Below are 60,948 nucleotides of genomic sequence, written 5' to 3' on the forward strand. Positions count from 1 at the left end.
TGTTTTTTCTGGATCATTAATATTGGTACTCGGTTAGACAACGTAGGGAAAACTATCATTTTGCAATACATGTAAAGCCCTGCAATGAAATACTACCATGTTTTGCAGGTAAGAGTGGTGGCTCTGGTTTTGGCTCAATTCTCGCCGGCGGCGCTGTTGTGGCGGGTGCATTGCTTGGAGCCGCGCTGTCCGAGGGCAAATTCAAGGCCGGCAAGTACGACAAGAAGAAGAAGTCCGGCAAGTTCAAGTGGTAGTAAACGAACAAAAACATGAGGCTACAATCGTCGCTTTTGAATGGTGGCAATTCTCTGTTTTTTGTGCGCGTGATGGCAATTCCCTGTTTTTCGTACGCTGGAAGTTCAAAGTTCTTCTTGAAAGATTGTTGGACTAGTCAATTATTTTAAAGGTTCGAACTGAGAGAGAGAGGATCGGTCATTACACTCGAAAATTCTCCCTCATATCTATGCTCTTTTTTGGAGTTTGTGTGAGTGATGGCAATTCCCTGTTTTTCGTACGCTGGAAGTTCAAAGTATTTTAAAGGTTCGAACTGAGAGAGAGAGGATCGGTCATTACACTAAAAAATTCTCCCTCATATCTATGCTCTTTTTTGGAGTCTTGACGTTCGCGGCAGGAATGGAGCATGCCGCAATAATTTTTTCATGCTTTTGTTGAGTTTTGAACCCTCAACCTCTGATTCTAAGTTGTATGCACCTAACTAATTCACCCATCAGTCCGAACTGATGGGTGAAAGTTATGCAGTATATTTATATTCAACACTCATCTCACGTCTAGGTTATTATAGTTTTTAGCGTGGGTTTGTTGTAGGTCATATAATTTTTTTCTTTGTTTTTTTAATACTGCGTGAGCAGGGTCTTCTCTGGGCTCTCCTACCATAAAAATTGCTGCACTAGCCAATTATTTTAAAAGTCCGAACTAATAAAGAGGGTCGATCATTACACTCTAATAATTGTTATTTATCTAGCATAGATGGTACGATGAAAACATAGTATGTACTCCCTTCATTCTCTTTTAGTCTACATTCTCTTCTAATCCACTGAAGTAGTAGTACTGTTTAGCATACGGAATGCAAATTTCAAGTCTAGATGTGTCCACATTATGGCTGCAAAGCGGCTCCGTTAGCGGGGTGGATTAAAGTCTGAATAGTGCAAGCTACCTAGATCTAGAATAGTACAATCTCTATCTCTTCTATTTAAAAAATACGAGAGTGTTCCGTCCTCCGCCCTGGGCTATGTTTCGCTCACCTGTTTCGTCCATCCCTTGAATCCTCGAACGAACCTTGGCACCGACAAGTGGAACCGCCCGAAAGTAAGAAACCAACACGAGGTCCCCGCTCCTTGCACATAGATCTCGTTCGGCATTCGGCATTCCGCCGAACGTCTCGTGCGCGCCCTGCTCGCTGCTGCTCGTGGCGAACTGTTAGTAGCCGGGTTGAGGAGAAGTCCCAACACCATTGAAGAGAGTGCGGCGGAGCTCAGGCGAATAGACGAGCATGTGGAGGTCGCCAGTGGTGAAGGCGTTAGGGTTGAACCCACCGAGCGGGTCCAAGTCATTGCAACCTGACGGGAACCAAGACAGATAGGGCGTGTCGTTACCTTGGCTATCCTGGAGCACTGGCGACGCGGTTGACTCTGCCTTGGCTCCTGCTCCACGCGGCGGGAATAACTGTAGCGGAGGCGGAGGTGGCGGTGCCATCCCCACCATGACAGCGGCCCTCTCGATCATGGCTGCTTGCTTTGCCTCTGCCTTCGTCTCCCTTTGTTGGCGGCTCACGTTCTCCACCAAACGGTGCTAGTTGCATGTCAAACCCACTCAGCGTTGGCCATCCCTTCCGGCCGCTCCTTCTCGCCCCCCCCCCCCCCCCCCCCCCTTCTTCATGGGGCCATCCCCCGCCGCGGTCTGGGAGGGGCGTACTTCTTCGGCGGCATTGCGGGACTGTGGCGCGGGAGAGGGCGTCTGGTTTGGTTGGGAGAAAATGGCGGAATTGGGCGGCATGAGAGGGGAACGGGGTCATGTTGGCGTCAAAATGGCGGGAGGGAAATTATTTTGGTGGGAAACCTCGACCGTGGAGCCGACAAGGCTGTCCCGTGCTCACTTTAAATGTCATCCGGTGTTCCCGGTAACCTCCCTGCAGATTGTGTTCGGTCTGGACGCGCTGGATGAAACCCACCCGCACGCCGTGAAATGTTATTTGGGAGAAGCAGCTGGGACGGGTTTTTTACACCGGCGTCCCCGTTTTCGGGTTGGGGGTTACATTCAGAAGCCTGTACTGAATCAGAGCTCTTTTTGATCGGAACGAGCAGACAGTATTCACAAGGCTTCAGATAGCGGGCGTGGATGAAGACGGCTTTGACACCCTTTTGGCTACGCGAATCAGTCCGCCGATGGGAAATAAAGCTTTCCTCCCATCCTCACGAATGCTCCTCTACAACACCATGTGCATTGAGTTACCTACCTGTCAAACATATATACTGAACAAGTACCGATCAGCTGTAGTAGTCTTGCAAAACACGCACACGCATTCAGTTTAGGTGCAAGACAAGAGGATCCGAGGTTTCATACGGTTTTGATGCCAAATATGCCGAGCCCTTTTGACTACGTTGCCAAAGACCGATGGGAAATAAAGCTTCTCCATCTCGTCAAGAAAAGCTACAGTGTTCTACAACACCACTGCCCTATACACATTCAGGTACTCTCCAAAATCCAGCTAGATGATCTGTCAATTCTAGTTTTGCTAAGCACTAATACACGTTCATTCAGTTACCAAGAAATCACCCGCAACAGGTTCAGAAGTTCTGTACAGGACAACACGTTAAGCAATGAGTTTGCATGTCAAGCTTCAACCTAATTACAGATCAACTGTAGTTCTGCAGAACACCGTTTTTGCATTTAGTTCATACCAATTCAGCTACAGCAGGACCAGAAATATAATAATACAAGATGACACGAAACCACAAGCAAACAGATCATAGAAACAGAAGCTCGCTTGCATATCAAAATGCCATCACCAGAGGCAAAGTATTGGGTTTGGAATGGGGGATGATGGAGCGACGCATAGCCTGCAAACGCTTGGATCTTCATCCACCAAAACATTTGCTGGAGGAAGCGGAGGAGGAAGACGCCACACCATCGGAGGAAGGCCTTCATCACCATCAAGCATACATAGACTGCTTCACAGCGCATCCCGTCCATCGTCAAAGAGCCCCCCTACCCTGCCCTCTCGCCCAGAATCGAGGGCGCCAAACCGACAGATGATGGAGCACTGACCCGAGAGCTCAAAATGCAAATGAAAGCAAGACCATCAAAGAAGACGAGAATCCGAGCACACCCGCCATGGGGAAGCCTGCCACTCCGAAAGCCACACTATCGCCGCCCAAGTACCGCACCCACGACGAGTAGCTGAATAGGACCAAAGGCTACCAAGGCAGCGCCTTCCAGAAGGGAGCAACACCAAAGACACCACCACTGCCCCGACCGACAGACCGGACGTGAGTTTTCAGCCAGAGCCAATGGTGGAGGGGTTTGATTCACAATGACGCCTCCAAGGAGGGAAGCGGCGCTCGAGAGCGTCGACGTCACCGGCACCGACAAAAGCTTTCGCCCAAATAGAGACCACCGTCCATTGAATCCCCGGACACAACACCAGGCACAGAGGAGAGGTGAAACCGAAACAGATCGGGGTAGGCGACACGCCAAGATCTGGGCAGGAGCATGAGGACTCCAACACCGTGAATGCCTCCCACGCAGCACATCCCGCTGCCCACACAACCGAGACTACCAAGGAGCAGCCACACAGCACCCGGCACCCGCCACCAGGCTCCACCGTGTCCACCATAAGGAGCCGCCGCTCAAGAATCCAGGAGACAACCTAACTCGTCTCTGAGAAGACAAGCCGAAGGAATTTGATAGTGATCCAGATCTTGGGTCATGGTCTTCAACCAACCAAAACATATGCTAACCTGAGAAGAATCGTACCTATCAGATCGCGACAACCATGATTTGCTGCATCGATTTTCATACCAGTCGCGTCGCAGATGATTGTTCCCTAAATTTACTACATCCTGGTTAGAAAGGCAACGGCAGCTAACACCATATTGATATTTAGATTTAGAATTCTGGCAAATACAATTGTGGTATCACAAAGACCTAAAATAGCTTATACCAGAACAAATGACTGGACTTATGCAAATCGAAAAATACTGCATAACTAGATTTACATGTGGAAAAGAGGCAAACACCGTTTTTGCATTCAGTTCATACCAATTCAGCTACAGCAGGACCAGAAATATAATAATACAGTACAAGACAACACGAAAGTATAATCAGCTCGCACGTACGCCGCCTCCTCCATCTGCGCCCGGCATGATCAATCGATCTACTTTCTCCATGCATGTTTTCACCTGATGAAAATCCCCAGAAAAGAAGAAGACAAACGAAATTAGGAACCACACTTCGTCGGTTTAATTACTCCATATTTTCCATGAAAACGAGAGAAAAGAAAGGAACCTGACGCGCCAAAGCATATAAACACGCACCGGCCGGCTGCGCGCGTTTCCCTCCACGATCCACACAGCTCCGTCGATCGCTACCTCCTCCTCCTCACATACGGCGCCATAGCGCCCACTCTCCTCACCTCTCCTCCACTGAGAGCATCTCCACTCAGTCCCCCGTACGACATAGAACCAAGAAAAGAAAAGAAACACAGATCCTGAGAAAAAGACAAGAATGAACGAATGATTGGTTACCTGTTGGATCCATCGATGCAGTAGATTGCGGCGAGCTGAGACCACGCCTCCTCCTCGGCGACGCCATAGCGCTCACTCTCCTCTCCTCTCCTTGACAAAGTCAAAGTCTAAGTCATAGTCACACGCGAAAACCGCACGCGGTGGGTGACTATGTGACTCTACTTATAGAAGACTTGGGCAACCGGGTTTCAATTTAGAGAAAGAGATGGTAGCAGGGCGGGAACAAGATGTAATCCTAGTCCTCTATTATGTTTTCTCCTTGTTAAAGATGGACGGCCGGGAGGCGACGTCCCATGGATCGCTGACATGGAGAGGGGGAGGATCTTTGATTTTCTGCAAACAAATCGCATGCTAGCAGCCGTAGTTAATGGTGATTGGCATAACGAGGAGGCATGAGGTAATTAAGGTGAGGTAATTAAGGCGTAAAATGCGAGAGGGAGAGGGAGAGGGATCAGGGATCATTTGTTTTCCTTTAATACATCAATTTGTGTTTGGTTCAGTTATTCCGTTTCGTATAACCCGGTGATTAGTTTCCCAATATTTGGTGGTCGGTTTCTTTTCTTCTTTTTAAGAAGGAGACTGCTAGTTTCCTTTTTTTTACAATCATACGAAGCATCATTGATTTTAGGGGTCCTTGCAATGGAAGAAGGCAGGCCGCAGGGGGTTCCAGGAGATACATGGAGAGGGCTCATTTGTTTTCCTTTAACAATCTGCATTTCCATTCAGCAATTCCGTTTCGTGTAATCCAGTGATTAGTTCCCCAAAATTTGGTGGTTCTTTTATCTTTTTTACATATGGGACCGGTTCACTTAGTTACACAGTACAAAGAATCGATTTTAGGAGTCAGGGTTCCAGATAAAACATGATAAAGAAGATTTGTTTGCCCGCTAGAATCACACAATCAGAACCCAGAGAGACTCGCTGCCAATATGTTCAACGTCTTGCGAGTTGCAGCCTTCCGCTGCTATAACATAGGAAATTCTATGAACAAAATGCATTTAGCTCATATTTCTTCAACTAATGACCTTGTACGTGGGTTGCTGCAAATAGCAATTAGACAAGATATTCCACATGTGACAAACTAAGAGTGCATTAATCTCGTACTACTTCACAATTACAAAAGCTCACATGGTTTTCTGTTTGTCAGTGATCATCGTACAACAAGCATCCCATTCAACATCTATTTATTTCCAAATATTATACACAAGTTCATCTTCATTTCTGTAAAAGAGCAGATTTTAAAAGAAGTAAAATATATATGTAGTTCGTAGTATCAACTGACACCCAGCAGAATTCTCAAGCAGAACTAGAAGAAAATACACTACTGATCTTTTATACAAGTTGGTCTTCGTAATTTCTGGGCACACAACATGCAATGAACAATTCTCCGGCAGATGAACCACAGCCAGAACGACAGCCATCAGGGTCTCAGATGCGTGGCTTGATCACCACAGTGAGCAGCTAGGAACACCATCATCATATGCTCACCCCTCCACTGCAAGGAGGACAAGGCTTCTTCAGCTCACCACCGACAACCCCTACAGCTGCTGGACATTCTTGCTATGCAAGACGTATGCACAGATGGATGAAACCTGCTAGAAAACGTGGATGGTAATTAAAGCTTCATCCATCGGACCAAGATTATCAACACAAATGTGGAAGGCATCTCAGCAGCAACATCATTTCACATGAACCCAACAAATGAACTCACTCATCAACTAGCGACAACTTCTATCTCACTAGCAACTGGACTTACAACCATAAGACAACTATCTAAATCAAGAAGATCAAAAAAAAGCTTTTGTATTTGTACCATTTGAGAGAGGATCGAGTGTTATAATGATAATCTTCATTAAGGATTGAAATCTTGGGGAAATGTAGACTACATATGAGCAACATAGGGTATGTAAGAATGACTTGTCGAAGATTTTTCTCCAATTACATATGCAAATTACCAATGTTTTACCATGGGTAGCATGTATGAGAAGGCCACAAGGTGGCCGCCTCTATAAACAGGAACTAGTTCACATCCACAAGAAGAGACAATAACTTCATTACTAAGGTAAGTCAACACAATTTGTAGATTGCTTGCGGCGGTGGTAAACAAACAGTCTGTCAATTTAGCAAGGGCAAACCAACTACCCAGGAAAATAGACAGGGACCATAGCGACTTCTGTAATTTCTAGCAAAAGTAAAAAAAAAGGACAATAAATAAAAGGGGGACTATGCAGTAAACTAAAGTACATTTGATGCCTCTAGGAGAAGTGCAATCCATGCATACCAACAGTAGAATGCATACATACATCTGACTATCCAACATTTGAAGTTAATATACCAATGGATTGCATAGTTCATTTGTACACCCAAAGCATAGAAAGTTATAATTTCATAGCAAGTGCAAGAAAAGGAAAACTATGAAGGCATGCAAATCAAACAAAATTTCGTACAAACATTTATTTCTTCCATGAGGTGATATAGAATGCAAATTAACTATCTCACAAGATATTTCATTACAGCATGGAAATCTATTTCATGCGATTGGTGTAACAAGACAAACGTAAAGAAAATCTGCTAATAAAATAAAATATGCCATGTGCTTCTTCTACAACAACAATAAGTATGAAAAGGTACTCCCTCTGGCCCGATTTAGATGACTCGACACCTACACAACTATCATTTTGTGAAAACCCCCTCGCGAGTTCTATTCTTCTCAGCTGTGGTCCTCAAACAAAAGTCCATCTTGATCCCGACGTCCACATCCCGTGCCGGAGCTCCGTCCCTGTCCGGCGCCGCAACGGAGCTGGGCACGCGCGCTCGACGTAGACGGGAGCCCGCACCCTGCCGGCCCATCCGCAACCGCTCCAGGACCAGAGGAGGCGGGGCCTCTAGGGAGCAGAGGCGAGCTCCCCTGCCGGTCGTTCCCCGCAAGCTCCCCCGCCGGCCGTTCCCCGCATCTAGCAGCTCCCTTGCTGCCCGCTCTGCCTCGCCCACCGGCCCCCACCGTGGCCACCACGCCATCCAGATACATCATCAACAGAGCGCGCGTGGTGTTCCTAAACCAGGTGCATTGTGTGCTCCGTAACCAGCACGGCATCTTGTGCTCCTCAGATTGTAGGCACTTCTGGCGGCTGCCGGCCCAGGAATGTAGTTTACCTGCAACTGAGATATAGATCATTGAACCTTACGAATCTCTCTAGTTCCAGTCCACATGAAATTAATTCTTCATAGACATTGTATTAACCCTAAATCGGTTTCACACATACGTTTGATGTCACACTAAGCATTTTTTTGACAGTGCGATATAGAAGGATTTTTAAAAAGACAACATATGCAGGGTAATCAACATGATTGGAACTTACCATATAAAGCCCCATTGTTGTCAGGGATCATAGTGATGGCCAGGTGCAGCACTGTAAGCAAAACATAGGTTAATTTATGAGTTAAACACGCAAAATGAAATGTGAATCGAATGCCAAGATCCACTTAGGTTGAGTTCATCCCCGATTTGATTGTCCAAAATAAGGGGAAAATGTTCAACCAAGTTCTTGACTGGTCCTTGTGCCAACACCTAAGTCGATCTGTAGTGTCTTGGTCTGAAACTCAACGCCGATGGTGGCCTTGGAGTGGAGGCTGAACTCGTTGTGAGGCTACAATTGTTTGCTGAGTTGGGATCCAACATGATCCTTAGGCGGGAAGGTGGTTCTCATTGGTCACTTATCTGCCAATGAACATCTTGAGTATTCACTTTAATGTGATGCAAAAACAAGGAAAACGCAAGTCGAAAAATAATGGTGTGCAATCTTGCAAGACTCATTTGTTCCTTTAGCTTGACTACTTGAGAGTTGATCAGAAAATTTAGACAAGTAGACTGGGTTGATTATTCATGATGGCCCAGAGATTAGTAGTATGCAAAGTACAAAATATTTATATTTTATATGTGTTCAACAATCATATTTGATTGTATTATATATATGAATGTATCTTATCTTCGAAAATTAACAAAGTCTACCTATTACAGACTCTACAATGAACCTTTGAAGGGGTTATGTAGCATCATGCCGTGAAATATATCTGCGGGAATCGGTGATTCTCATTAGGGTAAGAAATGGAGGAAAAATAAAAGACCAGAAGTACTCCAAGTTAAAATTGAAATTCATCAGTTCGTGGGATGGCAGCGATCCTCCGTACCCGCCATGCTGTTACAGCTTCATCTCCGCCAAGGGCTGTCTTGGCCCAGTGCAGCGCGTCTCCATACTATTAGCTTGAGATTGAAGGAGTAGACCACGCATAAAGTACATTAGAACAATAATTGGCCAAGAATTCTCATGTCTCGAAAATTGTTTGGCCTGACTAGTAGGCCTTCATTCGTCAAGCGAACTATGTGGTGCAGTGCATCAAAGCCTTTGTCAATGCAAGGGATCATGTGATTGACCTGAGGGTAAGGAGAAAAATTAAAATTAATTATCAGGAATTGAATTTTGGTTTCAAGTCCTGTCTTGATACTTGAGATGGGCAAAAATCTGGTACCCATTCACGTTAGACTATTTTGCTAAAGATTCAGTTTTTCCAGATGGATTCTTATAAAAAAGTAATAATTCATGATCCATACTATTCTAGAGTTCTGAACTGATTCACTAATGACGAATATTAGTACCCATGCAGCCGAAACCATGTAATGCGAGCTCACTTACAAATTCCTCAGTGCGTACAATGGACGGAGTACAGAAGCAACACAGCCTATAACCTACAGAGATTTGTATCACAATATACTTGATATTCTAACACTGTCTCATTTCACTTTATCTCGTCACAATCTTGTATTACAACTGATGGGCTAATCCTCAGGACATCGCCGATAGAAAATATGTACAGAGACAAGTAGGACTTATGTCAGTGCAGTTGTGAGATAGTTATAAATAATTATAATTTTGTCAATGGAACTAATTATTTTATAATGATCCATATTTTGAGAGTATCCAAGAAAAAAATGCTAAAGATATATGTCCGATCATGTTGGAAAAGATGCCTCCCACAAAGGGTTATCCATGTAAAGAATGGCGCGGGTCACATGAACATATACTCTCAAACAGATGAGAAATACTTCTTTTTTTTCACTTTGATTTTTTTTTAAAAAGGTATCAATTTTCCTAGCCTCTCCAACCTATTTCTTCAATTTAATAGGGAAAAATCTTGGGCTCAAACCAAACACACCTGCAATCTTTTGTACCTCTGATTGCATTACATGAATGACTGTGTACAGTAATTATGATGACCCTCCCCTAAATGCAGTTAAGTTAGAAATCAACAATTCACCAAAATACAAAGCAACGAGCCGACAAGTAAACCAAGGTCAATAGATGTTTACTACTGCCAGGAGAACAAATGTACTGAAAAGGTGAAAATGCGTTGAGCTGACTGCCCCAAGTAAACCAAGGAGAGTTTTCAGAACGCTACTATTTTCAGAAGTCAATCAATCTTCAGACTAGTATATGCAACGCACTTAGCCAGGAGAACTTATCAATCGTCAGACTAACTCGCATCTCCTTGAAAATAGAATCTCGGAGAAGGTAGATCAGGTAAGAAAGAAATCCTAATAACTTGGCACGGTTTGAACCAAAAGAAATCTGCAACGGACTCAGCAAAATCCTAATAGACAAAGCCAATTTGCAGCCTGGTCAACGGCGGCTAGAGCACAGTGGTAGAGGGGAAAACGGACCTTTTGGTGGGCGCCGTGGTGGTTGTGGACGAGCTCCTCCTGGTCGGGCATGTACAGGTCGCCTCCCTCCTCGGTTTGTGCATCGTCGTTGCTGCAGCCGGTCCACGCTCTGACTGCAACGGCGGCGGTACACAGGCGAGTCTCTAGGGCATGGCAGTGACCGTGGAGTTGGTCCTCCATCACCACCGCCGGCTTCAGCCTCGACCGTCGCCGTATGGATCTGCATCGAGCCGGGAGGCGGCGGGAGCCCAGGTCGCCCGGGGTTGTACGGGGAGAACCGCGATGTGAGCTGCCATGGCGGCAGCTATGGTGAGCAGAGGGATGGCGGCGGCGCACAATTTGGGATCGAAATCTCGGGGCGGTAGATGGGGAGCGAGAGAGAATTGATTGGGTGAGGAATCAAGGAGGCGGTGGCTGCTGCGAGGAACTAGCTAGGCCGAAATTAAGGAGAGATGCTTCGGGTATCGGGAGCAGGAATTGACTCTGCGCTAATTCTGTGTTTTCGCGATGGCCGTTGGATGGAGATTAGGAGAGGCGTTGGACGGTTCAGATGCTGCTTTCTAGGGTGATCCGCGGGATTGCGATTCTTGGGATCTGATTGGATGAGCAGCTCCCTTATGTGTAGTATCAAGTTTCTTTCCAAACAGTTCAAAAAAAAGTTTCTTTCCAAAAGAAAACACCACTAAACTCTCCAATTGATCCTAGGCAGTAGTTTTCGCATATATGTGGCCCAATGAGTTCACATGCAATGGATGAGTTGTGTCCACCGAGCTAGCACTACATCGAGCTAGATGATTTTTGGGTTAGTACTCCATGGGGTCATCCACCATCCGGCTCCACGCATTGCCGCAACCTAGTCGGTGGCAACCCCCGTCAGGAATCAATCACCAACTCATTCACGTGTCAGCGAGAGCACCACACTCTAGGGTTATCGTCTTGCCATCCTCCCGCAGAGTCCTTGTCGGCATGCGAATGTGTGCCCACTGCCGAACTCTTGTCCGAATACTCGGCACATCATCGCCCCGCCCCTACACCAATCTCCTGTATATACCCATCTTAGGACTCAACTCCATAAATCTAGGGTTTACGAGGATTTATTAGTGTGATCTCATGTTTCCCTCTATTATACGACCAAGGGAAGGAAACACTCTAGCTTTTCACCACAAATAGGTAATTTTATGTGAATTTCTATGTTATTTGTGATATAATATGCCATGTTCTTAGCAAGTTGGTTATATTGCTTCAAAGTGTGATTTTTCAAATATAAGTCCAAAAACTTATTGCGAGATAGTCCTATTTCTAAAGCATGAGAAACTTCGAAGTTGTGGATGGACTTTTCCTCTAAGTTGACCTTATATACACATATTAGCACTCCACCTAGAAAATTTATTAAATTTTCACCCGAAGTGATGATTTTATCTCAATTTATTGTTTTATAGTAGCAAATAGGTCACATGGCCAATACTTGCTTTAAATAGGGGCCAAGTTGTTACAAAATTTGGTTCGGTTAAACAATGGGAGATTTCGATTCCACGTCCAGCAACTTCTTTGACGGATTGTCTAGTAAATCATGAAGGAGGTGTCAGATCTGCCGCCCATCGTCATCACCATCATCTTTTGTTTTATCCTAGGAGTAATTATTATCTATCATTTCATGTCATTAGTATTCATGCATTGTTAGGGTTGTTATTTGATGCTTCGGGATGGTTATCACCTACAATTCCATGTGCCATTAGGGTTGTTATGTCCGTGACATCTTCGTTGGAAAGCTCATTAGGAGTTATGCTAAAAAGTGTACACCTTCTAGTTATCAAGTGCTTTTGGTTGTGTCACCACTAATGTGTCATCTCATCCATTAGTTGTATTTGTATTTCCACTAACATGGCCCTTGGGATGACACACGGACCTGATCATATATACTCGGGCTTTTATGATGTGAGTCTTCAAGGCATCATATATCTTTGCCTTATTATGTCTCTTTAGTTCTTGGCCTTTGGTCCTAGAGGAGCTATTTTGTGTTGGTGCCATGCATAGCTATCTTGGCGCTCGAGGGAGGCGTTGACAACGTGTTGTGTTTCAATCATGCATGATGACAACACTTCGGTGCCACACAGTCTAAGTCATATGTTATATTCTGGCTATGTTGATAGCACTCTGGTGTTGCCCCGTCGTGTCGGCAATCGAATCCCTTTTTGACATTCTTAAGACACTCCTCTGTGTTTTTGGTATGCATATGAATATTCCCCTATGTTAAACTTTGGATGGTCTTATAGTCTTCGGTGTTCTCAGCTGAGTTCCTAGAGTCTAGCAATTTGGCTTGTGGTTTCCGAGGTGTCTTCTCGGTTCGTCGCTTTTGGTTGTACCCTTTTTGCGAGCGACTTGGACATCACACCAATGCATGCGGTGCAGGTCTCAACTCCGTAGGTCCTCCATCATCCTTGGGCCAGGTTGCTTCCCTCAAGTTGTCCGCGCCTACCCTATAATCCATGTTATCTCCGAAATTGTAGTGCCTCAGTCGAAATTATTTTGACAGAACTTATCTGAAAAAAATCATTTGGGAAGAAACCCGACCGTGACAAGTGCAGTGACGTGCATATACCTATGTACATGTGTGTAATTTTTTCGTCACGTGCTATATGGTTGTACAACAGCATGTACGTACACATACTGAGTTAGCACATCCATACGTACTACAGCCCATACAACAGGTGCCAATCCCAACAAAATTTTGACACGCTGACGGAAATTGATTGTTTAGTCCAACATTCTCGTTTCCCTGAAATAAAGAGACCATCGTCGTGAAAAAAAGGGGAGAAATTTGGGCACACCATCAGCACCTCCCTCTCCTCCTGACCCCATTTGCGCCTCCTCCGTCGCCGTCCTGCTCCGGCGAGCCAACCACCGCATCGGCACCAGATCATCCTCCTCTCTCTATTGCACGCCGTGGAACCGCTCAATCGCTGCCCCACCACAAACCCTAGCAGCCCAATATCCCGCCTTGTCCCCTCCGGCGCCGGCCGCCGGAATTTCACCTCCGCCGCTACCTCGTCTCCCACACCATCGCCTCCTCCTCCCCTTCCTGTCTCCGTCCCCAGTTCCTTCCATCCTCGCCTTCCACATCAGATCGACGCCGGAGCCCCATCCTCGCCGATTCGAGATGCGCTGCCGGCCAGGAGCCACGGCGTCGCGGCTGCTTGTTCGCCGGCGCGCGCGTGTACCGTTAGGACGGTGCGCGGCGCTCCGCCGAACTCGCTGCCTGCGTCGCGCGTGTGTCCGAGGGCGGTTGCTGCACGCCGGCGTGGCAGCAGGTCGCGACGGCACCGCCCGCCTTGCCCGTCGCCCGTCTCCAGCGGCTGATGGTATGATGTGCCCAAACCCCTGCCCCCAATCCTATTCTCTCCTATTTGACAAAAAACGAAATTTTCTTGAGCAGCTAGAGGCGTGGTTGCAGCTTTGGTTTCTGAAATTAAATACACCTGTAAACGAAATTTCAGGACACTTATGCACAGTAACGAAGTTTTGGTCTGATGTAAAACAACAAATTAGTGGTGCATAGTTATTTCAATACTGAGTTCAGATTGAGTTGGGCACCTGTAGTGCATGCTCAGATGCTACGTTGATCATCCTCAGTTTGCTACGTAGACTGACATTGCTTGGCCTACCCTAGTAATTGTTGTGTGTGTCTTGAAACTTGTATATTCATCTAAGCATGTTCTATCTTGTTCATCATTGTGGTAGCTATTATAATTTGTTGAGTTGAAGTAGCTGTATTGCTGTCAGCATTTTTTACTTGGCCAAATTAAGATGGTTAGTTCGCTGTATTATCCTGATGTTGAGCTTTCCCATTTTCCTGTCCAGGGAAGTGTGAGATGGTAAAGCTGTTGTCGCTGCTTTCTAGAGGAGTCCATGTCCGTCGCCGCGTTTTTGTTCTGGCTGGTGCATTTTTTTTTTCCGGCAACGGCATTGCGAGACGAGCACTAGGCCACCGGCGGCAGTGGAGGTGCTGATGTGATTATGTAATACTGTTTAAGGTCTTGTTATAATATTCAGTCGGTAACAACTTCCTTTGCATCATTTCTGTTGAATTAAACTTGTAGCTGGCTAATTTGTTTGAGCTCATGCATATTCCATGTTGACTGAATTTCAATATTTTCCATGTGCTAAACGGCTTGAGTGGTCAATGTCGATTATCAACTAGGCGTAGTGCTATACAATGAGTAATGAACTAATGATGCATGAAAGAAACTGTAGCGTTTGTTTTCAAAGTCTGCTGCCATATATTTTTGATACAATTTCTTGAGTTGAAGTAGTTGTTTTTGCTGTCAGCATTTGGTTGGCCAAATTAAGCTGGTTTGTTTGCTGTAGTATCCTCATCTTGAGCTTCGCCATCTGCCTGTCTAGGGAAGTGCAACTGCAAGATGAACACTGATTCAGGTCTTGTAATAATAATATTCAGTATGGAAGTTGGTTTGCTGTCAGCATTTGCTTGGCCAGATTAAGATGGTTGGTTTGCTGTATTATCCTAATGTTGAGTTTCCTATTTACTTGTCCAGGGAAGTGGGAGATGGCGAAGCTGCAGCTTTCTAGAGGAGCCGAGGGCTGGCCGTGTCCCTCGCTGCCTATCTGGCTTCTTAATTCTGGCTTTGGTGGTGGTGATCTGTTTATGTAACACCGTTTCAGGTACTCTGCTGTGCACATGGGCGACAGTTAGCAATTCCATCTATTTCTTGATATACCAATAATTTCTTGATCCGAAGTAGAGTAGTTGTGCTGTCAACTTTTGCTGCTGGCCAAATTAAGATTGTTATTTTGCTGTACTATGCCTGATCTTTAGCTTTGCCATGTACCTCTCCAGGGAAGTTGAAGTGCGAGATGGTAGTGGCTGCTGCTGCTGTTGATTTGTAGCGGTGGCGGTGGTGTTGCATGTTCTGGTATGGGCATAGCGAGACGAGCACTTGCCCAATGTCGGCAGTTGTGGCGGTGTGGTGATGTGATTATGTAATATAATGATTCAGGTCTTGCGATGATAATAGTAACAATATTCAGACTGTAAGTTGTAGCAGTAGTGTTGTCTGCAAGTATAAATCAATTTTAACGCTTGTGTTGGATCAAAATTTAAGTTGGGTGGCCCCAGTTTAGTTGGTACGTTAACAATTTCGTGGCTTGTATTGTTTGTTAGTACTAGTATAAATGCCCGTGCGTTGCTACGGGTTCTCGAATTTCATTTCTCAATGCACATATATAATTCGAAATTCACTATAAAATATCAAAATAAATCAAGGATATCATAATGGACTACAACATTATAATACATAACAGCAATATAACAAGACAACATTGTTATGCATCTGCGTGATTTTAAGTTCTAGGTCTTCTTGTTACTCTTCAGCGGTAAACCCGACGTCTATGTTCTAGGCCGTCATAACTTTCAACCCAACAATCTATCCTTTTGGATGTATTATTGTCTCACAAAACATGAGTGCTACAAACACAAGTACAACTAAAGGAATAATTCTTTTCTAATTAGTCCAAACAATATTTTGATATTCATAAATATTCAGAGAATATCTTGGGTCGTAGCCTTTTGTGTCAAAAATACAAAAGGGCTAGCAAATCTTCAATAATGTCTGGGCTAGAAATATACACGTGAAACCACCCATTTTATAAAGACGAAAGTACTGATCTAGAATTACAATTATTAGCTTTGAACGAGAACTACAGTTTTTTTTGTGGGCTGCTATTTCAACATTTTTGTTGCAAATAGAGGCACTAATTGTATATTAAATTTCAGAAGTACGTTAACCAAAAAAATTGTGCTTCGCAATAAACAAAGAGTGCTAAAAAATCTCTCCAAAAGAGTATCACACGGTTACGTTAACCAAAATAAATTGTGGCATCCAGTGCTAGACGACAGATTTTTCAACCCCTTAAGTACCCAGAGTGTGTCTCTTTCACTCATTCATTTTACAAGCTAGCAGATCTATGACATATTACTGTCCCTTCAAAAGTTAAAGGACCTGGTTAGCCATAGATAAATATTTTCGGACAAGAAATAATTGGCAGTATAACCCCAGAACAACAAGAATAACAATGTAGGACCTTGATGTCAGTGCATATTTGTTTTGATCATGCATCAAACACGTGATGGCACATTTATGTTGAGCATCATTCATAAGAATCCATCAAAGTACCCATTCGTTAATGAAGCTGAAACTTCACAAGAAATTCTGTAGTGAATCAATAAATGGAAGGGCTAGAGATCATGGATATTTAGCACAATTTGGTACTCGTGTGATACATGATCCATTTGAAAGCTCAGGTTCTGGGAGGAATGCAAGGCATGTTCTATAAAAAAAAGGAGAGCACCTGCTCAACAGAAAAATATGGAAGCTTTCTGCCTCTTCTCTGAAAATAAGGAGATCACTGGCAGTCAAAAATATCAGTAATTGTCCCAAGCATTCTGCATTTTCTTTGAAAATAAGAAGAGCACTCACAGTCATACACATCAGTTGGCGTCCCCTGCTAAGTGGAATAAAATTGATCAGCTAGAGCGCCACACCAAATAATATCCATTAATTTTAGCTATTTGCACCAAATTAGGGATTCAAACCCGAAATTACATATTTGGTTAGGATATTTCTTCAGTTAAAGCTTTCCAGCATTAATGTTTACATATGTTCCAACTAAAAGCTAAAAAAAAAACTTACTCGTATAGAGCACAAGGGAGCAAGCGAGTGTTGGAGAGCTTGAGCATACCTTGATGTATCTGGCGAACAATCAGCTTTGACGGTGGTGCACTGAGAAGTAGAGAAGAAGTGAGCAGGCTGAGAAGGTGAACACGCAGAGAACAAATAATCTCATCATAAATACATCACCAAACATATATAATATAAACACCTTAGGATAAATACTTTCAGGAAATATTTGTACATATATACTCCATCATTGAAAGGTAACATCATTACTCATGACCTAGTTAAAATCCAAATGGGAAACAATTATCGGAACAATCAGCTTTGATTGGGCAGCAATCTGAAAAATTATCATGCGTTAAGATTATAAATCCTCGGCCTGGGTAAACTAACTGTAATTGAGCGGCATTGTGCATTCCTTCTTTCAGATTACTGACCACATCTGTCACTTTCTTCATCAGGGGCACAAACACTTTGACAAAATTCTATAGAATCTTAAAATAGGACTTCACAAAAGCCCAAATTTTAGGAAGTTGCACAGGAACCAGGGATGGAAACAGGAAGATGATCCGTCCAAGGTGTTGTGAACTACCTTGGAGGTGACACTGTATAGTAGTATTCATTTGCACCATCGACTGAAAAAAATAGATACAATGCTTTGAAGTAAAGAAACTCATAAATCACTTTATGATAGGTGAATCAATGACAGTGCAATAGATAAACTTACATGAACAAAAGTAGTGCCGTAATCAAATTCTTGAAAAGGATATAGCAATTTACATTCTGAATTGAGTTTCTCTTTACAGTACTAATTTTTGGGGAGTCTCTTTAGTATTACTTTCTTTAGTTTTCCTAGCTAAACTATATGGTAACAAAGGGAAACATAAATATTAGGGAATACGAGCAGCTGCAAATAAACACTTTCTCAACAGTCAGCTCAACTATAATGTACTGTTGACCCTTCCCAGATTAGCCAAAACAAGATGCACTCGAGCATCACAACAACAACAAAGGAAAGTGAAGCACAGAAAGCCACCATGACAGCAGAAAGAAAGGAATGCAAGCTAAAGATCAGTAAACTGAACTAAAAAAATCAAATTCCACAAGAACCTTGTGCTCTATGATGTAGAACATCTATATAAATTGCAACGACCTTTTCTCCAGCTGCAGAAAAGATACTATATGGGTAAATAGTGAACAGGCCTCGTATTACCTTACAACAGTTGGATATATGAACGGTGCTGAAAAATGTCAAATTATTAGACTGGGATGAAAAGGAGCACCTATGCCTCGCAGATAGAAACCAACCTCATGCAAGTTTTTTACCCTTAGTGTCAGCCTTCCTAAGCTGAATCCTGCGGGATTTGTTCTCTTCTAACTGCTTTAACCGGTCATAGTTTAAATCTTTGATCATTGTATTAGCTTCACTCTCCATGTAAGTAATAGCCGCTACAACAACGTCGTGTTCCGCTAAGATGCCATCCATGGACTTGACTCCAGATAGTCATAGGGACAAGGGAACCTTGACAGGACAGTTTCGATGTTTGGAAAATAACAGTCACAGAGACTTTGTGGTCTTCATAAATCATGTGTTGATACTGAGCCTCTGTAAATCCAAGTTGCTTCAGCATTTCATCAAGCATTATTCTTCTAGGGATCTTTAAAAGTTTCTGAGCATCCTGCAATATGGAAGTTTCACAGCGAAATAGTCAACAAGCCATAGAAATGCTAATCACGCTGAACATGTAAATCAGTAAGATGTCTAGCTTTCTTAAACTGACTTGTTCCATTGTGATCTGTAAATCAGTACTGAAAGTGTTGTAGATAAGTATCAGATACCTATTATGTTTAGCGCACCTAGTAAAGGTAGGTTTTAGCATGACAAACAACATAATATCGATCGAGGAATAAACCTAGCGGTTTCTAAGCGGTGAAACTGGCTGATAATAATGCAAACTAAAATTCAAAGGTATCAGATTCCAAGGTTTGACCTGCTTGTTAGTCGAGAAAGCAGAAGTCACGGAGTGGAGAATATCGCTGCCATCATTCATGTTGGTGGCTGCTGCTATACAAAACAATCTCCATCATATTCAATATAGAAGTACCTAAAAAGGTTTGAAAACTGATTACCTCTGTCCATCTGATGTAACACTACTTCAGGAAGTTGTTTCAGTAAAACAGAATGACTGCTATCCCAAAGCTTCTGGTCCAGTTATCTTGCAAAGATCACTCATCGTATGACAGATTTAATGGATCTGTAATGAAAATTTGAATTGGACAAAATACTTCCAACAAATGTTATGAACATCAAATCAAAAGGCAACATGTTTTTCTCTATGCTATGAGTTTACCATCTGTAGCTACGCAGATGAAAATAAACTAAAGCAGGCAACCATTTTTTAATCCTGAAAAACTGCTAATGCGGTCCACTAAGCGAGCGTACATCAAATATACTCTATATTATTTTATAGTAAGATAAGAGGAGTTCGAACCAACGACACTACATAACCATTAAATTTTAATAATCCCACCAGTAGCTACCAACAGGCAAGGCCACAAAGTAAGAAACGGAGAAGACAACATAGCTGAATCGAAGAATAAAATTACATGTTAGGGCTAGATAATAAACGGAGAAGACAACATAGCTGAATCGAAGAATATGTAACTCCAGAAATACCAAAAAGTTTTGCTCTCTTTAAAGCCTGTATTGGTGTAAATGGCAAATTAGACACGAAAGGCTACTATCTAAATTACTTGTCACCACAATAGAGCAAACCTCTGAATATATCCACTGCATATGTTCTGCATCATCAACATCAAGAGATGGTTTCATTTCCAGATGTGATAGCTTCCAGGTTATGTCCAGCCGACATTGGTACTACTGTTTGGAATAGAAAAGCAAATGCAAACATTAGTTCGTGTACTCATGTTTCCGAACAAATTAGCAAATGCAAACATTAGACTGCTACAGATTTATAATGCCTTTTCTTGATCCTAGGATAGCAAATTCAGAAATTCATATATTGTAACTATCATTTAACAAATTCAGAAATTCATATACTGTGGCTCCAAAAAGTAAAACAAGATCATGTTTTTTTTTTGTTGGCATAATCATTTTCTTTATAGCATTGTTGCATTTGTTTTTCTGTTGTATATTCTTTATAGCATGAATATTTTTGTAGGATATGGTCAAGGGAACAAGAGGGGTACAATATAACAAGAGAAAGAGAATACAACTTTCCTAGCACCAAGTATGATTAGTATACAGAAGTAACACCAGGTACTTATCATAAGAACTTGGATCATATAGTAACATCAGGTACCAATACAATTTTCCTTCTATCATTCATGAATATATACAAGTTTAAAACTGAAACCAACAATAAGGCAGGTCACCTTCACAGTAAGAAAGGCTGACGATGCACCTTGCTCACCGGACCACTCTCGTCGTCGCCGGAGCGGAGAAAGCTTCAAGGCAGAGTACAGATCAGAGGGAGTACAGCTTCTAGGCGATGTGCTCTGGGAGTACACACCGGAGAAAAGGTCACACTACACTCTCATCGGTAGCTAAGAACCTAAAAGTCATGAATTTTATAATGTGAAATCCAGAAGATGCAAAAATACAAAATAAAGGCTCGGTTTGAAAATAATCATACAAATACAAGAATAAGATAATAGCTAGTTCGTAAGCAAACACCATGAGAACCAAATGGGACAATATAACTCCCTCTGATGGAATATCATTGACAGGCATGGCATGACATTTTACAAACAAAACAAAAGAGCACTTGAATGAGAAGATAAACAGCATTTTGAAAACATTTTTATCGTCTTACTTATCCAAGTTATTACAACCTAAATAAACGTCATCTCTTTGCCAAACACTACAAACGTACATTTCAGTTCTTGCTACCAAAAGTTAACTTGCATCTCTGAATTTCAGAATGGGACAACGCAATTCCATGTAATGGAAAATAGTGAGGCACCTCCATTCCAAACTTGTGCCAGAACATACACGGAAAATTCAGTAAACAAGGCTTATACAATATGGGAAAATTACTACCTGAACAAAGCTGACTACCTGAACGAACTTGAGGAGGCGCTGCAAGATCCGGAGCTGGCTGAACGAACTCGAGGAGGTGCTGCAAGATCCTGAGTTGGTGAACGAACTCGAGGAGGCGCCCTGAGCTTGCTGAACGAACTCGAGTAGGCGCTGCAAGATCCGGAGTAACTCGTCGGAGGTGGGGAGAAGCGGGAGGAGGCCGACCATCGTCGTTGGAGGAGAAAGACGACTGCGACCAAAGGTCTAGCGCGTTGTCGTTGTCGCCCTGAAGGCCTTGATGCCGCATCGGCCGATCCCGTCCTCGCCGACCTCCGCGACAAAGCTGGAGGAGGAGGTGATGCTGGAGCGTGGCAGGACGAAGGAGGACGATGAGGGCGGGGATGCGGGTCCTTGAGCGTGTGGTTCCGTGGTCATCTCTCCATGCGAGAGGAGGCAGGCTTGGGCGAGCCTGACCTCGCCAAACTGCGGCCGGTCGGGGCGATCTCATGTCCTGGCCAAGGTCGAGCAGAGGCGGGGCAGGTAGAGGGGCGGCGGGCGAGATCCTGGCGAGCGGCGGCGGGCGAGGTCCTAGCAAGTGACGGCGGACAGGTGGTAATCGACATAGTCGAGCGGCGGCGCGTGAGGTTCTAGCGAGCGGCGGCGGACGAGGTTCTCGGAAACAGAGGAGGCGAGGTAGTGTTGCTTGGGAATTGGATTTGTTGGGCTTGGCTGGCCCATCTGGGCGGTAGCGACGTGCGACGAAGGACGACGAAAGTTTAACGTATTGCTCCTTAGGCAGAATAAGGAACCAGTTTAGTCTTTTTAAGTAGTAGAGACCTAAATAAACGTCATCTCTTTGCCAAACACTACAAACGTACATTTCAGTTCTTGCTACCAAAAGTTAACTTGCATCTCTGAATTTCAGAATGGGACAACGCAATTCCATGTAATGGAAAATAGTGAGGCACCTCCATTCCAAACTTGTGCCAGAACATACACGGAAAATTCAGTAAACAACGCTTATACAATATGGGAAAATTACTACCTGAACAAAGCTGACTACCTGAACGAACTTGAGGAGGCGCTGCAAGATCCGGAGCTGGCTGAACGAACTCGAGGAGGTGCTGCAAGATCCTGAGTTGGTGAACGAACTCGAGGAGGCGTCCTGAGCTTGCTGAACGAACTCGAGTAGGCGCTGCAAGATCCGGAGTAACTCGTCGGAGGTGGGGAGAAGCGGGAGGAGGCCGACCATCGTCGTTGGAGGAGAAAGACGACTGCGACCAAAGATCTAGCGCGTTGTCGTTGTCGCCCTGAAGGCCTTGATGCCGCATCGGCCGATCCCGTCCTCGCCGACCTCCGCGACAAAGCTGGAGGAGGAGGTGATGCTGGAGCGTGGCAGGACGAAGGAGGACGATGAGGGCGGGGATGCGGGTCCTTGAGCGTGTGGTTCCGTGGTCATCTCTCCATGCGAGAGGAGGCAGGCTTGGGCGAGCCTGACCTCGCCAAACTGCGGCCGGTCGGGGCGATCTCATGTCCTGGCCAAGGTCGAGCAGAGGCGGGGCAGGTAGAGGGGCGGCGGGCGAGATCCTGGCGAGCGGCGGCGGGCGAGGTCCTAGCAAGTGACGGCGGACAGGTGGTAATCGACATGGTCGAGCGGCGGCGCGTGAGGTTCTAGCGAGCGGCGGCGGACGAGGTTCTCGGAAACAGAGGAGGCGAGGTAGTGTTGCTTGGGAATCGGATTTGTTGGGCTTGGCTGGCCCATCTGGGCGGTAGCGACGTGCGACGAAGGACGACGAAAGTTTAACGTATTGCTCCTTAGGCAGAATAAGGAACCAGTTTAGTCTTTTTAAGTAGTAGAGATACTTCCCCTTCGGAGAGGAATTAGGGTATGGTCATTTTAGAGAAAGTAGTGTCTTTTTTTTTTTTTAAACTTGGAGAAATTAATGTCTAACCAGCTACTAGTGTTAAGAGACAGATGTGGTTCATCGTGCTAACATTTGCTGCAGAGATAGCCAAGCTAGTGTCGTTCAAATTCGAAGTAGGGAAAAAAAAGAAGGGAGAGAGAGAGAGAGAACGACCTGGAGGGCTGGCCTGACGTTTTTTTTCTTCTGAAACACAGTAGATGATCACACATACGTACATAACTTACTCCCACACACATCCTACTTCTACTATTTTGTGGATAAAGATTAGAGCTAGACGGAAATTAAAATGAAGGATGGAACTGAAAAAGCGCTCTTGGTCAGGTGCTGATGGATCGATTAGTCACAAACAAAGAGAATCTCCATGGTCACGGCCAGGCGTTGAAGACCAAGCGATCGATTGAGCCACTGCAGGCTCCTTGAAAATCGGTTGATAATTGGCGCGCGCAACCCCAAATGAATTGAAATCGAGGGAACCAACCAAAAGAGGTGCCGCGTCCTTTTATTAAGGTTGATGATTCGTTCACACAGGGAGACAACGAAAGAAGAGGCGCTTTGGGACGAGCAACTCGATCAAAGTTTCGTGTTGCGGCACGCATGCATGTCACGTCCCCATGTAGTGAGGACCAACACATACGTGCGATGTAGCTGTGCATGTCGATCGGGTGAAGCATGCATATAGGTAGAGATCGAAAGGGAAATAATCTAAGCTGAACAGGTCAGGTCGCATGATCATTTGTTTTGAATTGAAGAAAAGAAACAAAGTGAAGGCAGATGCATGGAAGGAGATGGGTACGAGCGACACAATTAATAAACCCGAGGCAGAAAAAGAGGTAATCGTTCCACCAGCTGATAAGAGTGGAGCGGAGACAGCTAGTATTAATTCGCGTCGCTATTTTTTGGAGAGAAAAGTGGATTAGTCAACGTCCAGCGGCGGTGCGTATGTCCCGATGGAAGAGCAACAGAACAGAGGGAGCTCCAAATTCAGGTGGATTCAGCCGTGCGCTCGCGTTAAAAATCTCCGTGCGGCGGAACGTGCAGGCACTCCTGGCTGCGTGGACACGGCGCAGCAGTCGAGCGTGGTGAATACGGCCGCCGCGGCCCAGGACTTTGTGGCGCTTGTGAGGAGCGAGTCGCTCGCGTGTGCCCCTGCCGCCACACCGCGCCCATGTGTGCCGCTCCGGAGGAGGTGACTGCGACGCGCGCGGCTCCTCCAAATGTACACATGCCTATTTTGTCGCTCCTTGACTACTACAGTTTCGGACAACTTAACCCCGAAGGAACAAGGAGAAGTTACCTCGTCTCTCCATCTTGCAGCTCCACTGCTATACGAATATACGATCGATCGACACGAGGTGAAAATTACAATACAAGGTAAAACAAATCGGCAGTGCTACAACAGTGCTTGCCTTCTGTTTCAAGGCTCTTCTGGTTGGTACTAGTACTTGGTTGCGGGAAACCGCCACTGCTGAGCAGACCAGTTTCCTCAGCATTTCCTGCTCTCAGCTATCTTCTTCTCCCAGAAGATGGGGCGTGGGAAGGTGGTGGTGAAGAGGATCGAGAACAAGGTGAACCGGCAGGTGACCTTCAGCAAGCGTCGCGGTGGGCTGCTGAAGAAGGCGCACGAGCTTGCCGTGCTCTGCGACGCGCACGTCGGCGTCATCGTCTTCTCCGCCCGTGGCAAGCTCTTCGAATACTGCAGCCCACTTACCAGGCATGTTCCTTCAGTTTATTCACCGCATAGCACGTTCATCGCGATTCTTGAATCTGCATTTTCTTCAATAAATTTTGGTATTAAGCTTGCCAAATGGATGGCACTAGCCGCGTAGAACGTTCTCTAAAGTTATCTAATGATGTCTAAATTCATCCCTATTCTAATCATGTGGCATCTTTCGATTAGGATTCATGGTCAGAATCAGATGCACTTAGCTATAGACGTTTCCTGAGCTCAGCCTGAAAAGTTCAACAAGTACTCTGTACTCCGGCATTCCACTTGCAGCTGCATATTCATAATCCTGGCATATTTAAAAAAAAAAACGGGGGCAAAAAAGATTTTGCCCCAATCGATTAATTAAGGCGGAGTTTGAAGTTTACGAGACTGTAAAAGCGGAGTCATTACAAAGTTTTACTCTCCCAACATCAAATCACCCAAGCGCTAGGCACCCGCCAAAACCCACAACCTCGCCTCAAGTTTTATCCTATCAAAGACTATTTGCGAGAGGGAGTTAAATCCAGGCATAATTAAACAATACAAAATGACTAAAAGTTAATTACTTAAATCTATCATGTATTCCTGTGTACGTACAGTAATAGTGACGTATTCACTTTTGATTTGTTAAGCTGGAGTGAGCTAATTAAGCGTTACGAGGCCATCAGCAACGCCCAGCACCAGGAGACAAATCATGATGATGATCAGGTTAACTAACAGATACACATACTTTGTACAACTTATTGACCTACGGAGTATATGCGATTCTTAATGCATCTGTGATTCTTGCCACGCAGCAAATGTCTGTGGAGATCGCAAGGCTGAGGCGTGAGTGTGACCAACTCAAGGCCAACATAAGGAGGCAGACCGGAGAAGACCTTGCATCCGCCAATACCGATGAGCTTGACAATCTGCAGAAGCAGCTCGAGTCTACACTAGGCAAAGTCCGTGACAGGAAAGTATGTACACGCTCTACATGGAATTCACCGTTACATGTCAGTGTGAGAGAAAAAAATGGTCATGTAACTGTGCATCATCTTTTCTTGTGTGCTGATGTAGGATGAGCTACTGAACCAGCAGCTGGACGAATCACGGCGCAAGGTAATTGCAATTGTGATCTGTTGGGTGAAGTAAGCATAAACCGATAAATGTCTCAGGAATTTGTTGATATGATTTATGGTCGTGAATGGTTGATCGTAGGTGCACATCTTGGAGGACCATAACCGTCGCCTGCGCCAAATGGTAATCTCCATATTGCTGCCTTCTTAGTGTGTGTAGACTTCATGTGTTCCTGAATATGTTCCTGAATATGTGAGTGTTGAGTGTTAACTCTGTCAGATCAACGAAGGCGGGCACCATCGTTCTTCCGTGGAGGCACCGTTGGTGGCTGCAGTGGATATGGCGTCACCAGCGACAGCTTCCGGGGGCTTGGAGGTTGGCCACGTCACCTTGGGGCCTTGGAGGTGTGGCGGACCACGGTCCCTCGCCGACGGGGAGTTTCCGTTCTTAATTTAGTTTGCTTTTCAGTCTCTCTTTTGGGATGGTGAGGCGGCGGCTACATCCTGAAGTCAGAATAAGGTCCTCCCCGCCCTATCCTCGCTCCGGTGGTGCATCTAGCGCTGACGGAGGGCGCGTGGAGTTGTGTGCCCATCGGATCTCCTGGGATCCGGTCGGTTTTCATGTTTATTGGTGTGGTTTCATGATAGTTTCTTCCGATCTACGGTTGTCATCATTGGCGATGGTTGCTGCTCTTGTGCGCTGGTCCTTTGGGATCTTAGCATGACGACTTCCCGTCTGTCTACTACAACAAGCTCTACTACGACAAGCTTTGCCCGACTCCGGCGATGGAGGGGCGAGGACAGCGGCGCGCCTTCGGCTCGTGCTAGTGTTTGTAGTCGTCGCTAGGTGGTCCGAGTACCAATTTGTAATTTTTTTTTACTTTTTGGCTTATTTGTACTACTGTTGATGATTATTAATAGATCGGTGGATTTCTCGCAAAAAAAAGGTTGGCCACGTCGGTGTGTGGGACAATGCTCCTTTATTTTATATATTTTTCCTTTATTTGTTTTCAGTACAATTTGATCCCGTCATAGGTCCTGATATTCCTAAACTTATATAAGCTAGGAATTTGCAGGATCACCAAAATTATGAGTTGAGAACTAGCTGTAGCAAGCAGAGTTTAGCGACTGAAATATCATAACGAAACCCAAGCCTACATTAGACATATATAGTTTGAGAATTAGAGCTCAGAAAACCATGCATACCGTAAGGAAGAACTGTAACATGATCAAAAACATAACGTGTTTGTTGGCAAAAAAGAAAGAAAAAAACACCCGCTTTGGTAGGCGTTGTTGGCTAAGCAGCATGCGCCGGATCATCGATCGATCCGCTTGTCGCGGCTAGATAGCCCGGGGCGGATCTCCCAGCAGGAGCTTGAGGCTGCCACACACAGCCGTAGCCATGGCGCCCCCGACAAGAGAAGAACGGACGGCGGCGCGGACACCCAGGGGCAAGGAAACGATTCCGTTGGCGCCGGCCATCGCGAGGACCTGGGTCAAGGCCGGCGTCTCCTCTTTCCGTCGTGCGTGCTCAATGGCTGAGTAGCAGCCCCACCACCCCGCGCCAACGCAAGTCGCCAATGGCGTGAGCGCGCAGACGGCTTGCATGCCGCCCCTAACGAAGAGGTACGGGGGCGCGAGTACGCTGGTAAAGAGTAAACCTTTCCCCAATTCCTCGCAGATGTTGAACGGCTCCCCTGATCTCGGCATTATGGTCGTCCTCCCCTGGGTCGATTGGGTGTTCGATGTTTTGGCCGTAACTTGGTTTTGGATTAGTGCTTTGGCAGGGAAGAGATTTGGTGAGTTAAATAGGATGTTGGATTGTCTCCCAAAGAAAGCCTGTTTTTGTTGTGCAAGAGGTACGAGAGGACGAGATGTATGGGAATTCGGAACACAGTATGAAAACCAGACCCATCCAGCAGAAAACCAAGGACGGGTCGGCATATCCCACCTCTCGTCTCCCACCTCTCCTCTTCCTGGTCTTATCCGCTCCGGGCCGGCAGGCCCCTCCCCTCCTCTTCTCCGGCGGAGGCCGGCGTTGAGTCTGGGCGAGGGTCCCTCCCCCGTGTATAGCAGTAGATAGGTTGTAGTCTAGGTTTCTTTGTGCCTTAGTGCCGTCTGGCTTCATGCCTTGGGGAGTTTCACCGGCTGGGCGCTCAGGCCGCCGTCAGCGGTGGTGGAGGTGGGGGCTGCTGGCCATCGTGCTCTGGAGCTTGGGGCCGTTGATGGCGGGCGTCTCTTCCTCTGATCCTCTTCAGAATAAGCCTGGGATGCGGCTGGATACGCCGGTCTCCCTCTGTTCTGGTTGCCGCGGTGGTTACCAAAAGAGGACTCCGACGTTTTCCGGCGGCATCTTGCCCCAGAGGTGCTTTGCTGCTACTGCAGGCAGCTTTCTTCGTGCGGAGCACATGGCGCCCAAGCTTGGCGTCGTGATCATCGGCCGGAAGGGCGGCCCGTCTTCAACCTCCAGCTAGGAGGCCTCTTCTCGAATCGGTTGCAGGAGCTCGACGCTGCGACGCCATCAAGTGGTTTGTCCCCGGTGGTATCGTGGTGGCCTGCAGCTTTGGTTCATCGCCGGAGCGGAGTTTCCGAGCGCACTGCTCTCAGACCTCGGCGGCGACGCCTTGAGGTCACCGACGATTCGTGGCGGAGGTACCCAGGGACCCGATTGCGTTTTATCTTTTTGTTCCAGGGTGCTTTTTGTAATATCGAGGGCCCTTTCTTCAAATAATAGGTTCTTAGTGCGAGTGTTGTTTAAGGGGCCTTCTTGTAATATGTACCTGCCACGTTTTATTTAATGCAGTCCTCTCGGGTCTTCCAGACCAGTCCCTTTGTTCAAAAAAAAAAAGAACACAGTATGAAAAGGATACTATTTGTACGTACGGAGTGTAATTCTGACGAGAGAGAGTTGTATTCCGGACCAAATACAACTCGGATTTTTTTTTGGCGTGAAACATCCTTCTTTACAATAAAAGTTCAATCCAAGGAAAATATTGATTAAATAAATGCAGTTTGATATACGGAGTACTATCCTGTTTCAGAGACATTATATGTCAGATCTGCTCGCCGTTGGTTCTCTCGTGGGACAGGCTAGGACGGGAAAAGCCTTACTTAGAAATAGGACAGTGCTAGAAATTCTCCGGAGGCTAGGACTCTCCCAGCTTCCTGCTTGCATGCGTGATATGTGTCTACTTTGACCTCAAGTCTCTAAACTTTGCTTCATAGCAGCAAAACATGTTTTCACTTTTTCTTCATTGAAGCAAAAAACGGTTCGATCAAAAATAAAAATAGACTTGCCAGAACCTCATTGGAGACTTCATAGCAAAAAAGTTGTGCTATTGAAGCTAAATCAACCTCGTTGGGCACCTTGTAGCAAAAACTTGGTACTAAAGTAGCAGAACAGTAGAACATTTGCAGCAAACAAAATATACTATCGTAGCATTGTCAACTACTCATCGGCGCACCGCCGACAACATCCCTACTCTAGCTTGCAGCATTGTCGCTTGCTTCTTGCAGCACTGCCACTGATTGTTGGTAGCGCTGTCAGTCAGCATTTGCAGCACACCCGCTGATCTTTTGCAACACCACCGCTAACAGACTGCAGCACCTCTGCTGACATTTTATAGTTTCGATGCCTACCATTTGCAGCATCAGTGCTCTTTCTTTGCAGCTCCACACGAGCACGAGGCACGACAACATTCCGGCTCCGTCCGACTGCGCATAGCCAACGAAAGAGGAGGCATGGAAAGGAACGGAGGCAGAGCTGGACAGCCGGTTAAAGACGTGCGTCTAGGTGGAGCCCCTGCCTTGCTGCCCATGCGCCCCATCGCGCTCATGCGGGGAGGCTGCCTTGCCGCACTCCTCCGCCTTGGGTACTCCATGGGCCATAAAAAGGGGAAAGAGAGTGAGAGTGCGTAGGGAGAAATGCATTGGGCCGAGGAAAATGGCCCGTAGGAAGCGGCTCGATAGGATCAACTCACCATCGAGTTCGGCAACCTCGCCATGCTCGAATCCCACCGGCGGCGCTCGAGAGCGTCGACGTCACCGGCACCGACAAAAGCTTTCGCCCAAATAGAGACCACCGTCCATTGAATCCCCGGACACAACACCAGGCACAGAGGAGAGGTGAAACCGAAACAGATCGGGGTAGGCGACACGCCAAGATCTGGGCAGGAGCATGAGGACTCCAACACCGTGAATGCCTCCCACGCAGCACATCCCGCTGCCCACACAACCGAGACTACCAAGGAGCAGCCACACAGCACCCGGCACCCGCCACCAGGCTCCACCGTGTCCACCATAAGGAGCCGCCGCTCAAGAATCCAGGAGACAACCTAACTCGTCTCTGAGAAGACAAGCCGAAGGAATTTGATAGTGATCCAGATCTTGGGTCATGGTCTTCAACCAACCAAAACATATGCTAACCTGAGAAGAATCGTACCTATCAGATCGCGACAACCATGATTTGCTGCATCGATTTTCATACCAGTCGCGTCGCAGATGATTGTTCCCTAAATTTACTACATCCTGGTTAGAAAGGCAACGGCAGCTAACACCATATTGATATTTAGATTTAGAATTCTGGCAAATACAATTGTGGTATCACAAAGACCTAAAATAGCTTATACCAGAACAAATGACTGGACTTATGCAAATCGAAAAATACTGCATAACTAGATTTACATGTGGAAAAGAGGCAAACACCGTTTTTGCATTCAGTTCATACCAATTCAGCTACAGCAGGACCAGAAATATAATAATACAGTACAAGACAACACGAAAGTATAATCAGCTCGCACGTACGCCGCCTCCTCCATCTGCGCCCGGCATGATCAATCGATCTACTTTCTCCATGCATGTTTTCACCTGATGAAAATCCCCAGAAAAGAAGAAGACAAACGAAATTAGGAACCACACTTCGTCGGTTTAATTACTCCATATTTTCCATGAAAACGAGAGAAAAGAAAGGAACCTGACGCGCCAAAGCATATAAACACGCACCGGCCGGCTGCGCGCGTTTCCCTCCACGATCCACACAGCTCCGTCGATCGCTACCTCCTCCTCCTCACATACGGCGCCATAGCGCCCACTCTCCTCACCTCTCCTCCACTGAGAGCATCTCCACTCAGTCCCCCGTACGACATAGAACCAAGAAAAGAAAAGAAACACAGATCCTGAGAAAAAGACAAGAATGAACGAATGATTGGTTACCTGTTGGATCCATCGATGCAGTAGATTGCGGCGAGCTGAGACCACGCCTCCTCCTCGGCGACGCCATAGCGCTCACTCTCCTCTCCTCTCCTTGACAAAGTCAAAGTCTAAGTCATAGTCACACGCGAAAACCGCACGCGGTGGGTGACTATGTGACTCTACTTATAGAAGACTTGGGCAACCGGGTTTCAATTTAGAGAAAGAGATGGTAGCAGGGCGGGAACAAGATGTAATCCTAGTCCTCTATTATGTTTTCTCCTTGTTAAAGATGGACGGCCGGGAGGCGACGTCCCATGGATCGCTGACATGGAGAGGGGGAGGATCTTTGATTTTCTGCAAACAAATCGCATGCTAGCAGCCGTAGTTAATGGTGATTGGCATAACGAGGAGGCATGAGGTAATTAAGGTGAGGTAATTAAGGCGTAAAATGCGAGAGGGAGAGGGAGAGGGATCAGGGATCATTTGTTTTCCTTTAATACATCAATTTGTGTTTGGTTCAGTTATTCCGTTTCGTATAACCCGGTGATTAGTTTCCCAATATTTGGTGGTCGGTTTCTTTTCTTCTTTTTAAGAAGGAGACTGCTAGTTTCCTTTTTTTTACAATCATACGAAGCATCATTGATTTTAGGGGTCCTTGCAATGGAAGAAGGCAGGCCGCAGGGGGTTCCAGGAGATACATGGAGAGGGCTCATTTGTTTTCCTTTAACAATCTGCATTTCCATTCAGCAATTCCGTTTCGTGTAATCCAGTGATTAGTTCCCCAAAATTTGGTGGTTCTTTTATCTTTTTTACATATGGGACCGGTTCACTTAGTTACACAGTACAAAGAATCGATTTTAGGAGTCAGGGTTCCAGATAAAACATGATAAAGAAGATTTGTTTGCCCGCTAGAATCACACAATCAGAACCCAGAGAGACTCGCTGCCAATATGTTCAACGTCTTGCGAGTTGCAGCCTTCCGCTGCTATAACATAGGAAATTCTATGAACAAAATGCATTTAGCTCATATTTCTTCAACTAATGACCTTGTACGTGGGTTGCTGCAAATAGCAATTAGACAAGATATTCCACATGTGACAAACTAAGAGTGCATTAATCTCGTACTACTTCACAATTACAAAAGCTCACATGGTTTTCTGTTTGTCAGTGATCATCGTACAACAAGCATCCCATTCAACATCTATTTATTTCCAAATATTATACACAAGTTCATCTTCATTTCTGTAAAAGAGCAGATTTTAAAAGAAGTAAAATATATATGTAGTTCGTAGTATCAACTGACACCCAGCAGAATTCTCAAGCAGAACTAGAAGAAAATACACTACTGATCTTTTATACAAGTTGGTCTTCGTAATTTCTGGGCACACAACATGCAATGAACAATTCTCCGGCAGATGAACCACAGCCAGAACGACAGCCATCAGGGTCTCAGATGCGTGGCTTGATCACCACAGTGAGCAGCTAGGAACACCATCATCATATGCTCACCCCTCCACTGCAAGGAGGACAAGGCTTCTTCAGCTCACCACCGACAACCCCTACAGCTGCTGGACATTCTTGCTATGCAAGACGTATGCACAGATGGATGAAACCTGCTAGAAAACGTGGATGGTAATTAAAGCTTCATCCATCGGACCAAGATTATCAACACAAATGTGGAAGGCATCTCAGCAGCAACATCATTTCACATGAACCCAACAAATGAACTCACTCATCAACTAGCGACAACTTCTATCTCACTAGCAACTGGACTTACAACCATAAGACAACTATCTAAATCAAGAAGATCAAAAAAAAGCTTTTGTATTTGTACCATTTGAGAGAGGATCGAGTGTTATAATGATAATCTTCATTAAGGATTGAAATCTTGGGGAAATGTAGACTACATATGAGCAACATAGGGTATGTAAGAATGACTTGTCGAAGATTTTTCTCCAATTACATATGCAAATTACCAATGTTTTACCATGGGTAGCATGTATGAGAAGGCCACAAGGTGGCCGCCTCTATAAACAGGAACTAGTTCACATCCACAAGAAGAGACAATAACTTCATTACTAAGGTAAGTCAACACAATTTGTAGATTGCTTGCGGCGGTGGTAAACAAACAGTCTGTCAATTTAGCAAGGGCAAACCAACTACCCAGGAAAATAGACAGGGACCATAGCGACTTCTGTAATTTCTAGCAAAAGTAAAAAAAAAGGACAATAAATAAAAGGGGGACTATGCAGTAAACTAAAGTACATTTGATGCCTCTAGGAGAAGTGCAATCCATGCATACCAACAGTAGAATGCATACATACATCTGACTATCCAACATTTGAAGTTAATATACCAATGGATTGCATAGTTCATTTGTACACCCAAAGCATAGAAAGTTATAATTTCATAGCAAGTGCAAGAAAAGGAAAACTATGAAGGCATGCAAATCAAACAAAATTTCGTACAAACATTTATTTCTTCCATGAGGTGATATAGAATGCAAATTAACTATCTCACAAGATATTTCATTACAGCATGGAAATCTATTTCATGCGATTGGTGTAACAAGACAAACGTAAAGAAAATCTGCTAATAAAATAAAATATGCCATGTGCTTCTTCTACAACAACAATAAGTATGAAAAGGTACTCCCTCTGGCCCGATTTAGATGACTCGACACCTACACAACTATCATTTTGTGAAAACCCCCTCGCGAGTTCTATTCTTCTCAGCTGTGGTCCTCAAACAAAAGTCCATCTTGATCCCGACGTCCACATCCCGTGCCGGAGCTCCGTCCCTGTCCGGCGCCGCAACGGAGCTGGGCACGCGCGCTCGATGTAGACGGGAGCCCGCACCCTGCCGGCCCATCCGCAACCGCTCCAGGACCAGAGGAGGCGGGGCCTCTAGGGAGCAGAGGCGAGCTCCCCTGCCGGTCGTTCCCCGCAAGCTCCCCCGCCGGCCGTTCCCCGCATCTAGCAGCTCCCTTGCTGCCCGCTCTGCCTCGCCCACCGGCCCCCACCGTGGCCACCACGCCATCCAGATACATCATCAACAGAGCGCGCGTGGTGTTCCTAAACCAGGTGCATTGTGTGCTCCGTAACCAGCACGGCATCTTGTGCTCCTCAGATTGTAGGCACTTCTGGCGGCTGCCGGCCCAGGAATGTAGTTTACCTGCAACTGAGATATAGATCATTGAACCTTACGAATCTCTCTAGTTCCAGTCCACATGAAATTAATTCTTCATAGACATTGTATTAACCCTAAATCGGTTTCACACATACGTTTGATGTCACACTAAGCATTTTTTTGACAGTGCGATATAGAAGGATTTTTAAAAAGACAACATATGCAGGGTAATCAACATGATTGGAACTTACCATATAAAGCCCCATTGTTGTCAGGGATCATAGTGATGGCCAGGTGCAGCACTGTAAGCAAAACATAGGTTAATTTATGAGTTAAACACGCAAAATGAAATGTGAATCGAATGCCAAGATCCACTTAGGTTGAGTTCATCCCCGATTTGATTGTCCAAAATAAGGGGAAAATGTTCAACCAAGTTCTTGACTGGTCCTTGTGCCAACACCTAAGTCGATCTGTAGTGTCTTGGTCTGAAACTCAACGCCGATGGTGGCCTTGGAGTGGAGGCTGAACTCGTTGTGAGGCTACAATTGTTTGCTGAGTTGGGATCCAACATGATCCTTAGGCGGGAAGGTGGTTCTCATTGGTCACTTATCTGCCAATGAACATCTTGAGTATTCACTTTAATGTGATGCAAAAACAAGGAAAACGCAAGTCGAAAAATAATGGTGTGCAATCTTGCAAGACTCATTTGTTCCTTTAGCTTGACTACTTGAGAGTTGATCAGAAAATTTAGACAAGTAGACTGGGTTGATTATTCATGATGGCCCAGAGATTAGTAGTATGCAAAGTACAAAATATTTATATTTTATATGTGTTCAACAATCATATTTGATTGTATTATATATATGAATGTATCTTATCTTCGAAAATTAACAAAGTCTACCTATTACAGACTCTACAATGAACCTTTGAAGGGGTTATGTAGCATCATGCCGTGAAATATATCTGCGGGAATCGGTGATTCTCATTAGGGTAAGAAATGGAGGAAAAATAAAAGACCAGAAGTACTCCAAGTTAAAATTGAAATTCATCAGTTCGTGGGATGGCAGCGATCCTCCGTACCCGCCATGCTGTTACAGCTTCATCTCCGCCAAGGGCTGTCTTGGCCCAGTGCAGCGCGTCTCCATACTATTAGCTTGAGATTGAAGGAGTAGACCACGCATAAAGTACATTAGAACAATAATTGGCCAAGAATTCTCATGTCTCGAAAATTGTTTGGCCTGACTAGTAGGCCTTCATTCGTCAAGCGAACTATGTGGTGCAGTGCATCAAAGCCTTTGTCAATGCAAGGGATCATGTGATTGACCTGAGGGTAAGGAGAAAAATTAAAATTAATTATCAGGAATTGAATTTTGGTTTCAAGTCCTGTCTTGATACTTGAGATGGGCAAAAATCTGGTACCCATTCACGTTAGACTATTTTGCTAAAGATTCAGTTTTTCCAGATGGATTCTTATAAAAAAGTAATAATTCATGATCCATACTATTCTAGAGTTCTGAACTGATTCACTAATGACGAATATTAGTACCCATGCAGCCGAAACCATGTAATGCGAGCTCACTTACAAATTCCTCAGTGCGTACAATGGACGGAGTACAGAAGCAACACAGCCTATAACCTACAGAGATTTGTATCACAATATACTTGATATTCTAACACTGTCTCATTTCACTTTATCTCGTCACAATCTTGTATTACAACTGATGGGCTAATCCTCAGGACATCGCCGATAGAAAATATGTACAGAGACAAGTAGGACTTATGTCAGTGCAGTTGTGAGATAGTTATAAATAATTATAATTTTGTCAATGGAACTAATTATTTTATAATGATCCATATTTTGAGAGTATCCAAGAAAAAAATGCTAAAGATATATGTCCGATCATGTTGGAAAAGATGCCTCCCACAAAGGGTTATCCATGTAAAGAATGGCGCGGGTCACATGAACATATACTCTCAAACAGATGAGAAATACTTCTTTTTTTTCACTTTGATTTTTTTTTAAAAAGGTATCAATTTTCCTAGCCTCTCCAACCTATTTCTTCAATTTAATAGGGAAAAATCTTGGGCTCAAACCAAACACACCTGCAATCTTTTGTACCTCTGATTGCATTACATGAATGACTGTGTACAGTAATTATGATGACCCTCCCCTAAATGCAGTTAAGTTAGAAATCAACAATTCACCAAAATACAAAGCAACGAGCCGACAAGTAAACCAAGGTCAATAGATGTTTACTACTGCCAGGAGAACAAATGTACTGAAAAGGTGAAAATGCGTTGAGCTGACTGCCCCAAGTAAACCAAGGAGAGTTTTCAGAACGCTACTATTTTCAGAAGTCAATCAATCTTCAGACTAGTATATGCAACGCACTTAGCCAGGAGAACTTATCAATCGTCAGACTAACTCGCATCTCCTTGAAAATAGAATCTCGGAGAAGGTAGATCAGGTAAGAAAGAAATCCTAATAACTTGGCACGGTTTGAACCAAAAGAAATCTGCAACGGACTCAGCAAAATCCTAATAGACAGGCCAATTTGCAGCCTGGTCAACGGCGGCTAGAGCACAGTGGTAGAGGGGAAAACGGACCTTTTGGTGGGCGCCGTGGTGGTTGTGGACGAGCTCCTCCTGGTCGGGCATGTACAGGTCGCCTCCCTCCTCGGTTTGTGCATCGTCGTTGCTGCAGCCGGTCCACGCTCTGACTGCAACGGCGGCGGTACACAGGCGAGTCTCTAGGGCATGGCAGTGACCGTGGAGTTGGTCCTCCATCACCACCGCCGGCTTCAGCCTCGACCGTCGCCGTATGGATCTGCATCGAGCCGGGAGGCGGCGGGAGCCCAGGTCGCCCGGGGTTGTACGGGGAGAACCGCGATGTGAGCTGCCATGGCGGCAGCTATGGTGAGCAGAGGGATGGCGGCGGCGCACAATTTGGGATCGAAATCTCGGGGCGGTAGATGGGGAGCGAGAGAGAATTGATTGGGTGAGGAATCAAGGAGGCGGTGGCTGCTGCGAGGAACTAGCTAGGCCGAAATTAAGGAGAGATGCTTCGGGTATCGGGAGCAGGAATTGACTCTGCGCTAATTCTGTGTTTTCGCGATGGCCGTTGGATGGAGATTAGGAGAGGCGTTGGACGGTTCAGATGCTGCTTTCTAGGGTGATCCGCGGGATTGCGATTCTTGGGATCTGATTGGATGAGCAGCTCCCTTATGTGTAGTATCAAGTTTCTTTCCAAACAGTTCAAAAAAAAGTTTCTTTCCAAAAGAAAACACCACTAAACTCTCCAATTGATCCTAGGCAGTAGTTTTCGCATATATGTGGCCCAATGAGTTCACATGCAATGGATGAGTTGTGTCCACCGAGCTAGCACTACATCGAGCTAGATGATTTTTGGGTTAGTACTCCATGGGGTCATCCACCATCCGGCTCCACGCATTGCCGCAACCTAGTCGGTGGCAACCCCCGTCAGGAATCAATCACCAACTCATTCACGTGTCAGCGAGAGCACCACACTCTAGGGTTATCGTCTTGCCATCCTCCCGCAGAGTCCTTGTCGGCATGCGAATGTGTGCCCACTGCCGAACTCTTGTCCGAATACTCGGCACATCATCGCCCCGCCCCTACACCAATCTCCTGTATATACCCATCTTAGGACTCAACTCCATAAATCTAGGGTTTACGAGGATTTATTAGTGTGATCTCATGTTTCCCTCTATTATACGACCAAGGGAAGGAAACACTCTAGCTTTTCACCACAAATAGGTAATTTTATGTGAATTTCTATGTTATTTGTGATATAATATGCCATGTTCTTAGCAAGTTGGTTATATTGCTTCAAAGTGTGATTTTTCAAATATAAGTCCAAAAACTTATTGCGAGATAGTCCTATTTCTAAAGCATGAGAAACTTCGAAGTTGTGGATGGACTTTTCCTCTAAGTTGACCTTATATACACATATTAGCACTCCACCTAGAAAATTTATTAAATTTTCACCCGAAGTGATGATTTTATCTCAATTTATTGTTTTATAGTAGCAAATAGGTCACATGGCCAATACTTGCTTTAAATAGGGGCCAAGTTGTTACAAAATTTGGTTCGGTTAAACAATGGGAGATTTCGATTCCACGTCCAGCAACTTCTTTGACGGATTGTCTAGTAAATCTGTGAAGGAGGTGTCAGATCTGCCGCCCATCGTCATCACCATCATCTTTTGTTTTATCCTAGGAGTAATTATTATCTATCATTTCATGTCATTAGTATTCATGCATTGTTAGGGTTGTTATTTGATGCTTCGGGATGGTTATCACCTACAATTCCATGTGCCATTAGGGTTGTTATGTCCGTGACATCTTCGTTGGAAAGCTCATTAGGAGTTATGCTAAAAAGTGTACACCTTCTAGTTATCAAGTGCTTTTGGTTGTGTCACCACTAATGTGTCATCTCATCCATTAGTTGTATTTGTATTTCCACTAACATGGCCCTTGGGATGACACACGGACCCGATCATATATACTCGGGCTTTTATGATGTGAGTCTTCAAGGCATCATATATCTTTGCCTTATTATGTCTCTTTAGTTCTTGGCCTTTGGTCCTAGAGGAGCTATTTTGTGTTGGTGCCATGCATAGCTATCTTGGCGCTCGAGGGAGGCGTTGACAACGTGTTGTGTTTCAATCATGCATGATGACAACACTTCGGTGCCACACAGTCTAAGTCATATGTTATATTCTGGCTATGTTGATAGCACTCTGGTGTTGCCCCGTCGTGTCGGCAATCGAATCCCTTTTTGACATTCTTAAGACACTCCTCTGTGTTTTTGGTATGCATATGAATATTCCCCTATGTTAAACTTTGGATGGTCTTATAGTCTTCGGTGTTCTCAGCTGAGTTCCTAGAGTCTAGCAATTTGGCTTGTGGTTTCCGAGGTGTCTTCTCGGTTCGTCGCTTTTGGTTGTACCCTTTTTGCGAGCGACTTGGACATCACACCAATGCATGCGGTGCAGGTCTCAACTCCGTAGGTCCTCCATCATCCTTGGGCCAGGTTGCTTCCCTCAAGTTGTCCGCGCCTACCCTATAATCCATGTTATCTCCGAAATTGTAGTGCCTCAGTCGAAATTATTTTGACAGAACTTATCTGAAAAAAATCATTTGGGAAGAAACCCGACCGTGACAAGTGCAGTGACGTGCATATACCTATGTACATGTGTGTAATTTTTTCGTCACGTGCTATATGGTTGTACAACAGCATGTACGTACACATACTGAGTTAGCACATCCATACGTACTACAGCCCATACAACAGGTGCCAATCCCAACAAAATTTTGACACGCTGACGGAAATTGATTGTTTAGTCCAACATTCTCGTTTCCCTGAAATAAAGAGACCATCGTCGTGAAAAAAAGGGGAGAAATTTGGGCACACCATCAGCACCTCCCTCTCCTCCTGACCCCATTTGCGCCTCCTCCGTCGCCGTCCTGCTCCGGCGAGCCAACCACCGCATCGGCACCAGATCATCCTCCTCTCTCTATTGCACGCCGTGGAACCGCTCAATCGCTGCCCCACCACAAACCCTAGCAGCCCAATATCCCGCCTTGTCCCCTCCGGCGCCGGCCGCCGGAATTTCACCTCCGCCGCTACCTCGTCTCCCACACCATCGCCTCCTCCTCCCCTTCCTGTCTCCGTCCCCAGTTCCTTCCATCCTCGCCTTCCACATCAGATCGACGCCGGAGCCCCATCCTCGCCGATTCGAGATGCGCTGCCGGCCAGGAGCCACGGCGTCGCGGCTGCTTGTTCGCCGGCGCGCGCGTGTACCGTTAGGACGGTGCGCGGCGCTCCGCCGAACTCGCTGCCTGCGTCGCGCGTGTGTCCGAGGGCGGTTGCTGCACGCCGGCGTGGCAGCAGGTCGCGACGGCACCGCCCGCCTTGCCCGTCGCCCGTCTCCAGCGGCTGATGGTATGATGTGCCCAAACCCCTGCCCCCAATCCTATTCTCTCCTATTTGACAAAAAAAAAAAACGAAATTTTCTTGAGCAGCTAGAGGCGTGGTTGCAGCTTTGGTTTCTGAAATTAAATACACCTGTAAACGAAATTTCAGGACACTTATGCACAGTAACGAAGTTTTGGTCTGATGTAAAACAACAAATTAGTGGTGCATAGTTATTTCAATACTGAGTTCAGATTGAGTTGGGCACCTGTAGTGCATGCTCAGATGCTACGTTGATCATCCTCAGTTTGCTACGTAGACTGACATTGCTTGGCCTACCCTAGTAATTGTTGTGTGTGTCTTGAAACTTGTATATTCATCTAAGCATGTTCTATCTTGTTCATCATTGTGGTAGCTATTATAATTTGTTGAGTTGAAGTAGCTGTATTGCTGTCAGCATTTTTACTTGGCCAAATTAAGATGGTTAGTTCGCTGTATTATCCTGATGTTGAGCTTTCCCATTTTCCTGTCCAGGGAAGTGTGAGATGGTAAAGCTGTTGTCGCTGCTTTCTAGAGGAGTCCATGTCCGTCGCCGCGTTTTTGTTCTGGCTGGTGCATTTTTTTTTTCCGGCAACGGCATTGCGAGACGAGCACTAGGCCACCGGCGGCAGTGGAGGTGCTGATGTGATTATGTAATACTGTTTAAGGTCTTGTTATAATATTCAGTCGGTAACAACTTCCTTTGCATCATTTCTGTTGAATTAAACTTGTAGCTGGCTAATTTGTTTGAGCTCATGCATATTCCATGTTGACTGAATTTCAATATTTTCCATGTGCTAAACGGCTTGAGTGGTCAATGTCGATTATCAACTAGGCGTAGTGCTATACAATGAGTAATGAACTAATGATGCATGAAAGAAACTGTAGCGTTTGTTTTCAAAGTCTGCTGCCATATATTTTTGATACAATTTCTTGAGTTGAAGTAGTTGTTTTTGCTGTCAGCATTTGGTTGGCCAAATTAAGCTGGTTTGTTTGCTGTAGTATCCTCATCTTGAGCTTCGCCATCTGCCTGTCTAGGGAAGTGCAACTGCAAGATGAACACTGATTCAGGTCTTGTAATAATAATATTCAGTATGGAAGTTGGTTTGCTGTCAGCATTTGCTTGGCCAGATTAAGATGGTTGGTTTGCTGTATTATCCTAATGTTGAGTTTCCTATTTACTTGTCCAGGGAAGTGGGAGATGGCGAAGCTGCAGCTTTCTAGAGGAGCCGAGGGCTGGCCGTGTCCCTCGCTGCCTATCTGGCTTCTTAATTCTGGCTTTGGTGGTGGTGATCTGTTTATGTAACACCGTTTCAGGTACTCTGCTGTGCACATGGGCGACAGTTAGCAATTCCATCTATTTCTTGATATACCAATAATTTCTTGATCCGAAGTAGAGTAGTTGTGCTGTCAACTTTTGCTGCTGGCCAAATTAAGATTGTTATTTTGCTGTACTATGCCTGATCTTTAGCTTTGCCATGTACCTCTCCAGGGAAGTTGAAGTGCGAGATGGTAGTGGCTGCTGCTGCTGTTGATTTGTAGCGGTGGCGGTGGTGTTGCATGTTCTGGTATGGGCATAGCGAGACGAGCACTTGCCCAATGTCGGCAGTTGTGGCGGTGTGGTGATGTGATTATGTAATATAATGATTCAGGTCTTGCGATGATAATAGTAACAATATTCAGACTGTAAGTTGTAGCAGTAGTGTTGTCTGCAAGTATAAATCAATTTTAACGCTTGTGTTGGATCAAAATTTAAGTTGGGTGGCCCCAGTTTAGTTGGTACGTTAACAATTTCGTGGCTTGTATTGTTTGTTAGTATACTTCCCCTTCGGAGAGGAATTAGGGTATGGTCATTTTAGAGAAAGTAGTGTCTTTTTTTTTTTTTAAACTTGGAGAAATTAATGTCTAACCAGCTACTAGTGTTAAGAGACAGATGTGGTTCATCGTGCTAACATTTGCTGCAGAGATAGCCAAGCTAGTGTCGTTCAAATTCGAAGTAGGGAAAAAAAAGAAGGGAGAGAGAGAGAGAGAACGACCTGGAGGGCTGGCCTGACGTTTTTTTTCTTCTGAAACACAGTAGATGATCACACATACGTACATAACTTACTCCCACACACATCCTACTTCTACTATTTTGTGGATAAAGATTAGAGCTAGACGGAAATTAAAATGAAGGATGGAACTGAAAAAGCGCTCTTGGTCAGGTGCTGATGGATCGATTAGTCACAAACAAAGAGAATCTCCATGGTCACGGCCAGGCGTTGAAGACCAAGCGATCGATTGAGCCACTGCAGGCTCCTTGAAAATCGGTTGATAATTGGCGCGCGCAACCCCAAATGAATTGAAATCGAGGGAACCAACCAAAAGAGGTGCCGCGTCCTTTTATTAAGGTTGATGATTCGTTCACACAGGGAGACAACGAAAGAAGAGGCGCTTTGGGACGAGCAACTCGATCAAAGTTTCGTGTTGCGGCACGCATGCATGTCACGTCCCCATGTAGTGAGGACCAACACATACGTGCGATGTAGCTGTGCATGTCGATCGGGTGAAGCATGCATATAGGTAGAGATCGAAAGGGAAATAATCTAAGCTGAACAGGTCAGGTCGCATGATCATTTGTTTTGAATTGAAGAAAAGAAACAAAGTGAAGGCAGATGCATGGAAGGAGATGGGTACGAGCGACACAATTAATAAACCCGAGGCAGAAAAAGAGGTAATCGTTCCACCAGCTGATAAGAGTGGAGCGGAGACAGCTAGTATTAATTCGCGTACGCTATTTTTTGGAGAGAAAAGTGGATTAGTCAACGTCCAGCGGCGGTGCGTATGTCCCGATGGAAGAGCAACAGAACAGAGGGAGCTCCAAATTCAGGTGGATTCAGCCGTGCGCTCGCGTTAAAAATCTCCGTGCGGCGGAACGTGCAGGCACTCCTGGCTGCGTGGACACGGCGCAGCAGTCGAGCGTGGTGAATACGGCCGCCGCGGCCCAGGACTTTGTGGCGCTTGTGAGGAGCGAGTCGCTCGCGTGTGCCCCTGCCGCCACACCGCGCCCATGTGTGCCGCTCCGGAGGAGGTGACTGCGACGCGCGCGGCTCCTCCAAATGTACACATGCCTATTTTGTCGCTCCTTGACTACTACAGTTTCGGACAACTTAACCCCGAAGGAACAAGGAGAAGTTACCTCGTCTCTCCATCTTGCAGCTCCACTGCTATACGAATATACGATCGATCGACACGAGGTGAAAATTACAATACAAGGTAAAACAAATCGGCAGTGCTACAACAGTGCTTGCCTTCTGTTTCAAGGCTCTTCTGGTTGGTACTAGTACTTGGTTGCGGGAAACCGCCACTGCTGAGCAGACCAGTTTCCTCAGCATTTCCTGCTCTCAGCTATCTTCTTCTCCCAGAAGATGGGGCGTGGGAAGGTGGTGGTGAAGAGGATCGAGAACAAGGTGAACCGGCAGGTGACCTTCAGCAAGCGTCGCGGTGGGCTGCTGAAGAAGGCGCACGAGCTTGCCGTGCTCTGCGACGCGCACGTCGGCGTCATCGTCTTCTCCGCCCGTGGCAAGCTCTTCGAATACTGCAGCCCACTTACCAGGCATGTTCCTTCAGTTTATTCACCGCATAGCACGTTCATCGCGATTCTTGAATCTGCATTTTCTTCAATAAATTTTGGTATTAAGCTTGCCAAATGGATGGCACTAGCCGCGTAGAACGTTCTCTAAAGTTATCTAATGATGTCTAAATTCATCCCTATTCTAATCATGTGGCATCTTTCGATTAGGATTCATGGTCAGAATCAGATGCACTTAGCTATAGACGTTTCCTGAGCTCAGCCTGAAAAGTTCAACAAGTACTCTGTACTCCGGCATTCCACTTGCAGCTGCATATTCATAATCCTGGCATATTTAAAAAAAAAACGGGGGCAAAAAAGATTTTGCCCCAATCGATTAATTAAGGCGGAGTTTGAAGTTTACGAGACTGTAAAAGCGGAGTCATTACAAAGTTTTACTCTCCCAACATCAAATCACCCAAGCGCTAGGCACCCGCCAAAACCCACAACCTCGCCTCAAGTTTTATCCTATCAAAGACTATTTGCGAGGGAGTTAAATCCAGGCATAATTAAACAATACAAAATGACTAAAAGTTAATTACTTAAATCTATCATGTATTCCTGTGTACGTACAGTAATAGTGACGTATTCACTTTTGATTTGTTAAGCTGGAGTGAGCTAATTAAGCGTTACGAGGCCATCAGCAACGCCCAGCACCAGGAGACAAATCATGATGATGATCAGGTTAACTAACAGATACACATACTTTGTACAACTTATTGACCTACGGAGTATATGCGATTCTTAATGCATCTGTGATTCTTGCCACGCAGCAAATGTCTGTGGAGATCGCAAGGCTGAGGCGTGAGTGTGACCAACTCAAGGCCAACATAAGGAGGCAGACCGGAGAAGACCTTGCATCCGCCAATACCGATGAGCTTGACAATCTGCAGAAGCAGCTCGAGTCTACACTAGGCAAAGTCCGTGACAGGAAAGTATGTACACGCTCTACATGGAATTCACCGTTACATGTCAGTGTGAGAGAAAAAAATGGTCATGTAACTGTGCATCATCTTTTCTTGTGTGCTGATGTAGGATGAGCTACTGAACCAGCAGCTGGACGAATCACGGCGCAAGGTAATTGCAATTGTGATCTGTTGGGTGAAGTAAGCATAAACCGATAAATGTCTCAGGAATTTGTTGATATGATTTATGGTCGTGAATGGTTGATCGTAGGTGCACATCTTGGAGGACCATAACCGTCGCCTGCGCCAAATGGTAATCTCCATATTGCTGCCTTCTTAGTGTGTGTAGACTTCATGTGTTCCTGAATATGTTCCTGAATATGTGAGTGTTGAGTGTTAACTCTGTCAGATCAACGAAGGCGGGCACCATCGTTCTTCCGTGGAGGCACCGTTGGTGGCTGCAGTGGATATGGCGTCACCAGCGACAGCTTCCGGGGGCTTGGAGGTTGGCCACGTCACCTTGGGGCCTTGGAGGTGTGGCGGACCACGGTCCCTCGCCGACGGGGAGTTTCCGTTCTTAATTTAGTTTGCTTTTCAGTCTCTCTTTTGGGATGGTGAGGCGGCGGCTACATCCTGAAGTCAGAATAAGGTCCTCCCCGCCCTATCCTCGCTCCGGTGGTGCATCTAGCGCTGACGGAGGGCGCGTGGAGTTGTGTGCCCATCGGATCTCCTGGGATCCGGTCGGTTTTCATGTTTATTGGTGTGGTTTCATGATAGTTTCTTCCGATCTACGGTTGTCATCATTGGCGATGGTTGCTGCTCTTGTGCGCTGGTCCTTTGGGATCTTAGCATGACGACTTCCCGTCTGTCTACTACAACAAGCTCTACTACGACAAGCTTTGCCCGACTCCGGCGATGGAGGGGCGAGGACAGCGGCGCGCCTTCGGCTCGTGCTAGTGTTTGTAGTCGTCGCTAGGTGGTCCGAGTACCAATTTGTAATTTTTTTTTACTTTTTGGCTTATTTGTACTACTGTTGATGATTATTAATAGATCGGTGGATTTCTCGCAAAAAAAAGGTTGGCCACGTCGGTGTGTGGGACAATGCTCCTTTATTTTATATATTTTTCCTTTATTTGTTTTCAGTACAATTTGATCCCGTCATAGGTCCTGATATTCCTAGCTTATATAAGCTAGGAATTTGCAGGATCACCAAAATTATGAGTTGAGAACTAGCTGTAGCAAGCAGAGTTTAGCGACTGAAATATCATAACGAAACCCAAGCCTACATTAGACATATATAGTTTGAGAATTAGAGCTCAGAAAACCATGCATACCGTAAGGAAGAACTGTAACATGATCAAAAACATAACGTGTTTGTTGGCAAAAAAGAAAGAAAAAAACACCCGCTTTGGTAGGCGTTGTTGGCTAAGCAGCATGCGCCGGATCATCGATCGATCCGCTTGTCGCGGCTAGATAGCCCGGGGCGGATCTCCCAGCAGGAGCTTGAGGCTGCCACACACAGCCGTAGCCATGGCGCCCCCGACAAGAGAAGAACGGACGGCGGCGCGGACACCCAGGGGCAAGGAAACGATTCCGTTGGCGCCGGCCATCGCGAGGACCTGGGTCAAGGCCGGCGTCTCCTCTTTCCGTCGTGCGTGCTCAATGGCTGAGTAGCAGCCCCACCACCCCGCGCCAACGCAAGTCGCCAATGGCGTGAGCGCGCAGACGGCTTGCATGCCGCCCCTAACGAAGAGGTACGGGGGCGCGAGTACGCTGGTAAAGAGTAAACCTTTCCCCAATTCCTCGCAGATGTTGAACGGCTCCCCTGATCTCGGCATTATGGTCGTCCTCCCCTGGGTCGATTGGGTGTTCGATGTTTTGGCCGTAACTTGGTTTTGGATTAGTGCTTTGGCAGGGAAGAGATTTGGTGAGTTAAATAGGATGTTGGATTGTCTCCCAAAGAAAGCCTGTTTTTGTTGTGCAAGAGGTACGAGAGGACGAGATGTATGGGAATTCGGAACACAGTATGAAAACCAGACCCATCCAGCAGAAAACCAAGGACGGGTCGGCATATCCCACCTCTCGTCTCCCACCTCTCCTCTTCCTGGTCTTATCCGCTCCGGGCCGGCAGGCCCCTCCCCTCCTCTTCTCCGGCGGAGGCCGGCGTTGAGTCTGGGCGAGGGTCCCTCCCCCGTGTATAGCAGTAGATAGGTTGTAGTCTAGGTTTCTTTGTGCCTTAGTGCCGTCTGGCTTCATGCCTTGGGGAGTTTCACCGGCTGGGCGCTCAGGCCGCCGTCAGCGGTGGTGGAGGTGGGGGCTGCTGGCCATCGTGCTCTGGAGCTTGGGGCCGTTGATGGCGGGCGTCTCTTCCTCTGATCCTCTTCAGAATAAGCCTGGGATGCGGCTGGATACGCCGGTCTCCCTCTGTTCTGGTTGCCGCGGTGGTTACCAAAAGAGGACTCCGACGTTTTCCGGCGGCATCTTGCCCCAGAGGTGCTTTGCTGCTACTGCAGGCAGCTTTCTTCGTGCGGAGCACATGGCGCCCAAGCTTGGCGTCGTGATCATCGGCCGGAAGGGCGGCCCGTCTTCAACCTCCAGCTAGGAGGCCTCTTCTCGAATCGGTTGCAGGAGCTCGACGCTGCGACGCCATCAAGTGGTTTGTCCCCGGTGGTATCGTGGTGGCCTGCAGCTTTGGTTCATCGCCGGAGCGGAGTTTCCGAGCGCACTGCTCTCAGACCTCGGCGGCGACGCCTTGAGGTCACCGACGATTCGTGGCGGAGGTACCCAGGGACCCGATTGCGTTTTATCTTTTTGTTCCAGGGTGCTTTTTGTAATATCGAGGGCCCTTTCTTCAAATAATAGGTTCTTAGTGCGAGTGTTGTTTAAGGGGCCTTCTTGTAATATGTACCTGCCACGTTTTATTTAATGCAGTCCTCTCGGGTCTTCCAGACCAGTCCCTTTGTTCAAAAAAAAAAAGAACACAGTATGAAAAGGATACTATTTGTACGTACGGAGTGTAATTCTGACGAGAGAGAGTTGTATTCCGGACCAAATACAACTCGGATTTTTTTTTGGCGTGAAACATCCTTCTTTACAATAAAAGTTCAATCCAAGGAAAATATTGATTAAATAAATGCAGTTTGATATACGGAGTACTATCCTGTTTCAGAGACATTATATGTCAGATCTGCTCGCCGTTGGTTCTCTCGTGGGACAGGCTAGGACGGGAAAAGCCTTACTTAGAAATAGGACAGTGCTAGAAATTCTCCGGAGGCTAGGACTCTCCCAGCTTCCTGCTTGCATGCGTGATATGTGTCTACTTTGACCTCAAGTCTCTAAACTTTGCTTCATAGCAGCAAAACATGTTTTCACTTTTTCTTCATTGAAGCAAAAAACGGTTCGATCAAAAATAAAAATAGACTTGCCAGAACCTCATTGGAGACTTCATAGCAAAAAAGTTGTGCTATTGAAGCTAAATCAACCTCGTTGGGCACCTTGTAGCAAAAACTTGGTACTAAAGTAGCAGAACAGTAGAACATTTGCAGCAAACAAAATATACTATCGTAGCATTGTCAACTACTCATCGGCGCACCGCCGACAACATCCCTACTCTAGCTTGCAGCATTGTCGCTTGCTTCTTGCAAGATCGCCATCGATTGTTGGTAGCGCTGTCAACAAGATTTGCAAGACACCCGCCGATCTTTTGCAACACCACCGCTAATGCATCGCAAAGCACCTCTGACATTTTATAGTTTCGATGCCTACCATTTGCAGCATCTGTGCTCTTTCTTTGCAGCTCCACACGAGCACGAGGCACGACAACATTCCGGCTCCGTCCGATCACAAGCATAGCCAACGAAAGAGGAGGCATGGAAAGGAACGGAGGCAGAGCTGGACAGCCGGTTAAAGACGTGCGTCTAGGTGGAGCCCCTGCCTTGCTGCCCATGCGCCCCATCGCGCTCATGCGGGGAGGCTGCCTTGCCGCACTCCTCCGCCTTGGGTACTCCATGGGCCATAAAAAGGGGAAAGAGAGTGAGAGTGCGTAGGGAGAAATGCATTGGGCCGAGGAAAATGGCCCGTAGGAAGCGGCTCGATAGGATCAACTCACCATCGAGTTCGGCAACCTCGCCATGCTCGAATCCCACCGGCGGCGCGGGGAGGCCCATATGAATGCTTGTCAAACATATGTTGAAGTTCCACCAATATTATGTCTTTGATGAATTGTTTGTGTCCACTACAACTTAAAAATAGAGTAGACAAGTGAACCTATAAATCGCGATCCATTTAACTCATTAGAAACACCTTTCCAACACTATTACCAAAATTTACATTTACTTCTATTTATTATTCCAAAAATACCAAAAATACTTTCTCCACATACTCACTCACTAAACCCAAAAACCATTAGCCTTTTATTGATTTTCATTTAGCTTGCTTAGTTTATTTATATATAATACTTTACTTTTATTTTACTTTGCTTTTCATATTACTAATACGAAACCATGTGCTTGATAACCACACGGTGGAGTTGGGGACACAAGGTAAAAAACTTTACTTTGCAAGTTGCTAGAAGATGAAAGGACGAATTCAGCTTCTAATCCAATTCCCCGAGAGTTCAATATAAACTCTCCTGTCACTATTGTGGGAAAAAGATGCGCTACAACACTCTGCACTTGGAGTTCTGATGCGTGTAGTTAACACACGTCCGTTGGGAACCCCAAGAGGAAGGTGTGATGCGTACAGTAGCAAGTTTTCCCTCAGAAAGAAACCAAGGTTTATCGAACCAGTAGGAGCCAAGAAGCACGTTGAAGGTTGATGGCGGCGGAGTGTAGTGCGGCGCAACACTTTTTCAGCTACTGGTGTTGCGCCGCACTACACTCCGCCGCCATCAACCTTCAACGTGCTTCTTGGCTCCTACTGGTTCGATAAACCTTAGTTTCTTTCTGAGGGAAAACTTGCTACTGTACGCATCACACCTTCCTCTTGGGGTTCCCAACGGACGTGTGTTAACTGCACGCATCAAGCTCTTTTTCTGGCGCCGTTGCCGGGGAGATCAAGACACGCTGCAAGGGGAGTCTCCCACTTCCAATCTCTTTACTTTGTTTTTGTCTTGCTTTATTTTATTTACTAGTTTGTTTGTTGCACTAAAATAAAACACACAAAAATTAGTTGCTAGCTTTACTTTATTTATTGTCTTGTTCTCTATATCAAAAACACACAAAAATTAGTTACTTGCATTTACTTTATCTAGTTTGCTTTATTTAGTACTGTTAAAATGAATACTCCTGAAAACACTAAGTTGTGTGACTTCACAAACACAAATAATAATGATTTCCTATGCACACCTATTGCTCCACCTGCTACTATAGCAGAATTCTTTGAAATTAAACCTGCTTTACTGAATCTTGTTATGAGAGAGTAATTTTCTGGTGTTAGTTCTGATGATGTTGCTGCCCATCTTAATAATTTTGTTGAATTATGTGAAATGCAAAAATATAAGGATGTAGATGGTGATATTATAAAATTAAAATTGTTTCCTTTCTCCTTAAGAGGAAGAGCTAAAGATTGATTGCTATCTTTGCCTAAGAATAGTATTGATTCATGGACTAAATGTAAGGATGCTTTCATTGGTAGATATTATCCTCCTGCTAAAATTATATCTTTGAGAAGTAGCATAATGAATTTTAAGCAATTAGATAATAAACATGTTGCTCAAGCATGGGAGAGAATGAAATCTTTGGTAAAGAATTGCCCAACCCATGGACTAACTACTTGGATGATCATCCAAACCTTCTATGCAGGATTGAATTTTTCTTCGCGGAACCTATGGGATTCAGCTGCTGGAGGAACCTTTATGTCCATCACTTTGGGGGCGGCGACAAAGCTTCTTGATAATATGATGATAAATTACTCTGAATGGCACACGGAAAGAGCTCCACAAGGTAAGAAGGTAAATGCTGTTGAAGAAATCTCCTCCTTGAGTGATAAGATTGATGTGATTATGTCTATGCTTGTGAATGGTAGATCTAATGTTGATCCTAATAATGTTCCTTTAGCTTCATTGGTTGCTGATGACCCACAAGTATAGGGGATCGCAACAGTCTTCGAGGGAAGTAAAACCCAATTTATTGATTCGACACAAGGGGAGACAAAGAACACTTGGAAGCCTTAACAGCGGAGTTGTCAATTCAGCTGCACCTGGAAACAGACTTGCTCGCAAGAGTTTATCGAGTAACAGCTTTATAGCAAAGATGCGATAGTGAAATAACAGCAGCAGAGTAACAGAGACAGCAGTAGTGATTTTAGTAAACAGCAGGATTAAAATACTGTAGGCACGGGGACGGATGACGGGCGTTGCATGGATGAGAGAAACTCATGTAACAATCATAGCAGGGCATTTGCAGATAATAATAAAACGGTGTCCAAGTACAAAGCAATCAATAGGCATGTGTTCCATATATAGTCGTGCGTGCTCGCAATGAGAAACTTGCACAACATCTTTTGTCCTACCAGCCGGTGGCAGCCGGGCCTCAAGGGAAACTACTGGATATTAAGGTACTCCTTTTAATAAAGTACCGGAGCAAAGCATTAACACTCCGTGAACACATGTGATCCTCACATCACTACCATTCCCTCCGGTTGTCCCGATTTCTGTCACTTCAGGGCCATCGGTTCCGGAGAGCGACATGTGTATACAACTTATAGGTAAGACCATAAACAATGATTATCTTGATGAAACAATAACATGTTCAGATCTGAGATCATGGCACTCGGGCCCTAGTGACAAGCATTAAGCATAACAAGTTGCAACAATATCATCAAAGTACCAATTACGGACACTAGGCACTATGCCCTAACAATCTTATGCTATTACATGACCAATCTCATCCAATCCCTACCATCCCCTTCGGCCTACAGCGGGGGATTTACTCACACATGGATGGGGGAAACATGGCTGGTTGATGTAGAGGCGTTGGCGGTGATGATGGCGATGATCTCCTCCAATTCCCCATCCCGGCGGAGTGCCAGAACGGAGACTTCTGGCTCCCGCGACGGAGTTTCGCGATGTGGCGGCGTTCTGGAGGGTTTCTGGCGACTTCGACTTCTCCCCGTGCGTTTTTAGGTCGAGGCCGATAAATAGTCCGAAGGAGGGCGTCGGAGGCCGACCGAGGGGGCCACACCACAGGGCCGCGCGGGCCCCCCCTGGGCCGCGCCACCCTATGGTGTGGGGCCCTCGGGCCTCCACCTGGTTTGTCCTTCTGGCTCCGTCATTATTCTGGGAAAATAGGGCCTTCTGCATAAATTCCGAGGATTTTCCCGAAAGTTGGATTTCTGCACAAAAACGAGACACCAGAGCAGTTCTGCTGAAAACAGCGTTAGTCCGTGTTAGTTGCATCCAAAATACACAAATTAGAGGCCAAACAATAGCAAAAGTGTTCGGGAAAGTAAATACGTTTTGGACGTATCAACTCCCCCCAAGCTTAGCTTATTGCTTGTCCTCAAGCAATTCAGTTAACAACTGAGCGATAAATGAACTTTCACGAACACATTTGCTCATATGATGTATATATTCTCATGCTATGGCTAATACTTAAGCAATTCATAATGAGACACATGCAAATAAGATCATCTAATCAGCTATGTCAATCATGGAGAGGTACCAACAATTAATAGTAAGCATCATGAATCATGTATATAAGCAGGATTGCAATGTTCATAAGAGAGTATGATAAAGTGGTATCTCGCTTGCCTGTATTTGATTGGCAAAACATAAATGCCCGGGCACCTCTGGAGTTCATAGAAAGACTAGAAGTAGTGATTGTCAAAAGATAAATGCATCAAAGTTATACCACAATCAATCATATTTTGAGACAAGCATATTATACTAAGAATGACAGTTGTGCTCTCAAGATAGTGCTCAAAGAAATAATGGAGACACAACGTAAAAGTAAAAGATTGATCCTTCGCAGAGGGAAGCAGTGATTAACATGCGCTAGAGCTTTTCATTTTTATAAAGACAGGAGTAAAATTATTTTGAGAGGTGTTTGTTGTTGTCAACGAATGGTAATGGGTACACCAACTACCTCGCCAACCGGACTCTCAAGAGCGGCTTCCATGAATTATTGCATATTTATGTGGCACTCCTTCCAACCTTTCTTACACAAACCATGGCTAACCGAATCCTCGGGTGCCTGCCAACAATCTCATACCATGAAGGAGTGCCTTTTTACTTTATTTTTATTATGATGATGACACTCTCCCCAACCTTTGCTTACACAAGCCATGGCTAACCGAATCCTTTGGGTGCCATCCAACAATCACAAACCATGGAGGAGTGTCTATTTAAGTTAATTAATTTGCCTGGGAGGCTTCATAGCGCGGGCGGAGGAGCTCGGGGGCTCACTCCGTCACCGGCGGCGCACGGCGTTCGCGCCTGGAGGGAGGGCCTCCCGTTTCCGTGCGAGCTCGGCCCCGAGATTCACCCGCCTAGGAGATGGTGGTGGTCCGCGTGGTGTCCGGGAGCGTGGCGGAGGGCGGCGTCGAGTCGCCGGAGTGGGGCTGCCGTGGGATGGTCCCGCGGGAGACTGCCGACGGCCGCCGCCGCCGGCTTCGCCGCGAAGCGTGGTCTGCTCGGTCTCGTCGAGGGAGGAAGGGACCTCACCTGCGCAGGCTGAGGTTGGGCCGTCGGGGACGTGCGCTGGGCCTGGGTTGGGCCATGTGGAGGACGGGACGGAGCATCCCCTCCTTCTTCTGGGGCCTCCGCGTAGTGGGCTGAGCGAGCCGCAGGGGGACCTGGTGGTGAGGCCCATGCGGCAAGAGGTGGCCCATTACGCGGGCCCAAGGTGGCTGTGGTTGGCCAAGGGATGCACCACTCCATCTTTAGGGTTCCCTGCACGCCCGGGAGAGATTAGTAGGTTTCAGTCCATCGCCCGCACGCTTTTTCGTTTACCTGCGCCGCCGCCGCTCTCGAAGTCCTTCGCAGCAGTGGTGATGGAGAGGTACGGAGGGGAGGCGAGCGGGGGCGACGGGCGCAACAAGAGGCGCTTTGGGGCCTATGGTGATGGAGAAGGGCGCCGCCATGGCGCGGGGCGACAGGAGGGCGGCCGGCACGACGGCGGCCGGACGGAGTCGGGCCGGAGAGATGACGGCTGGCAGGAGGGAGGCCGGCTCGATCTGGGCCGGTACGACGGCGGGCGGCGCGGCCGGAACGACGATGAGCCGCGTCCGCGGTTCGGCGAGCATCGTTCGAACGACTCGGAGAGGGGGGATTGGGGTTCCCCGCCCCCATGGTGGGAGTGGGAGCAACAGCGGCTTCGTGAGGAGGAAGCGGCCCGGGCCAGGGGGCAAGGCCAGCTGCAAGTCCCCGCGGGCGGCCGCGGCGGCGGCGGCGGAGGCGGGCAGAACGGCAGGAACAAGAAAGGGGGAGGGCAGGGGGCGCCTCCCAACCCGAAGCACAAGGGTAAGAACAAGCTCGCGGCCGGGGGTGCCACGGGAGCTGTCGGAGGCGAGTGTTTCCGCTGTGGGAGAGAGGGCCATTTCCAATCGGAATGCACCAACGAGCCGGTGTGCGTTCTGTGCAGCCGGGAAGGGCACGCGTCGGCCAACTGCCCCACCCGCGGGCGCCCGATGATGCTGCAGCAGATGGGGCATGCTATCACCGGTGGCGGATTCTACAATATCGAGGTCGAGCCGCTCGAGGGGTCGGGCCAAGTGGAGACCTTTGAGGCGGTTATCCACTTCGACGTGGCTCCGCTCTCCGCGCTACAGCTTGCGGATGAGCTCAAGAACCTCCTGGATGGTGCTTGGGACTGGAGTGTGGCGAAGGTCTCGGAGAAGGAATTCTCGGTGCGCTTTCCGTCTAGGGAGACGTTGCGCATGAGCACTCGGAGGGGCAAGATTTACCTCCCGCTGAGCAAGATGGATGTGGACATTCGGGAGGCGTTCGTTAACCCGAGGCCGGGCAAGGCCATGCCGCCGGTGTGGGTGCAGCTCACGGGGCTGCCCGGGGACCTCATGGAGAGGGAGCGCCTCATGGCGGCGCTCACGATGATCGGCAGGCCGCTCGATGTCGATGAGTTGTCGGTCAAGAAGTGGAAGACGGAACCGGTCCGGGTGAGGTTCCAATGCCGCTTCCCGGAGCGCATCAAGGGAACGATTGCTCTGTGTGTCAACGGCGTGCCTTACACCGTGGGGGTGCAGGCCGAGCTGGGAACTCCAGGGGCAGGGGGCTCCAACCCACCTCGGCCCCCTCCGCCGGGGGATGATGACGACGCCGATGACTTGGATTCCGAGGATCGGAGCACGGATGGCGAGAGGTGGAACCGCCACCGCAAGAATGACAAGTCCAAGGCGGCTGCTCCACCGGCGGGACCTGGGAACGGGACCGGTGGGGGCGGCTCTTTGCGCACGCTCACGGGAGGGGCCGGTGGGGGAGGCGCGCAGCAGCGTGCGCTCTCGGGGGGAGCCCACAGCGCTCCTCCGCTGGGGCGCTTCGCGGGACAATACGGGTCCAACGTGGACCTCCTCCCGTCGCTGGTCCTGGGGAAGGCGGCCCTCGACTTTGGGGCTGCGGCGTCGACAGACGTGGAGATGCTTGGAGGAGAGGGGGGCACAGCCTTTGGCCCGGAGGAGCTGCCGGCGGCATCGGGCGAAACGTCCTCACATGTGACTGATCCCGTGCAGTACTGGCTGCTTGACAGCCCGCTGAAGCTGGCTCACGAGGGCCTCGAGGGAGGGCTTGCGGCGTCCAAGGCGCTGCCGATCTTGGAGGTGGAGGGCGAGTTGGGTGTGGAGGAGGAGGTGGAGGCTCCGCCCGTGGTGGAGGACCTTCGCTCCGCGGCCACGGCCGTGGCTCCCATGGCGCAAGGCAAGAGGACCAAGACGGTGGCCACCATGGCGCCCACCAAGACGATCAAGAAGAAGGCACCGGCCTCGGCGATCAGGAAGAGCAGCCGTCACGGCGGTGCGGCGGCGGCATCGGCCATGGAGAAGGCACAGAAGCTGGCGGCGGAGCGCAACCTCGACCCGGCCACGGCAGGTACGGACCCGGATGATTTCTCTATTCTTGATGCTAGATCCGATCAGCAGATTGGTGCGGTGCTTGCCGATAGTTGCATTCTGTTTGTTCCATCGGCGGGGACACCGATGGAGGCCATCTCGTTACTCCGCGCAAAGGAGGAGGCCCAAGCGGCGCTTGCCAGGGTGGCGGCGTGCCAAGCTACGGAGCTTGCTGCCAGGGAGGCTCAAGTGGACGTGGATGGGGTTCGGGCCGCTGCCGGGGAGGCGGCGGCCACGGATGCCGTGGACGGCCCGGTCCAGGACGGCGACCGGTGCCCGTCAACGCCCATCGCTCGGTCGGCGGTTTGTGCGTCGGAGGGGTCGGACGCTGAGGCCAGGGAGGCCAGTCGCTCGGGTACCAGACCCGCACGCAAGAGAGGGAGGCGGTCCACTCTGACTATGCGTAAGGGGAGGGGTAAAGGGAAGAGCGGCAAATGAAGGCCCTGATCTATAATATTCGCGGGTTCGGTGAGCAGGGGCGCCGGACTCAGCTCAAATCATACATCAGGGGAGACAGGGTGGATATTATTGGGCTACAGGAGACCATCAAAGCCGATTTTTCGGCGGCTGAGCTGCGAAGCATGGAGTTTGGCGGTCAGTTCGCCTGGAACTGGGTGCCGGCGGAGGGCCACTCCGGGGGAATGCTTCTAGGTTTTCGCGATGAATGTTTTGATGTTGGTGCTTGGAGGCAGGGGACCTTCTTCATTTCGGCCACCATACTACAACGGAAGAACAACATGAAGTGGTGCTTCTTCCTTGTGTATGGGCCGGCGGATCATCGCCGCACGGAGGAGTTCCTGGGAGAGCTCACCCAGGCGGTGGCAGGGTGCGAGTACCCGGTAGTGATCGGTGGGGACTTCAACCTCATTCGGACAGCTGATGAGAAAAATAATGATAACATCAACTGGTCGCGGGTGAGACGTTTTAACGAGGCCATAGCGGCTATGGCACTCCGGGAGTTAGAGCGGACAGGGGCTCGCTTCACTTGGACCAACAAGCGCCTTAGGCCGACTAGGTGTGTCCTTGACAGGGTGCTGGTTGCGCCGGCCTGGGAGGCGGCGTTCCCTCTATGCTCGCTCACCGCGATCACAAGGATTGGTTCTGACCATACACCGCTCCTCCTGTCTTCGGGTGAAGAGACAAGGAGAGTGCCGCCGAGGTTTTTCTTCCAGACCTGGTGGTTTGGTGTTCCGGGGTTTGGGGACCTCCTTAAGGCAAAGCTGGACAACTTCATCGCGGGGCTGGGCCCACATAGGTGCTACATAGAGCTTTGGCAGTGTGTGGCCCGTAACACTCGGCAATTCCTCAAGGGGTGGGGAGCCAACCTGGGCAAGGAGAAGAGGGATTTTAGGGAAAACCTACTCCTACAGGTCACCCAGCTGGATAGGGTGGCCGATGCCACAGGCCTTGATGAGGAGGGGTGGGCGCTTAGGTATCACCTTGAAGACCAACTTTCGGCCTTAGACAGGGCAGACGAGGAGTACTGGCGCCAACGTAGTCGGGTTCAATGGACGCTCAAAGGGGACTCGTGCACGGCGTACTTTCATGCCATTGCGAATGGACGCCGGCGGAAGTGCTCGATCCCTAGGCTGTCCACGGACCATGGGGAGATCCATGAGCAGCGGGAGCTCATGGAACACATCTATCTGTTCTACCAGGGGCTTATGGGATCGGAGGGGGAGACCAGGAGGTTTGCCCTGGGTCCGCACCTTTGGGATGGGAACCAGAAGGTGTCGCCGGAGGAGAATCATGACCTCGAACTGACTTTTACTGCGGAGGAGCTGGACGAGGTGCTAGCGGGCATGAAGCAGGACTCGGCGCCGGGCCCAGACGGCCTCCCGGTGCTTTTCTTCATGAAGTTCTGGGGAACACTTCGAGGACCGATCCTGCAGATCCTCAACGACTTCGCCCTAGGGAGGGTCGACGTGGCGCGCCTTAACTACGGGATTATCACCCTGATTCCCAAAGTTAGAGGGGCTGAGAACATCAGACAGTTCAGACCTATCACGCTCATCAATGTTATCTTTAAGTTTGTGGCTAAGGCGTACGCGACTAGATTAGCTCCGGTGGCGCATAGAGTTATAGATCGCTGTCAATCCGCTTTCATTAGAGGGCGCTGCCTGCACGAGGGGGCCCTGGCCTTACATGAGATTGTGCACGAGCTACACGTCAGGAAGCAAAAGGGTTTGCTCCTGAAGCTTGACTTTGAGAAGGCTTACGACAGGGTAAATTGGGACTTTCTGCAGGAGATTCTTCTGAGGAAGGGGTTCTCCGCGATGATGGTCCACCGTTTGATGCAGTTGGTCAGGGGTGGCCAAACTGCGATTAATGTTAACGGGGAAATAGGGCATTTCTTCAGGAACAAGCGCGGAGTGAGACAGGGAGACCCACTCTCGCCGATTCTCTTTGATTTCCTGGTGGATGGCCTGGCAGCGATCATTGCCAAGGCTAATTCCGCTGGCCATGTCAGGGGACTGGTACCACACCTCATCCCAGGGGGGGTGACTCAACTGCAGTACGCAGATGACACCATGATCTTGGTGGAACCCACAGGGGTGGGTATTGCGAATCTGAAGGCCCTGCTCCTATGCTTTGAGAACATGTCGGGTCTGAAGATCAACTTCGACAAGAGCGAGGTGGTGGTCATGGGGGTCTCCAGGACGGCTCAACAACGGGTGGCCAACCTCCTCAATTGTCGCCTGGGCAAGTTTCCGATTAAATATCTGGGATTACCTATTAGTGATCGACCGCTTAGGGTAGCGGACTGGGGTTTCCTCCCCGAGATTGTGGCTCATAGGGTTGAACCTTGGCAGGGGTTGTTCCTTGGGGCGGCGGGGCGCCTGGAACTGACCAACTCCTGCTTGTCTAGCCTGCCCTTGTTCGCTATGAGCATGTACCTGCTCCATGACGGCACACACAAGGCTATGGATAGACCGCGCTCACGCTTCTTTTGGGAGGGCGTGGGAGATAAACGCAAGTACCACATGGTGGACTGGGCCACGGTGTGTAAACCCAAGGTGCTGGGGGGCCTAGGGGTGATGAACACTAAATCCATGAATATCGCCCTAATGGTGAAATGGATTTGGAAGCTCTACCAAGGAGCGGAAGGTCTTTGGGCAGACCTGATCAGGGCGAAGTACCTGCGGGGCAGGGATCTCTATGCGGGAGAGGTTCCGACCCATGGCTCCCAGTTCTGGAATGCGATACAAAAGGTAAAATGGCACTTCAAACTGGGGGCAAAACATCGGGTTCGGAACGGGAGAAGAACCTACTTCTGGACTGACTGGTGGACGGGCAGCGGACCACTTAGGGCGAGATTCCCCAGACTCTTTAGCTGCTGTGAGTCGCCTTTCATCACCGTTCATGGAGCAAGGGTGCTCGATGGGGTGCCAGGGGAATGGCGCCTACGCTTCAGGCGACAATTTGGTCTCGCCGAAACTGTGGAATGGGACAACTTGTGCAGGGAGGTACAGGGACTTCCTTTAAGCACGGATGAGGACGAGATCTCTTGGGCCTTGGAGCCGTCCGGTATCTACTCCACTAGCTCTATTTATGCTAGGTTGGCGCAGGGGGCGGCGACCGCATCGTTCAAAGATGTGTGGAGAACCAGAGTACCACCAAAGATTAAGGTGTTCCTCTGGCAATTGATCCGGGGGCGGCTGCCCTCGGGGGAGCAGCTTCTTAAGCGGCATGGCCCTTCCAATGGGATGTGTGCGCTTTGCGGGGCCTGGGAGGACTGCAACCACATCTTCTTCACCTGCCCATTAGCAAGACTTATGTGGGCTGGGGTGAGGGAGCTTCTTTCGTGCGACTGGAACCCGGCAGGGGCTGGGGACTTCATTGCACTTTCTCAGGGCTTGTCTAACCCCCTCCGTAGGCTAGCGTGGTTCACCTTTGCGGCTCAATGCTGGACGCTTTGGAACATACGTAATAAGCTAGCCATTGAGGGAAAGCTTATCGGCAACCCGGCTGACATCTTCTACCAACTATCTTTACATATGCAGTGTTGGAGGGTTCTGGTCAGACCGAGGGACAGGGACTTGCTGGACTTGGCGGTGGGCGGCGTCAGGAGGCTCTACGCGCGGACGCGGTCTGAGGCCACATGAGGACGACATCCCAACCCTGATCATCTACGACGACATTGGGGCATGCGAGGGATCCGGGATGTGTGTGCTGTGTCTTGTTATGTACTGCGGGGAGCTGTATGTGTGGGCGTGTCTAAGAACATCGGATATCTGTTATGTGTGCGGTGTGGAGTTGTATCGAACCTTATCATGTGTGTGGCTTTATATATAAAGCTGGGCCGGAGGGCCTTCTTTTTAAAAAAAGTTAATTAATTTGGGACTGGGAATCCCATTGCCAGCTCTTTTTGCAAAATTATTGGATAAGCGGATGTGCCACTAGTCCATATGAGAGTCCGTCAAAAGTAAATGACAAGGTTGAAAGCTAAACACCACATACTTCCTCATGAGCTATGAAACATAAACACAAATTGAGAAATATTTTGAAGGTTTTAAAGGTAGCGCATGAGAATTTACTTGGAATGGTTTGAAATGCCATGCATAGGTATTTATGGTGGACACTCTGGAATAACTTGGTTTTCATGTGGTTGGAAGCACGAGCAGCGTTCCCGCTCAGTACAAGTGAAGGCTAGCAATAGACTAGGGAGCGACAAATCAAGAGAGCAGTAACTGTCATAATCATGCTTGCGGCAAAATAAATTAACGGAGGCATAAAAGTGATACAAGAACTCTGAAGTAATATAGATCATCGAGGCTTAATTGACTTTTTGTTCAGTCATATGCATGCGTGAGCATGTGCCAAGTCGATATAAATGAATTATTCAGAGGAGGATACCACAATGCCATACTTACTTATGAATAAAACAATGCAAGCAAACATCCATGACATGCTACTCATATTAATAGATTGGAGCTAAACATGAGAGATCATAAACTACTAGACTTTCTCAAATAACATATACCTCACATGAACCAACTAAGCATGCTCACATGGATGAGTATATGTACAAAAATGAAAACAAATAGAGTTCATACCAGCCTCTCACCACAATCCAATTGTCGTAGATCGTCATTATTGCCTTTTCACTTGTGTAGCTTGGATAATATGAAATGAAAACCACGCTCCAGCCACCGAAGACCATTGAACTCAAGATGAG

The 60,948-nt window shown here is 47.2% G+C and overlaps 3 protein-coding genes and 4 long non-coding RNA genes across 16 annotated transcripts in view; 6 read left to right on the forward strand and 1 right to left on the reverse strand.

Annotated features, from left to right (window-relative positions):
• The window catches only part of LOC127311939 (uncharacterized), a 949-nt gene extending 601 nt beyond the window's left edge, over positions 1-348 (forward strand). Inside the window, exon 3 of the long non-coding RNA XR_011748591.1 lies at positions 109-348. This is a non-coding gene — a long non-coding RNA (uncharacterized lncRNA). The remainder of the gene's footprint in view (positions 1-108) is intronic.
• A 12,940-nt stretch (positions 349-13,288) lies between these two features.
• On the forward strand, positions 13,289-15,612 carry LOC127311943 (uncharacterized). Its single transcript, XR_011749668.1, has 4 exons — positions 13,289-13,838; positions 14,338-14,913; positions 15,033-15,159; positions 15,335-15,612. It is a non-coding gene; the product is annotated as an uncharacterized lncRNA (long non-coding RNA).
• Positions 15,613-16,595: 983 nt separating this feature from the next.
• Positions 16,596-23,051, reverse strand: LOC127311942 (uncharacterized). Of its 10 annotated transcripts, XR_011749676.1 has the most exons (6): positions 21,253-23,045; positions 20,568-20,746; positions 19,163-20,052; positions 17,236-18,850; positions 16,974-16,998; positions 16,596-16,884 (listed from the first exon to the last, which is right to left on the reverse strand). It is a non-coding gene; the product is annotated as an uncharacterized lncRNA (long non-coding RNA). The 10 variants fall into 10 exon arrangements; XR_011749674.1 differs by having other exon boundaries at positions 16,596-18,850; positions 19,163-19,873; positions 19,948-20,052; positions 21,253-23,049; XR_011749675.1 differs by having other exon boundaries at positions 16,974-18,850; positions 21,253-23,047.
• Positions 23,052-24,085: 1,034 nt separating this feature from the next.
• On the forward strand, positions 24,086-26,778 carry LOC127315093 (MADS-box transcription factor 30-like). Its single transcript, XM_071824388.1, has 7 exons — positions 24,086-24,305; positions 24,642-24,849; positions 25,476-25,551; positions 25,641-25,802; positions 25,903-25,944; positions 26,044-26,085; positions 26,182-26,778. Exons 1-7 carry the CDS (start codon positions 24,086-24,088, stop codon positions 26,356-26,358), a joined length of 927 nt encoding a protein of 308 aa, XP_071680489.1. The 3' UTR covers positions 26,359-26,778.
• Positions 26,779-39,637: 12,859 nt separating this feature from the next.
• LOC127311944 (uncharacterized) lies at positions 39,638-41,966 on the forward strand. Its single transcript, XR_011749679.1, has 4 exons — positions 39,638-40,187; positions 40,692-41,267; positions 41,387-41,513; positions 41,689-41,966. It is a non-coding gene; the product is annotated as an uncharacterized lncRNA (long non-coding RNA).
• Positions 41,967-43,027: 1,061 nt separating this feature from the next.
• On the forward strand, positions 43,028-45,717 carry LOC127311938 (MADS-box transcription factor 30-like). Its single transcript, XM_051342430.2, has 7 exons — positions 43,028-43,247; positions 43,584-43,791; positions 44,415-44,490; positions 44,580-44,741; positions 44,842-44,883; positions 44,983-45,024; positions 45,121-45,717. The coding sequence occupies exons 1-7, from the start codon at positions 43,028-43,030 to the stop codon at positions 45,295-45,297; spliced, it is 927 nt and encodes a 308-aa protein (XP_051198390.2). The 3' UTR covers positions 45,298-45,717.
• A 7,359-nt stretch (positions 45,718-53,076) lies between these two features.
• Positions 53,077-60,072, forward strand: LOC127311937 (uncharacterized). The gene is made up of 2 exons (XM_051342429.2): positions 53,077-55,749; positions 59,774-60,072. Exons 1-2 carry the CDS (start codon positions 53,520-53,522, stop codon positions 59,863-59,865), a joined length of 2,322 nt encoding a protein of 773 aa, XP_051198389.1. The 5' UTR covers positions 53,077-53,519; the 3' UTR covers positions 59,866-60,072.
• Positions 60,073-60,948: the final 876 nt, after the last annotated feature.

The sequence above is a fragment of the Lolium perenne genome, chromosome 7 (assembly GCF_019359855.2).
Source record: "Lolium perenne isolate Kyuss_39 chromosome 7, Kyuss_2.0, whole genome shotgun sequence".
Classification (NCBI taxonomy): domain Eukaryota; kingdom Viridiplantae; phylum Streptophyta; class Magnoliopsida; order Poales; family Poaceae; genus Lolium; species Lolium perenne.

Excerpts from the sequence above, each read along its gene's own strand:
- LOC127315093 (XM_071824388.1), top strand. The coding sequence starts at position 24,086 with ATGGAAGAGCAACAGAACAGAGGGAGCTCCAAATTCAGGTGGATTCAG. Across the intron at positions 24,306-24,641 it reads TGCCGCCACACCGCGCCCAT|CTATCTTCTTCTCCCAGAAG; the intron begins GTGTGCCGCTCC and ends TCCTGCTCTCAG. Across the intron at positions 26,086-26,181 it reads ACCGTCGCCTGCGCCAAATG|ATCAACGAAGGCGGGCACCA; the intron begins GTAATCTCCATA and ends TAACTCTGTCAG.
- LOC127311938 (XM_051342430.2), top strand. The coding sequence starts at position 43,028 with ATGGAAGAGCAACAGAACAGAGGGAGCTCCAAATTCAGGTGGATTCAG. Across the intron at positions 44,742-44,841 it reads GCAAAGTCCGTGACAGGAAA|GATGAGCTACTGAACCAGCA; the intron begins GTATGTACACGC and ends GTGCTGATGTAG. Across the intron at positions 44,884-44,982 it reads TGGACGAATCACGGCGCAAG|GTGCACATCTTGGAGGACCA; the intron begins GTAATTGCAATT and ends GGTTGATCGTAG.
- LOC127311937 (XM_051342429.2), top strand. The coding sequence starts at position 53,520 with ATGCGGCAAGAGGTGGCCCATTACGCGGGCCCAAGGTGGCTGTGGTTG. Across the intron at positions 55,750-59,773 it reads CCTCGACCCGGCCACGGCAG|TGTTGGAGGGTTCTGGTCAG; the intron begins GTACGGACCCGG and ends TTACATATGCAG.